This window comes from Pagrus pagrus, assembly GCF_965226575.1.
Source record: "Pagrus pagrus genome assembly, chromosome: 1".
NCBI classification, from domain to species: Eukaryota; Metazoa; Chordata; class Actinopteri; order Spariformes; family Sparidae; genus Pagrus; species Pagrus pagrus.
In genome coordinates this window covers 35,745,351-35,815,403 of record NC_140185.1, presented here as the reverse complement: position 1 = coordinate 35,815,403, position 70,053 = coordinate 35,745,351, and the positions used below count along the sequence as shown (strand labels likewise).

The following is a 70,053-nucleotide window of genomic DNA, read 5'->3' as shown; positions in this document are numbered from 1 at the left end:
GTATTTTTATGTATGTATAAAAACATTATACATAATCATATTTTTTATCTCATATTAAATTAGTGTTTTTTCTGCCCCACCTTTTCTGTATAAACCTGCAGACGTTGTGTCGCCCCCTGCTGGCGCTGACAGTAATTACACAAACACTGCTGCTGACACATGCTCATGATTTTTGCCTCCATAGTTGCAGGTTTCTGCTCCGTTGTTACAGTTTTATTTAACCTTTATGTAACCAGACGAATCATTAAGAACAAACTGTTATTAACTGAGTCCGCCTGACAAAACACAAACCCTCCTGAGGGAACGAGGGTGAGATAATAAAAACAAAAAGAAAAGTCTCTCCCCTCTAATCTTTGCTGGTTGACCTCATCACTACCTGTGTGCCGGCCCGGCTCCAGATTAAAATCTCTCACAGAGGTTGAGCTGCATTCGCTGCATCAGTAGATTTCTATAAAGGCCCGTAGCAGCCGCTGCTGCTTATATTCAATGCACCAGTTCTTCGACAGGGTTAAACATCTAAACACGAGTGAAAGAGTTCACTGAAGCATCACAAACATCCACAAAGACCACAACTGTCCTCAGTGAGGTTGTTTTCTATTGATCCACAAACACAGTCTGCAAGACTTCATGTCAAACAGGATGAAATGAGGCAGAACAGACGTCTCAGATCCTCCTCTGCTCACCACTACCTGATAAAACAATGATGAAGAGCAGATTCAAGCAGACGTGTTTCGACTCTTCATATTTAATATCTGTGTCGCTGTCTGAGGTTTTCTGAGCTTCTTTGCATTGTGTTGGGCAGCAGGAGACGTCTGCTCTGAAACATGTAATTACAGAGGCAGCTCGGTCTCAGATGGCTCTGAATGATCGTAGCAATATATATATATATATATATTATAAATATATTATATATATATTACATATATTACTCCAGCAGCAGCGTGTCTCCACGACTCTCCGGCTCCTCTGCGACCTCACGGTGCCACTTCTATGAACTGTATACAGCTAGCTTAGCATTAGCCTGCAGCTGCACTTCCAGACACTCTTCATGTGTGCAGGAAGAATCTCCAACAGCATCTCAGGTTTATTTTCTATTTCAGAGATCTTTTATTGATTGATTTGTGACAGAGGGTTCACTCTGGACAAACTTAAGAAACCAAACCTTGAATTTCTATCTTTTGTTAATCGTTGAATCACTGAAGGGGGATTTTTTGTTTTTCTCTAACCAGCAGGAAGCCACAGGAGAAAGTCAAGCTGAGGAATTTGAAAATGTAAACGACAGTTGTTAGAGCATAAAACCACTGAACTGTTGATCTTGAATCAAATCTTGACCTTAAAATCGATCCGATCATGGATTTAAAGAATCATGACACCCCTAACTTATATTACCTGTGTAGTTATAGAGAAAAGAAAAGGCCCAAGAGAAAAAGGCAAGATGACGAGACTGTCTGCGGCTTCAGCACCACGGACACATCGATACACAGAACAAGTAAAACTGCTGATATTTCACATTAATGGTCCCCCGAAAATCACCGACTGGTATTTTTCCCATTTATACTTCAATGCAGCGATAATTAGAAATATAGAAGGAACATGCTGTTCTTCTTACTCCACTACGTTTATCTGACATGTTGAGTTACTTCACAGATTCAGATTAATACTACAAAGAATAATCAACATAATAATTATGATGTATTATTAAAGAGAGAGAAACTGATAATCTACTCAGCAGATAACGTAAATAAAATAATTTAAATTAGCTCCACGTCGACCAGCGTCAACATTAAAGTGATAAACATATTGATAAGGATCCAGTCACATGTATGATTAAATAATATGCGTCTGCAAACTGAGTACTGCTAGTTTTGGTACTTTAAGTACAGTTTGATTCTAATACTTTAGTACTTAGCAAGTACTTCTGGAGTATTAGTATTTGCACTTAAGTACAGGAGTACTTCTTCCACAGTCGTGTCAGTCGGCAGCAGATCGTCACTGAATCAGAGTTTCGGTGTGTTAACAATGAAACCTGTGGAGCAGATTAACGCTCATCAGATCTGCGTTCCTGCTCGCTGGATTCACTTTGACTTGAAGGAGTCTGAAGAAACGCACACAAGCATGACTACACACAACACACACACACACACTCAGTGTGACAACACACCTGAGCTGAAACCTAAAATTAGATTTGTGCTGTAAATTACAGGCGAGGTGGATGAAATATTCAGATGTTACTTAAGTAGAAGCACAGTAATAACACACGGTAAAGATACTGTGAAGGTTTAATCAGCAAAATGTACCAAAGTATTCAAAGTAAAACAATAAAATCACGATAAAAGCAGCAAATCTTCACATGTGAAGCTAAAAACATGAAATATTTAAAAAGAAAAATGACTTAAAGATGATTAAAATAGTTGCCAGTCAGTCGATTAATTGACTAATTGCTTCAGCTGTACTTTGAAGTAGTCGAGAAGAAAGAGAGAAAAATACTCAATATTATGCACAGTACTTGAGTAAATGTACTTAGTTACACTCGATCCTGATCTTTGCCTTTCAGTGCACGCCACAGGAAAGTTAAGTTCAGCTCGTGAAGCTGTTTAAGTCGTGAGCGTGTTGCTGAACGCGTAAAGATTTAATGTGAATCTTTGTCTCGACTTCGTGTCACAAGCGGTTTAACTTCACTGAACTTTCCTCCCTGTGAGCCGATTGTTCTCATAATCTCAGAGTGCTCTTCATACATTATGGAGTAGTTTCATATTTAATAAGCTCAACAGAGGCCACACGTATGTTTCTACATCGAAAATCCTTTTATGCAAAGTAGCCACAGATGGAAGCCGCTGCATTAATGTAGACGTAGTGAACTGTAGCGTCTGATGGAGGAAAACATGGAAATATAAACTAAAAGGTCACAAAAAAACAAGATTAAGGCCTTTAAATGTTTCCTGATTGTCTTTACATCAGCAACGACCCTCAGTAGAGTGCATACCCCCTCCAAGGCCCGACAGGTCCCCTTTAATACATCAAGCCGAATACAATTTCAAACAAAACACGTTTAAATTCACTAGATCCAGATGTTTGTAGTCAAACTTATAGTAAAAGTAAAGTGTTAAAATATTTCTCTGGTAAAAGTAAAAATCACATATGAATATTAGTATTTCAGTAAAAGTCTTAAAGTATCTGATATTAAATGTACTTCAGTATCAAAAGTAATTTTCTGGCAATAAATGTAGTTACTGTCAAAATAACAAGTAAATTATACACATATTTACATGTATATATATACACTGTACATTACTGGTCAACTGATTATTGACCTGACTGATTATTGTGTCTGATCCGCAGCAGTTTTATGATTATCAGATCTGTTTTTTCATATTTTTTCTGATAAAATACATTTAAAAATGTACTTCTTTGGATCTGATTCAGCACATAATCTGACAAGTAACTTGTAACTCGTACTTTAATGTATTTAATTTAAGTTATTAAAAAAATGTAGTGGAGTAATAACTACAATATTTTAAGTGGAAATATAAAGTACGAAAACTTGTGTAAATGTACTTCCATCACTGTTTAACCCTCAACACAAAGTACTTCTACTAGCATTTAGCAGTTAGCTGATGCAGGCTTAAAGACAAACAAACAAACAAACAAACAAATAAACACATTTCAAACTGATTTTTTGGGACTAAACATCAAAGCTAGCAGCTAGCTTGCAGTAGCAGTTAGCTGAGCATCGTGGAGCCGTTAGCAGCTAGCGTTGCTGTAAAGAGGCGGTTGTTTGCTAGCTAACATCAGTTAGCGTCACAACTTCATCAGCTGTTAACATAAAATAAACACAACTCATATTTCACTTCACTGCAGAGGGCGACACACTTAAATACAATAGTTAATAATCAACTTACTGTCGTTCACATTCGACAATTTTAGGTTAAACGTGATTTTAAAAAAGCTAGCTTTGCTAACCATGCTAACATGCTAAACTAAGATGGCGAACGTACCTGCTGCGACGTCACTTCACGAGCAGACAGCAGAACACCTGTGTTCCTCAGAGCTGCTGGAGACCGTCGGTCCATTAAAAGGTTCCGATGCTTCATTTAGCAGCTGGTGGTTCTTTATAATGTATCTGTTCAGTCTGCAGCTGCTGCGTGACCACGACAGGCTGTTTACTTCATTGTTCAGGCTGGAGGAAGCGTTCATGGCAGTTACTGAAGTAAAAGTATTAATACTTCACTGTAAAAGTACTCATACCTTACTGTGCAGTACTCAGTTACAAGCTGGAGTTTGAGGTACTTACTGTACTTTTAATCCACTACATTTATTTGATGACTTTAGTTGCTATTTGTTTTCATATTATTGGCAGCTGATTAAAAAAACAAAACACTGATTTTGATCATAAAAATGCTGAATTATTAAATTAAATTACCTGATATCAAAAGTACTGATGAGCAATTTTCTGGCAAAAAAAAGTACTTAAGTTTAAAAAGTACAAGTAAAAGTAACAATATCTTTCACTCGAGTATGAAATCACTCGTGTGTTCATGTAAAAGCAGGACTTTACTGAGTTGAGGCTTATTCTTATTTTATTGTTTACTATTTATTTTCTATCAATTTGTTTGGATTGTAAACATTCTGACAAAGAAATGACTCAAAGATCAAAGTGACACTTTACAATGTTTGTTTCTAAACTTAATTCAGCCTGAAGCTGAAACACAAAGAAATAAAACACTCCTTCATATAATAACTGTCGGGGAGGAATGTGACTTTTTTCTGGACATTTTTATTCGTGTTTTTAGACAATATCTTCTGTTCGATACTTTGAGGATAAATGTTACAACCGATCGTTTATTTGTAAAAGACCACCGTGTGATTTACAGGTCGGTCATAAACAGACGGTAACAGAAGAAGAAACATCGGATAGAAAGAGAAACGATACAAAAAAACAGAGATGGTTGTGAAGCGGTGAGGTTTCCCTCTGCGGACCGAAGGCGAGCTGGTTCAGGTGAGGATGTCGTGGGCCTGCTGCTCCACCAGCATGGCCATGTTCTTCACGTCGCCGCACCAGAAGTCCAAACGCTCCTTCATACCTTTGATCTGAAGCAGAAAACAACAGGTGGGTGAAGATCAGCAGAGCCCATTTTACTTATTTCTGCAGATGTCGCCTGTTTTATTCTGCTTTGGTTTCTCACATGTCTAATTCATGTTAGTTTGTGATTTCCTACTTCCGTCACACTCTTTGACAGCCATGAGAGAAGAGAGAGTAACTTTGTTCTGATCCGATTCAGGTGTCACAACTGAGTGAAGAAAACCTGACCGTCCTGCTCCTTCAGTAATAAAATAACTTGTCTTGTAGCTGCTTTACATTCTGATCCATTCAGAAGATAAACAACAACATGCTGATAAAAATCTGTTCAAAAACAAATAAAATCTCTTGAGTTGAAAAATGTAAAATCAAGAGGAGGACTGACCTGCTGCACGTCCAGCACTCTGGGCTGCACCCAGGTCATCTGCACCTTCTGGTCCACCTCATCAATGTTACCTTTGATGAGGCCCACAGACAGAGCCTTCATCACCAGAAGCTCCACCTGCAGGAGACACCAACACACACAGAGCGTCAGAAGCTGCTGCGTCCATCAGCTCAGCTTCACATCAACAAAACCTTCCATAAATAAAGATCTGCCCTGTGCAGATGTTAAAGGTCACTCTAATCACAGTCCACAGATTTTAATGACGTTTATTGACGAGCTGATTGAATCCAACTGACCTCGTTAACAGGGATTTTGGCACTCTGAGCGATCTCAGTGAAGGTGAGCTGTCTGTGGTTTGCAGGCCGAGTGAAAGTCATCTGGAGGGAGAGGAGACGTTCGAAGTGAGTTCATGTTCTTGACATCATGAGTGTCACATACAAAGACGACAGTCAACATCAGACAGATTTGGTTTGTTGGTGTTGATTATCTGTGTTGTCTATTGACTGCAATCTGCACCTCGTGTCTAATGTGGGACAGTTTGTCAGAACCTTGTTAAATAAAACTGGATCATGAAAATATTATGTCCTCCTCCATGTGTCTGTTCTCGATGTTCACACCGTCAGGATGGTTTAAAAAATTGGTAAGAGGCAAAATCATGTGTGTAAAACGTTCATCAAAGATTAATTTTATGCAAAAACATGCATGGGTTAACTCTACCTCTAACACACGTACGTTTAAATAATAAAATTTAAAAAAATCTGTCCTCATGACTTTTGTTTTACAGAATATCTCGGTGTAAATAAAGTCTACGTCTACGATACGCCGAACACCAAAGAAGAAGAGGTGAGTTTATTCCATTTAAATAAAAATATCCAAAACTGAAAAAAACAACAAAGCACTAAGTAATGTGTAGGTTTTACACGTCATGACAGATGCACAGAAATGAGTTTTGTGAATCTGCACTCAGCGACCTGAAAGTCCATCTACGTGTGAGCGAGACGCAAAAACAGAGCAAAATGTCCTTACGTGTGTGGACGAGGCTGAAAGTGTACAGAGATATAAACTCACCTCCATCACACAGAGCAGCTGGATCTTCTGCATCAGTTTAGCTTCATGCGTTGCCAGATCAGGCTACAACCAAGAGAGAAAAACACATCAGCGAACAGATACAGGAGACGATCCTCTGACCCAGATACTTAGTTTTCAAAGCTGAAGTTAGTGACATCGCCACAGTCAAAACACTAAACCATTACATCATGAGAACACATTAAGAGAGTGAGCGTTATAGACATTTCTGTATTCATCATCTCTTTAGTCCTCACATGCTGACGACAGTCGATTTATTAACTGAACTGTTGTTAATCACCTGCTGGCCCCAGGCAGACTTGAAGCCCTGGAACTTCTCCACGTTGCCTCCATTGAAGGCGTAAAGCGTATCGATGAGCCACTGTTTGTCCGTGTTCCTCAGGGACTCCAGCACAGGATGCATCAGCTGCAGAGACACAACAGCAGACGTCGTCACTGAAAGACCGACCACGTTAAACAACACACGACGACCAAAGTGTATTTTAGTTAAAATCCCACCAGCTCTCCAAAGTTGTAAACTCCTTCTCCTAAGAGTCCAGCCAGTCCCAGTGTGAACGCCCTCTCCTGCTTCTCCGTCTCTGTGGAGGAAACAACAACGTTAAATCATTGAAACATTAATATGACGTTCTGAGCTCCTTCCGCCTGGAGTCAAAGTCCACTAGTTGTTTCGCACCGTGGCTCTGCTCACCTGGAAGATCTTTGATGTCCACACAGCCGAGGTAGCGCAGAGCGTCCTTGTAGTAGGAGGCGTGGTTCCCGATGATGCGGTAATATTTGCTAGAGAGGTCGTAAAACCGGCCGTGGACCGACGTCACGCCGGGCAAGTTATTCAGCATTTCCTCGACGTCTTCAATGATTTTCTGAAAGCGTACAGACAAAAAGAGGAAACACGTGGTTACTTATACCGTTTATAACTCATCAGGCTGCTAGTTAGACTAAACTTGTTAGTTGTTCAAAACTAAAGTATTGGCTTTTGTGTTTTATCTCACTCATTGTTCCTTTAAATGTTTGGCTGCAATCCAGTTTATGAGTTGCTTCATCAAATCAGGGAGAAATTATATACATTTGTGGAAAAGCAGCAGATCTCTCTGCTGGATGTGTTTTAATACTTGTTGTGTTTTTTTTGTCTGCAACCTTTGAGTTACTTCAGTAGGAAAAGTACTTTCACACTCGTGTGAGATGAAGTTCACCTGTTGGTGTTTGCAGCTCTGCATCACAGACACATCGAGTGTGAACATCACCAGCTGCTTGATGTTCGAAATGTGTCATAACTGGTTATATCTGAACGAGGTCTGAGGCACATTTTTTTTTTTGCCACAGCAGACTGAAGAGAGTTTAGGAGCTTTTACCTTTGTGGCAGGAAGGTCGTTGATCTCCAGCTTCAGACTGCCGATGGACGTCTTGCAGAGGATGACGGCTTCGTCACTGCTTTTCACCTGAAACCAGACAGAAACATCAAAGTTTCATTAAATACAGTTAAGAAAAGTCCATTATTTACACTCAGCTGCCAGTTTATTATGTTCACTCCTGCTTGAAGGAATAATTTATTGTGTTAGACGACAGTAACTTTGATTAGGTCTAATAAAAAGGCTACTGAGTGTATATTTCAAAGTCTGTGCTGTTGGTATCAGTCAGCGTACCTTCTCCTTGGTCTTCTCGAGGAACGTGATCGCATCTTTAGGATCTAGAAACAAAAAACTTTTTTGTAAATACTAAAACATATTTTTCTAAACTGTCTTCTGCGGAGAAACACTTCCTGCTGCTTCATGTCGTTCTTACCTGTCATCTGTCTGGCAACATACAGTATAATCTCCATGAGGGACAACGGGTTGATTCTGACAAAGAGAGCAGAAATAATGAATTAGCATCAAAACAAGCAGAAAATGCTGAGCTGGCAGGTGTTACATGTTTAGACTTTCATCTCACCTGTGTTCAAAGTCGCTGAGGAAGTTGTCATAAAGCTTTAAGAAAACAAAAAGTTACGTTAGATCACAGAAAACATCAGAATGTTAAACTTTCATCTCAATGGGAACAAATTCTTTAAAGTGGCCGCTCATGTAGTTAGTTTGCGTCCCTCATACTCTCACAAAGCTTCTTGTATCAGTACATAGTTTAGTTTTCTGAACGTGACACTGATCTTTTAACATCAGTGGATTCATGTTGCACCTTTACTGAATGTTTTTTACAGCTGCAGACAAAAACAGACAATCGCAGTGGCTAATATGCGGCTTTATGAACATAAATAATTAACAAAATACAATTATAACAGCCCGAAATAAAACAATACATTACGTTTATCTGTTTCAACAATCTTATTGTCTCAACCTGGTTTATAAGTATGTGAGAAAAGATGGAGACGATGAGACAAACATAATTTTACATTCTAGAGTTTTTAAATGATTACGGTGAGTTGTCATTGCAAAACAAACCAAATTAGGCATCAAAGTTTGTGATGACACATTTTATCCTCTCTCATCCGTTACATAAGGTGTTCCCGTCATGCAGTTACCTGTATGAGGCCATCTCCTGTTTTGAAGCAAGGATCTTTGACAAAGTCTGTCAGCTTCAGAGTCAACTGATGCCACAATCTGTCAATACAAAACAGTTTGTTATAGTCACAGCTCATCAACAACACTTTACCACTGCAGCTGTCTGCCAAAGACTACATTATGAAGATATAGTGATGGTGGCGATGGTCCGGTAATGATCTGATCAGCTGTATGTAAACAGAGATCCAAACCTTCACACCTTATTAGTGCCAGTGTTGTAAAACAAAAACAGGCAAAGGTCCAAATGGAGTAAAATATACTCATTAGGAACTGTTTATCCTAAAGGTGTTCATGTTAATGTGTCCAACCCCAGGTACACTGAATACTCTGGGTCTCTAAGCTGTTTAATAAGCCATGTAAGCACTTTCTTTTTACTTACACCCCTGCTAACTAATGACAGACAGCTGTGTTACAGAGGAAACTTTCACATATTATTCTTTAAAGCGCTTTATTTACAGTTAAACCTCGATAGTGATGTGCACTTACAAAGCAGCACTATACTAAATGTAACTGCTCTTCTTGTACACTGACTCATCCATAGCATCCAAGCTAACAGCTATGAAAACTTGTGACAGATTCATCAACTTTGTCTACCTTAAGTACATTTCTGGTGCTGGGTTCACGACATCAACCCAATTAATTAATATTCTCCTGACGTGAAGTATTTACACGTTTAAAGCTGATTTTTGAAGCCAAGTTTCCGCTCTGATCGTGAGGAAGAAACTTGCGGCTAACGTTAGCCAACCCTCAGCTAACGCTAGCTCCGGCCATGACTCAGCGTGCACTTCCAATGAATGAGCTAGCTAACGTCAGCTAGCCTAGCGTTAGCAGCGCAAGCTAGCTGACGTGCACGGCTTCTTACCTTTTGTTGTAAAACTCCTCCAACATGTGCCACTCCGCCGCCATCTCCGGCGTGGAGCTGTTGCTCTGCTGCTGTTTGAGGTACCCGGTAACATCTTTCATTGTGGCGACGAGCTGAAGTTGAGTTTTTATTCGGGACTGACGAGTGTTGTTGAATTTCTTTTAGCTAACGTCAAGTCGCCCGCAGTGTTGTGAGTCTGCTGCCTCGGCTGCTGGACGCAAAGGATGATGGGAAATAAAGGGGGCGTTTCTAAAGCTAGCTAGCTAATGTTAGCTTAGATTTTCTTTTTTCAGGAAAGTTGACTTCTTGACTGCTACACGCTTTATTTGTAAAGCGTGTTGGTTTGTTTTGTATTAATAAATGACGGGAAATTAAAGTCAACATGGAACCAGGCGTGTTAGCGAACAATAGGGCTATTTTTGTGTAGCTAAAGTCAGGCTACATCGTACATTACGGTACTCCGGTGCTCGTCATAAGGAGGTCAAAGGACGACAACAACACACTGGAGCAGGCAGCCAGGCTTCAGTCAGCTGTTTTATCTGAGTGTGTGTGGATAAAATGTGCTAACAGCTCGTGTCTGTGCTCAGGGGGTGGTTTAGTTTGAGTAATGGCTCCTTCAGTGAGCTCCTCAGTCATGTCACCTGTCAGACTGTGTTGTGTGTATCGCAGTGTGTGTTGGACAGTCAGCAGGAGGCTCTCTGCTAACGGTCAGTAAACATTAGAAGTAAAGAAGACATAGTGAGAAGAAGAAGAAGAAGAAGAAAGTAATCGTGCCTTGTGTTGTTTGTTTAAGGCTTGAGTCAGAGGAGTCCAGCAGCTCCAGGTGCAGCAGCTCTGTGCAGGTACTTCACCATCAGAGACACTTTAACAGGACAGCCAGTCCTCTCCATGTCCTCTCCATGTCCACTGTGACCTTAAAGAAGATCAGGGTTAGATCACATGCATCAGAGCCAGTGAACATTTGGGTCATATAAAAATGGCTTAAATCAGGCTGATGTTCATTGTGCATGTGAGCAGCAGTGTAGTTTACAGGCAGATTAATCAGAAATGGATTTTAAGGGCACATATCACCTACTGTGATATTTATCTGTCATGAATATCCCAGTGGAAACTTGCAATCCTCAGTTCAGCTGTGCATAGATGAATGGTGTAATCTTGTGGTCTAGAAAATGTCAAATAACGTCTTGTTTTGACTGACCAACAATCAAAACCTGAAATATATTCAGTTTAATATCATTCATGATGTGGAGAAGCATCAAATTGTCACATTTGAGGAGTTGAACCATAAAATGTTGGGCAGTTTTGCTGGAAAAAATGTACTTAAAGGATGAGTTCACCCTCAAATGAAAAGTAATACCCATGAAGATATAAAGTCAGGTTAAGTCTCAAGCTGACTTCTTCTCATTTTGTTTTTTGTGAACTGTCCAAAGATCTTCTTTTTACGACTGCAGAGGCCTCAGAAAACCACAAAACATTCACATTTGAGACGCAGGAACCAGACTTTGGGCATTTTTTCTTTAAAGAATGAATCAAATCAATTAATAAAATTGTTGCCAGTTGCTTTTCTTTGAATTGATTACTAGCTTCATGGAGTACAGAACATTTTACACCTGTAGCATCTGTAAATGATGAGTCAAGCAACAATAAGACTTGATGTGGAGTGAGCAGTGGAAATACAGGTGACTGCAGTGAGTCTGTGATACTTCACGTCTGTTTTGCTTCCTCTCAGACAAACAAACTCTCCCCGGTGGGATGGGGCTCGAGGGCTTTTCTCCCGTGGCGGTGGCGGTGCAGGCGAGGAGCAGCAGACCCTGGAGGACATCGCCAAGAGCATCAGAGAGCGGCAGTTTAAGAGGGTGGTGGTGATGGCTGGAGCCGGGATCAGCACGCCGAGTGGCATCCCAGATTTCAGGTAAAAAAGGTCAGATATGATTTTATTATGGCATGTTACTAAACATCAGGTTCATGCTGAGGATCTGCAGCACGTTGTTTCCCTCACAGGTCTCCAGGCAGCGGTCTCTATGACAACCTGCAGCAGTACGACCTGCCTTATGCCGAGGCCATATTCGAGATCGGCTTTTTCCATCACAACCCTAATCCGTTCTTCGCCCTCGCCAAAGAGCTGTACCCCGGGAACTATCAGCCCAATCTGACTCATTATTTTGTCCGGCTGCTTCACGAGAAGAAGCAGCTGCTCAGGATGTACACGCAGAACATCGACGGGCTGGAAAGATGTTTGTGTTTATATCTTTCCTTTCTAATATGATGAAGAAATGACTACACATCACGGAAAGTGTCACTGTCATCATACTTTATTATCTGTGTGTGTGTTAAGTGGCAGGAATCCCTCCTGAGATGTTGGTGGAGGCTCACGGCACATTTGCGACGGCCACCTGCACCGTCTGCCTGAGGAAGTACGAGGGAGAAGAGCTGCGAGTGAGTTTCCACCCAAACACCAAGTCCAACCCCCAGAGTGCAGAAACATCCCTCATGGTTTAACGGATACAAAAAATATGGCGCCTCTTCCTCCCCCCTTATTAAATTCATTACAGAATATATGAATGTGTGAGGGGTCGGTCTATATGATGACGTCATCATAAATCATGTGTGACATCTTCTCTGTTGATTTTAATGACAAGAATAATTTATATTAAATAGTTATTAACAACATTTTGAGAACATTTGCACTCAACAGATGGCAGACTTGAACACCAACATACTACAGCAGTGTGTTTTCCCAGACTCCATAAGAAAATCACTCAATTTTGTGAGTTGTTGCATTAGGAGAAATTTAATAAACTTCTTGAAACACTGTCTGAGACAAATTCGTAATCAGCTGAGCCTCGTTGGTAATTTGGCTGTTATACATCACTTTCTCTGCACCCCGCTTGTCATAAATCTGCCCCGCCCCAGATTTAAAGAGAAGATTGACACTTTTATCAATGAATGTGAAAAATGTGAATATTTTTAGTCATTATTCACCCACACCTGCTCCAAGTTTCCTGTTTCAGATATATAATTTGCTCACTGTCTCTTATTTTATATGGTTGTGCTGCTGAATACTGTTTGAATTTGTGATTAAAAGACAGATAAAACTTCACTTCAGCCTCTGGTAAACTGAACTGGCTTCATTTTAATTTCCACGTGTCATCAGCCGGATGTGATGAGCGGGACGGTCCCGAAGTGTCCCACCTGTAAGGGCGTCGTCAAGCCCGACATCGTGTTTTTCGGGGAGGAGCTTCCGCGTCACTTCTTCAAATACCTGACCGACTTCCCGCTGGCTGACCTGCTGATCGTCATGGGAACCTCACTGGAGGTGAGCGCTTCAAACTACATCATGACCCTGAAATATGATTTTTATTCTTTTGTTCAACATAACAAAAAGACAGTTGTTTACTTGTTTATCACCTGACAACAACAAGGACATTCAACATGTTACAAAGCAGCTGCTGTCGACTCTTTGCTCTGCAGGTGGAGCCCTTCGCCAGCCTGGCAGGAGCTGTTCGCGGCTCCGTCCCTCGCCTGCTCGTCAACAGGGACCTGGTGGGACCGTTCGCCTGGCGCCGCCGGCCTCAGGACGTGGTGCAGCTGGGTGACGTGGTCGGCGGCGTGCAGGCCCTGGTCGACGCTCTCGGCTGGACTCAGGAGCTGGACGCTCTGATGGCGGCCGGTGCTGAGAAAGTGAGTGTGTGTTGTTTATTTACTGGTTACAAGCTCACATGGACACTAAAACACTGCGGAGCTTCTTCACTTACGTTGTTGTTTGTACTTTTATCTGCAGGCTGCAGCAAAGACAGAAGAGTGATCGTGTCACTGCATCAAGCTGGAAGTTTGACTGTATTCACTGCACTCAGGAATGAAAACACCGACAATGTGAGACGTTTGTGCAGACGGTTTTACTGAGACTCACGTGCTGATATTTGGATTATTGGTCATGTCAATGGAAACTTGCACGCTGCCAAAACAGGAACTGCTCCACTGGAAATGCAGTAAAACAAATTTGTGTCAGTAAAATATCCGTAAAATAAGTTGCAGGTAAGTGACAAATCAAACACGAAGAGGTTTTAGTGGTTAAAATAGTTTTACAGTAGCTGGTCGACCATGTTGAGCCAAAAAGAAAGTATATATAATACTATATTTTATTTATGAGCCTCTAACTTAATGAAATGTGTCAAATCTGGATACAAAAATGCAACGACGACCTTCATGATGGCCTTTGTTTTTACGAAGAATCAGTTAAATTTAATCCGTCTGAAATCACTGACGAATCACTGGTTTTAGTGGAGTTAAAGGTCTTGATTATAATATGTAATACAAGCATTAGACATTAAAACTGTTGGCAAATATTGCACAAGGTGTTAATTTTTAAAATGGGTCACAAATGTCCTAAAACAGCTGCTCACTGTATTTTAAGTGAAGCAATCAGGAGTTAACAGCGTTTTTGTTGGGGACTATTTTCAGCAGCGGATTAATCAACATGTGGTGCTCTAGTGAGTATTTGTTGCAGCAGGATGGTGTGTGTGTGTACGTGTGTGTGTGTGTGTGTGTGTGTGATTGAGATAAAATAAACTAGAGGGTGTGTTCATGAAGGAACAACATGTGGCTCATTGATGTGTTTTTAACTGTTTTTGGACAAAAATCAGCTCTTTGGCTCAGAGGAAGAAGATTCACACACAACATCTGTTCGCTGTTGGTCTTAAATGGGATTTGGTGACATCAACATGACGTCTGTTTTAATCAGCAGAGGGAGCCAGAGGACAAGGTGTAGTGTGACATCCTGTTAGAGAGGTTTAGGATACTCGAGTAGGATACTTGTCCTTGTAGAGGACAAAAAATCTCAAGCGCTGGATTTAAGTATAGTTTTTTTTATTTTTTTACTTCAGTATTTCCATCTTCTGCTACTTTATTCTTCAACTCCTACATCTTGAAGGCAAATATTGTAGCTTTTACTTCACTACATGTATCAGTATCCTCCTCATAAGTTATATCAATCAGTAAAAAAAGAAAAGAAAGACGAGTCTGAGGTCGACCTTCCCAAATATATTTGAGTTACGAGTGTGTGAACTGAGTATTTCCAGCTGAGAGCGAGTGTCGTCGTCGTGCCTCGTGGTGTTCAGACTTTTGCAGCTCATTACAGATTTTTTATCATATTCAGCACCTTCTTCAGTATTTTAAACCCGGCTCTCACACTCACGCTCCAATTTTCACCTCTCCCTCCTCCTGCAAAAGAAAAAGTGTCTTTGCTTTTTGTGCTGCTGAAATGGTTTCATCACATCCTGTTAATATCATCTACAGCTTCACTCTCATGAAGGCGACACTGAGGATGGCTGCTACCTGAAACATGTTCGTTTTTTGCAGATAATAAATAAGAGAGTGTCGGTGATCTGTCTGTTTTGACCCTTTTTATGATTTGTGATTTTTAAAGGAGCAGTTCACCCAAAAATAAGGTTTGAATTAGTCATCTAATTACACCCATGCTGGTGGAAAGTCATTAGCATGGGTGAAAGACACAAAATGAAGACAAAGCGATGGTCAGCAACTACAAAGACAACAAAATTACAATAAAGGGACATAATTTACATAAAAAGAGACACAAAACATCTACAGAGACACAAAACGACTACAAAGAAACACAAAGCAACCACAAAGAGACGCACAAAACCTGCAAAGGGACACAGGTGAAGTTTCGTAGTCCACGAAACATTTCTGAAGCTTCACAGTAAAACAGTGTTGCAGTTTTCTCCTAAACAGCTGAATTCACTGGGGACTTGTTTTAAAACAACTGACTGAAGAAACATTAAATTATTTGCACTGACATCGTGTTATTTCCTGTTCAACGAGCCAGTTTTCTTGTTCTGACCAGTTGAAATTGTTCGTTCGAATGACGAAGCCAGTTTTTTGTCATCAAGAACAAAAAGCCGAACAAGAGACTCTATACAAGAGTAGAAATACAGACAGTGGACGTGAAAAGATGTTGAGAAGGCAGTAGACTGTGCTAATGTCCAATTTGCACATCTCGGTCGGGGGCCTATTCAGTATGTATTGTCTCACTCGGTGGTAGAAAGTTTTCTCAGCTTCATTAATCCCATTTTAATTCAGCAGCATTAATGTTGGTCCTTTGTACCTGACTATCTGAGGGAGACAGAAATCCTGCACTACATGGCTTCTGAAACGCATGAATGGACGACTAACACGTCTATCAGGCACACGTCCGAGGGGTCCGAGGGCCCGCGGGGTCCAGTCTGGTATTTACAATGAGGAGGAAACTTTAGACAGGAGTCAGATCTGTAGTCTGAGACAAGATGTGTAGGTCAGCAGCACCTGAGAGTCCCGCTTCACCTGCAGCACCTGAGAGTCCCGCTTCACCTGCAGCACCTGAGTCCCGCTTCACCTGCAGCACCTGAGTCCCGCTTCACCTGCAGCACCTGAGAGTCCCGCTTCACCTGCAGCACCTGAGTCCCGCTTCACCTGCAGCACCTGAGTCCTGCTTCACCTGCAGCACCTAAGAGTCCTGCTTCAAAAATGACACACTGACAACAAGAAGACACAAAAAGACTACAAAGCGACGGTCAGCGACTACAAAGAAATGCAAAACGACAAGAAAGGGACATAAAATGACTAAAAAAGAGACACAAAACAACTGTAGAATGAAGACAAAGAGACACAAAATGACTACAAAGAGACATAAATTACATAAAAAGAAACATAAAACAACTTCAGGGAGACCGCATTATTACAAAGAGACTCAAAATAAACTGCAAAGAGACACAAAAACTACAGAGGCACAAAAAACTAGAGACACAATAAAGTAGAGAGACGATACAACCACGAAGAGACACAAAACAACTACAGAGAAGAGACGGAGAGCGACCAGAGCGAGACACAAACGACCACACAGAGAAGCAGAAGTTATATAAACACACAAACAAGCAGTGCAGCCACCTCACACTTTGTGTAGTCGAGGTGTCGGCCTTTCACACGCTTGTGCTCAGGAGCTCATCGTGTCTCACAGTCTCTTCATGCAGAAATGGAGACAGAAATGTAAATCTAGACTCACACCTGGCGTCTGCTGAGGTGTTTGAAGAACATGAAGTCGTCTCTGAATAAAAACGAGACAGTTGGACCTCAAACTGAGCTGAGGAGGTTCGAGCTGAAGGCCGGCGGGAACATTTAGAGACATGAGACACTTTATTAGAAAGGTTTCCACATAAAACGTGGATATGGCGTACAGTAGGCACAGTCAGTAACCAAACATACATACTGTGGTGACAGGCAGTAAAGGCTTAAAGGACAATTTCACTCAAATTTTAAGCCATCCTGCAGTCCAGAGTACTTTCTGCTTCAAAGACACACAACAACTTTTACATAAAACTCGACAGGAGGACAATAACTAATGTTGTTAACAAGACACAATCTGGAGATGCTTCACTTCAATTCAGTTTCCTATTATTCAACATCATAAATACTTTTTTTGAAAGCAAGTTTTACAAAAATAAAATGACAAACAGGATCATAATGAGTGTTTCAAGTATAAAAAATAATAGATTTGGAAGGAAATCATAATTCACAGCTGGAAATTCTTGTAACAGGATATTTTTCATGTTATAAGGAACTTTATTTCTTGTTATTACTTAGATAACAAGTCATTCTGCTTTAATAATATCTCACTTTACTTTGTTAAATCACGCAAAATTGCTATTTTTTTTGTAAACCATGTGCGTCACACTGACTTCTTACCGAGAAACTTCAACGTTTGTAGCAAAAGTTTAGAAAGTTTCCATTTTTAACATGTTTCTTGTTTTAAAAAGAAAACACTGATTATGTGTAACAATGAGAAAAGCTCTTCATATAACAGGACAGAGTAAATAGTTTATTTTATAAAAGTAAAGAATAAACTGGTACGTGGCAGTAAAAAAAAAAAGGTTTTACTCTTAACAAGAAGCCGAGTGATTATTCATTGTCATGTCGACCCTCTGCTCCTCTCTGGCTGTGTTTATTATATTATTTATTATAACGTAGACGTGGTCGTCGTCCTCTCGGGTAAAAAGCAGAGAAAGCAACAAACTGGTCGTCAGTTGTGTAAAGTGACTGACAAACACGACAAAGCTTTTAAATATGAAATATGAAAGCAGACGTGCGCCTGACGACTGAAACACGACTCCTCTTCCACTCAGTGCTGTTAATGTTCGCCTGCTATCACGACAGACGGTACATCCTTTGAGTTTAAGGCATATTGCTGCTCGGTGTTGTTGTTTCTCATCAGTACACCTGTTAAAATGAACCCAAACAGCTTTAATGAGCTGAATCCTTTGTTCCTGTTCTGTTGAACCTCGTTACTGATTCACAGTCTGTAGGAGAAGTCAGTGACGACAGCTGCAGTTTGTCAGTTCATGTTCTGCTCTTCAAGTTGCTTTGGCAGCAAATCCTTCAGCTCCTCTGAAGAGATAAATCCAGCCGACACGCTTCTTCACATCCTGCTTCAGATTCCTGGAAGGTATTTATTCCATGAAGCCTTGATGTATTAAAGGGATAATTCAACATTTAAAGGTGCCCTGCGGTGTGTTTGGTCTCTTGTATCCTTCTTCACTGCCTTTTTGAGGGCATTGCTTGGTTTTTTAGCGTCGTACCTTCAGATCGCAAATCAAAATGTGGACCCAGTCTGATAAACATTGCTTCACAGGGCACCTTTAAGGAAATACTCTTACTCGCTTACTTGCCAAAATTTAGATGAAAAGATGGATACCACTCTCATGCAGCCAGGAGCCTTAGCTTAGCTTAGCATAAAGACTGGAAACGTATGGCAACAGCTAGCCTGCACGTGGTTGGAAACATAAACTTTTTTACATTTTAAGGTTTGCACCAGCTGAAATATGTTCCCATGTAGGCATGAGTAACACGTTTAATCTTAAACGCAGCTCCCTGTGTTTGTAAAATCCTGAACAGCAGTTAGTTTTGAAAGTCGGGATAACTTGGAGGATGCAGAAGAGACACTGAGGTCCGAGGCAGCACCAATCAAACATCCTCTGACACACTCAGATGTTTGTCTGGTGTGTCATGGCTGTCTGGAGATGTTTGGTCTGATTCAACACGTTGAGTCTCTGATGAAGTTTGATGAAGTTTGTGATGATTTCAAACAGACAGGAGGCATTTAGTACACGTATCCATAGCAACACAGCTCACACATGGATCGAATCGCCACCGTGACGCTGCGGCGACAGTTTTCTTCTGGGTAGAAAAACTGGCTGTTTGTGGAGGAATTTAAAAGCAGCACACTCGCTGTCATTTTCAGCCGTAACTGTACGTTTAAAGATTTATAGCAGGGCTGTCAAAAATGTGTCAAAATCACATCTATCTTTAATGTTGTTTACCGTCTGTTTTGTCTCAACATACAAGTGCAGGGAGGCGGAGAGAGTCTGTAAACAAAAAGACCCTCGAGGCCGAACATCTTCACTGGATTATTAACACGATATTATCAATATTCTATTTTTTTATCATGGTTATCGTGATATTTCAACAACCCTCATGTATATTAAAACACGGTGGTCCGACCTTTCTGACGTTCCTACTGTGCTTATTTTATATTTCGTGATATCTTTGATTTCTACACGACAGCTCGTCTCAGTCTAACTGCTAGTTTGAGCTCACTATGTCACTTTCTGTAGTCTGTGGCCCAACAGTGTGTGTGAGTTTTATGAAGTTAAAATAAGACACGACAGCATCAAACCTGCTTTTCAGCTGAATTATACCCTGAAGTAACATCATGAAAAAGGACAGTTGGGTTTTTTCTACCTGGAAGTTATTGTAAACATTGTGTTTCCATCTGTAACCATGTAACATACGAATTAAAGACTCAGACTGTAGCTTCATATTTAACGTACTGACAGAAGAGTGGCATCCATCTTCTCATCTGACTCTCTGCAAGAAAAGCGAATGAGTATTTCTCAAACTGTTCCTTCCAGCTGACATGAGAAGCTGAAGTACAGGATTTGTTTTAGTCGTGAAGCTGCGTTCAGCTGTTTGACGTTCTGCTCTGTTGAAGCTTATTCTCTCTTCTGCATCCTGGGACATATTTGCCCTGATTTTGATCCTTTCAGGCAGAGCAGCGAGCTCTGGACAAATCCCTCGTCGTCACTGGAGCTGGCAGACCGTAACTTGAACCGCGGCTGATATACAGTAAAATCCAGACGAGACACAATGTGCTGTACAGAAAAAACTGAAAATGGTGAAAAGCTCCTCTCGGTCTGGGGAGTTTGTGTCGGCGTTGAGCTGTTTTTTCTGCAGCTTTCCGCACAAATATCATTTTGTTTGGGTCGTAATCCCAGAGGATCGAGTCAGAACATCACCAAATGACAAAGTAAACCCAGAAATGCAACATTTATCACCAGCTTCCTTTAACAGTGTATTTCCTGTCAGACACATCCTGGATACAGCGTCTTGTGGAGGGAAACCTGGTGTCAGCAGCAGCTGCGGAAACATTTCTTGAAGAACTTCTTGAACTCCGTGTTGAAGATGGTGTAGATGATGGGGTTGAGGGCGCTGTTGACGTAGCCCAGCCAGGTGACGGTGCTCATCAGACCGGGAGGGATGTCGCACGTCAAACACACGGCTCGCGTCGTGTGGACCACGAAGAACGGAGTCCAGCAGAACAGGAAGCAGCCTGCACGAAAACATGGAGACAGAGGTTCATCTCGTTAAATCAGAACTTTAGACTCGGACCTTGTTTTTAACACCAAGCCACAGATTCTGCTTCTGGAGCCTCTTGTGACCCGCTTGTATCCATCCTGCAAGAGTCAGAGCTGGAACTAAATATTGTAATATAATAATAACATCCATCTGGAGGTCATCATCGAACCAGTTGTGCATCTTTTGTGTCAAGACGAGACGAAACAAAGACGTAAGAAGACGTGAACAGACAGAGAGGGAGGCTGGAATGGGGAGAAAAGGCGTGTTAGTGTCTCGTATCTGCAGAGAGTTTCTTATTTTCTCTCTTTGTTGCTGCTCGGGACGCTTTACCAACCCAACATGTGGCTATTTGACGTCCTGGGAATGAGACTCAACAATCAACTATCTTTGTGGTGCGTTCAGGAACAGCTGGGACAAATCCTACTGACTCTACCTTTAACTTTAATAGTCTTTGAATTATATTAATATGACGTGAGCTTCAGTTAGCTTTGACCACAGATGTCCTTCAGAGGGAGACTTTTTACTCTGATACTCTGAGTACATGTCAGAGCCTGTACTCTATTACTTTGACTGGAGTAAAGAGGTTGAATCAGTACTTCTACTTTTACCAGATTCTGTTTTTACACAAGTATCTGAACTTTATGATAATGATAGTTTGTACGTCAGGCTGTCGAGTGTTATTATTTACAAAAATGGATTTCCAAGAGCCAAAACAAACTAAATCGATTCTTTCTTTTGGTTTCTTTGTGATATTTATGAGAAAATGTTTGGTTGCAGTTGAAATCACTTCTGGCCTCCTGCTGGTGTTTTGTTTTGGATGATTTCACACTTATTAAAGTGAGAATGTTGTTTCTCTGTCAGGGGGCATCGTGTCAGCGGTGTCCTCGTCTCAGCACCTTTCATTACGGCCATTCTTGTAATTCAGTTATCTGTTGATTCACTGGAGCAGGAAATGAAAGTGAGATGACAGTAGTTGAGTTGTGTTGGAGATGTTAATTACAACCCTGTTGAGGCACAGAGGCCGTTGTAAGTAATCTGGCTGATGCTGCTCGTGTGTGTGGAGTCTATTAATCAAACGGGATCACAAGATAAAATATAAACAAACGTCCCTCACACACACAATCACAGTTACAAGCTCGGCCCCCTCGACTCCCAGAGTTTCCTCTCGAGTCGACAGATTCTCGTGTCTCGAGATAAAACTGACTTCACTTCTCAACGTCACGATGGTTCATCAGCGTTTGTCTTCACAGTGTAACGGGTGTTTGTGCTGCAGCTCAGGTAGGTGTGAGGCTGCTGACGTTCATGCAGGATAAAAGCGTCACCTCTCACTGGCTGCCTCTCAGCCATTTTAGCTTAAAGCCCTCAATCCAATTATTATGCAGCACACGGCGGTACAGTTACTGAAGCGCAGCCTCTCTTCTCATGTGTTCACTGTACATTCACAAGTGCTGACATGTTGGCTGCAAACCGCCCACACCGAATCACGGCAACACTACAGACTTTTAACACGCAGAGTACAAGTCACCATCGCCAAGAAGAAAAACAAACAGCCTGCAGGACGTAAATTAACTACCAACAATAACTTTTTAGGCATCAATAAGCCGAAAATGTGGAATGATAAGATTGTGGGATCGTTTGTTTAATATGTCAGAAAACAGGGTCAGTAAGAAGGTTTCTCCAGGAGACAACGGACGCAGGCTTTTAACATGAGTACAATTAAAGGAAAGTTACTTCTTAGATTAGAAGTAAAAACTCTGACAGCAAACTCATGAAGGAGACGAAGCTCTTTAGTTTCACAGCCGAGAATTTAAAAATATCCAGTGTGAATTAGCAGAAGTTGATTTAAATCAGATTTTTTTTTTATTCAGCTCTCTATAATAAAACACTTACAGTGAGTTTCGGCACTTCTCAGCAGCTCGTCATGTCGGACAAGAGTGAAGCTAAACTGCTTTTAATAACAAAAGTTAAAGGAACAAACTCTCCTCGACTCCGGGTGTTTATTCCTCCAGAGCTCGCCGGCTCCAGCTGCTGTCTGCTGGTGAACGCTTGTTAATCTGACACACCGGCGTCTGCACCTTCTGGCTAGCTGTCACTCAAAGCAGCCACGCCTTCAATTATGCGTAACTTTAAGTCTTAATGTAATTTAAACGAGCGAGTCATATAAAAACTCAGTCCCGTACAGTCGTCATGAAGGGAAACATTAGATATGGAGACCAAAAGTGTTTTCTGTACGAGGCTGTAAACATTTTTATTCTCACTGTAAAGCCGACTCACTTTGGGAGCCAGTCTCAAGTGGCCATTCGAGGAACTGCAGTTTGTATTTATTTATTTATCTTTTGCACCTCTGTGCCTGAAACAGAGAACCGATCACTGGCTCAGATCCCTTAATCTGACGCTGTATTGTCGGAGCTGGCCTGAATGCATCTTATGAATACAAAGCGTTCACAGACAGCAGAGCTGTGACACATTATTCAAAGCGGTCCGGTCTCCCGGACAGAAAGGAATAAATCCCATCCATCAAGCTCTCAACACAAAGCTAATAAATCACTCGGCTCCGTTTTATCAGCGACATGAGACGACACCTGAGACAAATGGCCTCCGTTTGATTCAGTTATTCACGTTCCCTCGCTGATCAAGGAAACTAAGCTTATTAAGTTGTCATCCCAGCAGCTTGAACAGAGCTCACAAGTGCTTGTTCACCCAGAGGACCACCTCTGGTTTGAGTTTACAGAGCGGCTGTTACCTTCCTGTGTCCGTCCCTGTGCGGTCAGGTTATATATGAACGTTTACAGGAGGTGTTTTATCTTTACTCTCTTATGAACTCTGGCACTGACAGCATACATTTCTAGTGAGGGAGCAGAAGAAGAAGAAAAAGAGTCAAGTAATCCCAAAATGTATCAAACAGCCGCGAGCAGTAATGTCACGAGCGAGAGTCTTGAGGCAGCGAGGTCGTGTGTTTCTACTTCATCTCTGACGAACTCGGTCTGGTCGTGAATCATTTCGAGTCACACTGTCAAGTCACAATGAAACACCTCGACTTCATGTGACACATTTCCTGTTGAAGCTGGAAGAGCAGAAATTAATGAGAGATCAGTGAGGAGGAGACGAGAGGGGTGGAGGTGTTGAAGTAAGCGATGGTTTTATGAGCTGAAGGTCTTATTTTATTATTTTTCTGCCTGCAGTTGCAGCACAAGGTCGTCCATTAAAGTTACATCTGTTTCACGTAGTGTAGAATATAAAATCAGTCGAGAAGATGAGCTCGAATCTCGGTTTCGAAAACGTGTATTGAGTTCTGAGTGATGACAGCTGGTATGTTTCTGTCTGCAGGCCGGACTTTTTAAAGTTTCAACACTTTCAGTTGCCGTCCTCGACCTTCTGCCACCCTGAGTTACATGTTGAAGACATTTTACCTCGAGTAGAAGTAGAAGTACTGATTCAACTTGTTTACTCCAGTAAAAGTAATAGAGTACAGGCTCTGACATGTACTCAGAGTATCAGAGTAAAAAGTCTCCCTCTGAAGGACATTTGTGGTCAAAGCTAACTGAAGCTCACGTCATATTAATATATGAAATTAATTAATATAAAAGTTAAAGGTAGAGTCAGTAGGATTTGTCCCAGCTGTTCCTGAACGCACCACAAAGATAGTTGATAGTTGAGTCTCATTCCCAGGACGTCAAATAGCCACATGTTGGAGATGTAGAGAGGGAAAGTATTTGTACTTCCATGATATTAGTTGTAAAATCCTGTCTCGCTGTATTTTTGACAATCCACACATTCATGCATCCATTAATCCAGCTCGACCTTGTTGAGTGTATTTCAACCCCCACACGTTTGTAGCACCGTGTTGTTTGTGGTCCTGAACGCCCACTTCATCATTAAAAAGCCAATAAACTGCTGCTTCAAACGACAGACCTGTGTGAAGGCATGGAGTCTATCATGCGTTGGTCTCAGGTGATTTTACCACCTGCAGTGATGTGACGGCTCGTTAGCTTTAAAGAAAATCTCTTTCTTCTCTTACAGAGCGCTCACACGTCTGCCAAGGCTTCACAGTCCACCTCTGTAGATGTTACGTCACAATAGAAACTGTTGTTATAAAAATGCATCGGGGTGAAGAATGAAAACACGTTCACTGCCTGCACTTGTTTTCATGAGTGAAGAAGTTTGTTAGAAAACAATGCAGACGGACAAAAAAAACCTCATCTTGCAGAAAAACATCCTCAGGACTGCGTCACGCACTAATCTCCAACAGCCCGACACATTAACTTTCCACTTTACCCCGAATTAAATGCAAATCTGAACAAATTCAGAAGATATCCGGGTAACGAACACACAGTCAGCCAGTCGCAGTGCATCAGGCTGTCTGCTGTCAAGGCGAACAAGCAGAAGGATGAAGTAAAACTAAAAGCTTTAACTTATTTCAGAGGAAACAAACTTTAAAATGTAAAATGTTTAAAATGTGTTCACGGCTTTTGATCTGGAGGGGAAAAAGTTTTGCCAGACTAACCTTCGAAGTTTTTAAAAACTTTCTTCCAGCTGTGAAAATGCGTGAAAAAAACAATTTCAGGAGAGAGAAATGTTTATTTTTTCTCCTGAAAATGTTTTTTCATGTTTTCACAGATGGAAGAAATAAGAATTAAGGAACTTGGAAACATCGTACCGGCAAAACTTTTTTCCCCACCGGGTCACACAGGAGAGAAAACAATTCACATCAAAACCACCGTAAGTTTCCCTCCCACTCGTATCCTCCCTCCCACATCTGGACGGGTCAGAACAGTACGTTCGCAGACTGGAGAATCATAATAACATATAAACGGCCCGTGTGCCGACTCTTGAACGACACCAGCCACAAGTCAACTCTGAAGTCAGTTATCTTTCCCAACACACCCTCAGCCTCTCCCACTCAGCCCGACCAGGTGTGTTCTGATTCACTTGTCGTGATAAAGGAGTTGGGTGAAGTGTTGCGGCTTCGAACCGACGACTATGAGACAACAAGCATTAAACAATTACTTCTAGTTTGCTGTCTCTCTGGCTACCAGCAGGCTGGCTAATGTTACATTATTATTTCTGATTTGTCGTCCTGCATTTTGATGTTTTTCAAAGTTGCATTCCCCCCTCTGATGACGTGATGCCTGAAATGTGTCTGAAGTCCGGCAGTGCAGTTGCTCCTCTAACATCAGAGCAGCCTGGCAGTAGGAGCACAGGTTGCTAATATTATCCTATAAAGCACCGCTCGTGTCCAGGTGATGAAGTCATGTCCTTTATATTTGATGACTTGCGAGCGCCCACGCTTTTTTCTTTCTTCATCAGATAAATGACAAATGGCATTGTGATAATACCAGGGTTGCCACGGTAACACGAGAGCAATCAGATGGTTGGAAATGTCAAGTCCGTTTACATAAACGCCACTGACGACGACTGATGACTCGTGAGTCTCCTGAAGAATTTGATAGAGAGATTTCACCCACAAACCCTTGAAGCTCTGACCTGAGGGGCGGCGGGACACTTGAAGACGAGGGGCGGAGGTAAAAACTGGAAATGAGATGGAGCCTGATCGTAAACAGCCTGTCTGTGACGTATGAATATAGTTAAACACTTTGTGCATAGTGGACAGTGTGTGTCACAGTTATGGTTATTAAGGTTGAGATGTCAAAGCTGCTGTATGAGACCCTCTGATTGGAGGAGAGGGAGCACATGACCACTCACCTACGACGACAGGCAGCACCTTCATAGCCTTCCTCTCCCTGTTGTTGATCTTGGCTCTCTTCTTCCGGTGCAGCTGGCTGAACGTGATCGTCGGCACCGAGTTCTCTCTGTACTGCCGAGGATACGGGATCTCCTGCTGCATGTAGTCGTCCGTGTCGTCCAGCCGAGACTGGGCCAAGTCCCTCTCGATGATCCTGGGCAGAGGCATGGGCAGAGGCCCGGGGATGGTGCCTGCCAGCGGGGGCAGGGCGGTGGCGACGGCGGCGTGCTGCAGCTTCCTGCAGGCCTCGATGCTGCTGCGCAGTTTGACCTTACGGGCCTCCTCCCAGCGCTGCAGCCCACGGAAAACGCCAAAGTAGAGCAGGACCATGATGGGACAGGGGATGAAGAAGGAGCAGACTGACGAATAGACCACGTAGTTGTTGTCCTCCAGTTTGCACTCGCTGGGGTCGCGGTCGGGCACGTTGTTGATGCCAAAGATGACGGGCGAGGCCACGGCCAGGGCCAGCAGCCAGGTGGCCGACAGCAGGACGAGCTGACGATGGTCCACGTGTTTCCGGTTGTAGTTTAGAGGAATGGACACGGCAATGAACCTGCAGACCAACAGACAAAGAGTTCAAACTTTAAAGAGCACCTTTAATTACTTATTGTTTATCAGACGTTAAAGGAACAGTTCACCCATAAATGTAAATCCAGACATTATCTACCCTCCCCCTGGGGAGCTGGGGACATAAAATGTCTCCATGCAGCTCGTCTGGCGTGATACAAGTCTCCAGAAGCCCTGCGATCCCAAATGGATTTGAAAAGACGTTATTTACACTCTTGACGAGCTTGTGCACCCTCTTCAGATGGGGTGCACGCTAACACTTTCATCTTAGCAGTTACAGTGTAGATTTCTGCTTTAAAAAGAGTCTAAATAACATCTTTTCAAATCAATTTCAGATCTCGGGGCTTGGATCACATCGGACGAGCTGTATGGAGCCACTTTGTTTTCTGTTCAGTTGTTTAGCAGAATGCTGCAACGCTGTTTTTCTGTGAAGCTCCAGAAATGTTTTGAGGACTCTGAAACTGACACCTGACTTTCCATCAGCGTTGGGAGGGAGGAGATAATGAGTGGATTTACATTTTAGGGTGAACTTATCCTTTAATCAGGGATTTTAAGTCATCCCAGCTATAATTTCTCTAAAAAAAGCTCCTTCTGAAGGAGGCACTGTATCTTTTTCCAGCAGAAAAATAGCAAACGTCGGGCCGTCATCCTGCAGCTGCAGACAGAAAGTCAGCAGCTGTTAATTATGACTTTTCACAGGTTTTCCATGTTTGAAATGTAAATCGTCCGTTTGTTATGCAGAGACGTTCTGCAGCTGCCGTCTGCTTTTTGTTTTTCATTAACACTTTTAATAACGGCGGCAGATTCTGAGCCGGTGTGACGAAGATGCGTCAACATTTTATAGTTTCATGTCTTTAATTATGAATCAATAACTCTAACAGTCGTCAGCTTGTTTGTGCTGTTGGCAATAATTATATCTGTCCTCACAACAAACTGACTGTTGATCTGTGATAAAGTTACTGGAGATTTTCATTGAAATAACCTGCAGCTGTTTCTAATCGTTATACTAACGAAAGACTGAATAATCCAGAGAATGCGTTTGATTTACACAGTGTGAGATCCAAATGTAGTTCAGCGTGACGTGATGAATAAACATAAGCAGCAAGCATTTAATATTCATGTCCACTGCCGGGCAAAGAGTCTTCACATCATTGATTTTCTATAGCGGATACTGATAAATGATAATTACCATAAATCGTCACCCTCCCACCGTTGATTCACCAACACAGTCAGATTCAAACTGAACGTCTCTGTTGTTGCATCTCTAAGTTCATTTAGGTTGAATTTCCTATTGCAGCGAATCATTCGCTCTGCTGAGAAGGTGATCATCCCTCCAGGACCGGCACGCCTCGAGGACCCTGAGACGTGCAGGTAAGATGGCTGCCGCCCATCCCGGACACAAACTCCTTGAGACTCACTGCTCTGGCAGGAGGCGTCGGTCCATCAGAACCAAAACCTCTCGCCATGACAACAGTTTCTTCCCATCTGCAACTTGCCTCATCAACTTTGCACAATCTAGGTCAAACTTTTTACACTACTGGACAAATCTGGACAGTCTTAACCTACTTTAAAACCGGCCACACTCTATTTATATTTATATAGTTTTATTATGTCTTTTAAGCACCTACAGACCACAGCAAATTCCTCGTATGTGTAAATAAAAGCGATTTGATTCTCTTTCTTTCAGTCACAATGCTGTGCTGATGCTCTTGTTAGGTTTAAACACAGAAACCACCTGGTTAAGGTCAGAAAAAACATCATAATTTGGCTTAAAACTTGTTTTGGTCATAGATCACGGATGGAGATTGTCTGACTTCCCCTGAAAAAAGGCTGGAAATGTCTCCAGGTGTCCTTAAAAATATCCAGTGCTGTGACTCGAACTGCAGCCGGTCGCTTGGCAGCCTGGTTAACTGTAATAACACCACCTCCATCTCCTCCACCTCCAGCCAGCTGATCAGCACACAATGTGATCGTGATAGGACACGTTTGGTACAACCTTGGATGAATCTGTGGTTTGTGGAAACGTGAACTGCTGACTTTACATCCTGGAGAGCTGGATCCTCTCGTTCCTTTCTCCCATTGGCTTACACAGTAAAACCAAACTGCCCCCCCCCCCCCTCTGTTATTAACAGCAGAGAGATTTATACCTTCATCCAAACCTTGACCGGACGAACACACATACCTGTCCACGCTGATGGCACAGAGGTTGAATATGGATGCGGTGCACAGCATCACATCCATGGTCATCAGGCCGTCACACATCAGCACGTTCAAGGACCAAACTCCACCCTGAAACTACACAAACACACACACAGAAAGACAGAAACACACAAACACTGAGTCATTAGCTGCCCCAAATCTGAGTATAAATACGTCTAATCCTCTTGTGCGTTCAGCAGCTCAGTGTTGAGACCAACATTCCTCCAGAGGAACACGACTCTGTCTGTGCGCCCTCTCCTCCGCTGACTTCTCCTCCACTGAACACGGAGAGGTTTTAACTTTCACACTGACTTTTTCTAATCCAGTAAGCGCACGCAGACAAACCAGCAGTGTGACACTCAGTAGGTTAACCGGGCTGCAGACGCTGGCTCAGGTAACGAGATCACAAATGCAGCTAATTAAGCAGGACTTAAGGGGAAGCTTCAGCAGAGCGTCTCTGAGCCACGCGGATATTTAGACAGACGGGCGAGCAGGCAGGTGGCTTTTAATACTTTAATTAGGGTGAGATGACACCATTTAAAGCTTTCTATTGCCCGGACATATTGTGATTCATGGATCATAGCTCTCCTAATAACCAGTATAAACCTCCAGTGACTCCTGTCAGGAATTAATCCTGATTAAAGAAGAGAGGGAGAGCTCGTCCTGATGAACCGCCTCTGCTGGCCTCAACGTGTCACTTTCCAGCGCTCAGATTCTTCAAGTGTTGATTCATTTTTATCGTTTTAACCTTCATGTTTGTGATAATCATCAGATGTGTGGTCTTCACGCCCCACAACTCTGCCGTCTGTGCAGCGTCACGCTTCCACCGGTGTTCGGTGTGATACAGGCTGTTATCATGGGCGGGTGATGAGACAATGGGCCCCTCAGTACAGACATGTAACGACCCCCGACCCCTCCGACACAGGACCGACCCGACTGACTGAGAGAGGCAGAGATGATTGTGCTGATGCAACAGTGTTGTGTGTCGTCATTTGTCTCTTTGTAGTCGTTTTGAGTCTTTTAAGTCATTTTGTGCATCTGTGGTCAATTTGCAGATCCCAGTATTGGTTTTTGCATGTTTCTGTGGTCATGTTGTGTCTCTCTGTAGTTGTTTCTGGACGCCTTCGTTGTTGTTTTTAGTGTCTTTGTAGTAGCTTTTGCAAGACTTTGTTGTCATTCTACATCTCTTTGTGGTTGTGTTGTTTTTTTCTGTGGTCATTTTGTCTCTTCTTGGTTGTTTTCGTGTCCCTTTGTAGTCATTTTTTGTGGTTGTTTTGTGCATCTCTGTACTAACTGTTCTGTCTCTTTGTAGTCTTTTTGTGGGTCTCTAGTTGTTTTTGCATGACTTTGTTGTCATTGTCCCTCTGTGGTTGTGTTGCATATTTCTGTAGTCATGTATGTCTCTTTGTTGTTGTTTTGTGTCTCTGTAATAATTGTATGTTTCTTTGTAGCCGCTGTGTCCGTCCTTGTCGTCTTTGTTGTCATTCTACATCTCTTTGTAGTTACGTTGCTTGTTTCTGAAATCATGTTATGTCTCTTTGTAGCCGTTGACAGAAATGCACTGGTGCTTCCTAAAGCAGATGTAATATTTGCATTGCTCAACTGACAAGGTGATGAAGTTGTGGATGTATTGCATATTGCAAATATCAATGTTTTGTGTGTCTTTGTTATTGTCTTGTGTCTCTTTGAGGTTGTTTTGCATGCGTCTGTAGTCGTATGTCTCTTGTAGTCGTCTTGTGTGTCTGTGTCTCTCAGTCTGCTCTGAACTCTCAGTTGATAAAAAGCTGCAGCTGAACTTCAGTGTTTCCCTCTGGAGGTGAAGAGGAGCTGTCTGACTCAGTGGACCGACACTGACACTCACAGTACAGATATTAAACACTACACAACATAAAACTCTGACTCTGTGAGGGTTCGTCACCCTGCAGCCTCCTCAGTAATCCCGCTCCTCCTCAGCTTACCTCTGCGTAAACGAAGAGCGGCAGCACCAGCACCGCCAGCAGCAGGTCTGCAAACGCCAAACTGACTATGAAGTAGTTTGTGGTGGTTTTTAAAGCCTTCTCCAGGTACACGCTGAGGCACACGAGCACGTTTCCACCGGTGATGGTCACAATCAGCACAATCCCGAAAATGAGCGCGGGGAAATTGTAGTCAGTGACCGCAGCCGCCGGCAGCGTGTCGTTGTTGAGGTCAGTGGAGACGTCCGACATGGTCACCGCAGACTGACGGGCTCCTTATCCGACGGAGAACGACCCTCTCCGGAGCAGTTTTCATCTATGAGCCGGTCCCAGCAGCCCCCGGGACGAGCAGGAGCGTCACAGGTGAAGTCTGCGCGAGTTTCCCCGTGAGGACGCGCATCAGAGCCGGCGGGGATCCGCGCTGAGCTCCGTGCGCTCCGCTCTCCAAACGCAGCGCAGCTCACATCCCAGATTCAGCTTCATCCGCCTGCGTCCGGCCGCTGCTGCACTTTTCTTTTACGCTCACGGGACCGACGGGACCGAACCGGTGTCGCATTACGCGGATCAGCTCCCCTGCCGGCCGCACAGTCTCGCTCCGGGAGGAATAAGTTCGCGCAGTTGACGAATCAGAAGGCGAAGGCTTAAATCCATCCGCGCAAATCTGCTTACTGGAGCCGCCGTGTGAACAGTCACAGCACGACACGGAATCAGCTGTTCGACCGGAACCAAAACAAACAGCACCGAGTCAGCCACGCGAAACAGACTCCAGATCAGCTACACACATGAACTTACATCACACCTCAGTGCAGAGCTGGAAGAAGTACTCAGATTACACTTCAGGGACAGCAGTACTTCCACAGCACAGTGTAGAAATACTCTGATTTCACTTGTAACACAGTATTTTACAAGTTAAAGTACAAAATATAACCAGAAGTAAAAGTAGCCTCCTCATGCAGACTGGCCTGTTTCATACTTAAGTACAGTACTTGAGTAAATGTACTTAGTTACATTCCATCACAGAGAACAACATATATATTAATAATGTGTTTACTCTGATTTATTATGATTTATTAGATGATTGTGTTTTAATAGCATGAATCTGTAAAGTAACTAGTAACTAAAGCTGTCAGATAAACGTACTGTAATGGAGTAAAAAGTAGAATAAACCTCAGAATAAGTACTGAACCTTTGAAATGTTCCGACCCGCTTTGGAAAAACTGCAAATCTGCACATTTAAATTCAGCGACGTAGTTTTAACACTTCAGTTGCATCTGACCTGCATCTCTGTCCTGATATTACACTTGTAGTCAGTTACATAACCCAAGTATCAACATGTTATAAAGTAATGTAACTTGATTACTTTCTGTTACATTTGGATTACCTCAATACCAAACATATGCAGATAGAGACGAGAGAAATAACAATAAGAAAGGACACGAGTACATCATTATTGTTTTTAATTTAATCCTAGTAATCCCCTTGTACTTAATGTGTCTGTAATCTGATTACATCATTTTCTTCTGTAATTTTGATGTAATTAAGTTACTTTTGTTTGTATCATAATACCGTCATCATGTTATATGTATCCTGTTACTCCTCAAAGCTGCCGAAACACCAACTACAGTCATTGTAATGGAGGAAGTATTCAGATATTTTAGTAAAGGAACTAATACTTCACTGTTAGAGTACTCACTTAAAGGAACAGTTCACCCAACTGAACCACAAAACACATCGATCACAGAGAAAACAAGTTTCAAGGATGAACCTCACTCGTGTTTTTATGAGTAAACACAGCTGTGAAATAAATGTAGTCCTAATAAAAAGCTGTAATTAAATGCAGTAACAGAGTAAATGTACTTTCTCTCCAGCAGGAGGTTTTATATTCTTACAGATCTCTGTTGTTTCCAGCAGCACACGTGATAATGATCGAAGACTTCAGGAGGAAGGTGCTGCAGCTTCACTGTGGGCGAACATGCAGAGGCACAAAGTGTTTGAGGTGACGAGCAGGATGAAAACCACTCACAAAGAAGGAAGTTCAGGTTGTTCACCTGCAGATCGTCCAGAGGCCGGCGGAGGGAGTGGAGGTGTGAGAGGCGAGTGAGAGCCGACAGAGCCGGAGGAGGATTTCAAAGATGAGCAGAGCTGAAAAATAGATTATTAGAAGAAGCTGAGGGCTGTACTGTGTGTACTGCTGCTGTTGTAACACTACTGCTACACGTTAGTCCTCCATACTGCTGTTCATTTCAACAGCTGGTTTACAGATGATGTCATCCTGTTCCTGTTCTCTGTGGTCGTTTTCTGCGTCTGCGTAGTCGTTTTGTCTCATTGTGGTTGAGTTGCATGTTTCTGTAGTCACTTTATGTCTCTTTGTAGGTGTTTTGTGTCTCGTTATCATTTTGTCTCTTTGTTGTCATGTCTTTGTAGTCGTTTTGTGGGTCTCTAGTTGTTTTTGCATGATTTTGTTGTCGGTGTCCATCTGTTTGTGCTTGTGTTACATATTTCTGTAGTCGCTTTATGTCTCTTTGTAGTCGTTTTGTGTTTCTTTGTAGCTGTTTTGTCCGTCGTCTTTGTTGTTGTTCTACATCTGTTCCGACGTCGCACTGCTCCTCCTCCTCTTGAATCTAGTTTCCTGTCGCTGACCTCACATTTTTCTCGCAGCTTCCTGAAGAGAAACAAATATAAATCCTCCACCTCTGAACAACATCTGGCTCCAGCGAGTAAACGTGTCTCTCGGTGGGAAATACGAGCCTCTTCATTCATTCTCATTCATTATAAAGCTTCACAAAAACTTCTGATCAGTTCTGAAGCTCCTGAACAAGGCCGGCGTTGCCAGCAGTGATCAATAACCAGATCTATCATGTGTCTCAGAAATGTTCCAGCTGGACTGATATTCAGACGTTATAGTGTCTTACTGTGTACTACTACAGATACTGTTACTAAAGGTACTATTACTACTACTATCAATCTACTGCTAATAATATGAAGAGAGACAGATAATGTATTGATCCTGTTTGAATTGTGTCATGAATCACACACATGATGTTTGTCACCAAACTAATGAAACATCAGACTGTGACGTCGTTATAAAGACGACACAGCCAACAGTGTCGTCTCCTGACTGAAACATCGTAGAGCTGCTCCTGTATATCAGCAGCTCACAGAACTGAACCAGAACCAGCTCTCCTTCCACAGAAAATACAACCCGATGACTTTGAGCTACGACGACCCGACACTAGCTGCACTTTTTGTTGTTTATTCTTCCTCACGAAGCCAAAACTTCAATGGTCGGATATTTTTATACTTCTGAAAAACTAATCTTAGCTCTTGAATTTGCTCTCAACTGAGGGCAGAGATGCTTTTTTTTTTTTTCACCCCACGACTTCATAATCACATGTCTGCAAACAGCTGAGGAGCTTTTTTTTAAGGAGCGTTACTTCTGATCTCAGTGTAAAGGTGTTCGTGCCGTGGCTGCTCCTGTGGCATGAATATCATTAGAATAAAAAGTCAGCAGCAATTAGCTTTTCACACATCGTCACAAAGCCTCGGGCGGGAAGAGGAGAACAGCACACGTGCCTAGAAAATCACAACGCAGATGTTTAACTCGCCCTAAATCCTTTGAGCTGAATATATATATAAAGAGAAGAAAGATCACCGTGAAATAAAGGAAACCATGAGAGATAATCGTTTCCTCCACTTGAGCTCGTTTAATAAATGAGAGCAGGATGTAAAAACGAATGGAGTCTGCTCTTTTCAATTAGCAGAAGTACTTCTGGAGCACACTTGAATCGTAATGAGGCAAAGCTACAGGCGCAATTTAAAAATCCAACGTAATATTTAAAGATCTTCTGCCAGAGATGAGCCTGTGAGAGCTGTGGTTGAGTCCGAGGCTAAAGAAAAGAGGGATTATATTATAATACGCTTGATAACATGATTGATTTAAAGACAAAATGAAGGAGATTTTGGTTTTGTACATGCACAGTGACTAAAGGCCGAGGTTAGCTTGAAGTGATCACCTTGTTACGGCTCATTTATGCTCAACGTAAGTTACAGACGAAGCCTTCTGTTTGAACTCTGCGTTCATTTAGTTTGCATTTCTGCACGTTTGCTAAAAGCTAAGGGATACAGACCAACAGAGCAGTACCTCTGGTAGTCGTAGGGGGCAGTGTCGTTCGAGTGAGACACGACCACAGGACGAGAGGAAGAATATGACTATATGAATATGAATATAAGATATGACCTTTAAGATCAGAGAAACATCGTGTTTGGATTAAAGTGGTTGGTATCATGAAGATATATGCTCTCATGGGGAGTCGGGAAGGAACGGCGTAGTTTTTGTGGAGGCGTGTTCTTAACAATATTTGAGTAAACTCGTCCTCACGTCACGCCGTGCGCAAATTTGATATTTAAAATATCAACTTCTGTTTCTGTGGGCCTCCTGCTGCTGCTATCGACAGAGGATTTCATACATTCAAAAGTTATTTATCATCCTGAGCTCCTTTCTTATGTGAGTGCTCTGGTTAATAAATTTGTTCCTTGATTTTGAGACGTAGCCTCAGGGCTCGAGTCCATGTAGCGTTTCTCTCTGTCAACACTGTGTTTTTTCTGCCAGATAGAAACACTACATGAACACACACTCTCTAATGTCGGTGTTATCGACCTGGTGTTGGGTCGAGGTGGTGAACCCTGTCGGTGCTGAACTAAACCTGCACCTTTGGGGGAGGGGTGGTGGCCTTTTCTTTATCGAGCCGCTGCCCATCAAGATGTGTGTGCACGACCCTGCGTCTTAAAGAGTCAAAACAGGATTAACCAGTAAACAAGTGCACGTCAGGGGAGAGGGATGGAAAACAGAATACCAGGCAAACCTAAATGTTAAGGATGAATCTTTATTTATCACACTTTATTTTTCTCTGTATTTAAAATTTGAAATGGAGCAGAAATGAGCCATTGTTGCTCTTTTCTGTGTTACTTGACCTGTGGACCATGTCCAGATCTTAGAGCACGGCCGGAGAATCCAGCCAAATTCGGAAACCGCTTATCCTTCACAGGATAGGATGGAGCTGATCCTAGCTGACACTGGGCGACGGCGGGGTACACACTGTATAAGTCGCCAGTTCATCATATAGGGACAAACAACCATTCACGCTAGAGTAACTGATTAACCTAACTTTTTCCATGTCTTTGGATTGTGGGAGGAAACCGGAGCAACACGGGGAGAACATGCAAACTCTGCATTTTAAGGATAATTTCTGCTCCCTTTATGATTGAAAATATTTACGTACGTTTCAAATGACATATCCGTCACTGCCCACACACTTCCATGTCCTTCACATTGGCATGAATGTTAAGCAGTACCACCACTAGAGGGCACCGCTCAGAGTCAAATCGTTCTCACACGGACCTCCACTTCCTCTTCACCACCGTCTGGTCTCCTCCCAGCTGTTCTGAAGCAAATGTTTGTCTACAAACTTCTCATAACCTCTCCTCAAAAAGTTCCACCATTTTTAACCTTCTTCCTCCTTCTTCCTCGTGTCTCGCTTCAACTACTGGCTGCACCTCTACACTGCCTCCCCACGACAACAGGAGGTACTGCTGCTTTCGTCTGTATCCGTAAGCTTTTAGAAAATGTGCAGAAATACAGATGAAATGAACGCAGAGTACAGATGTAAAGGAGCCTTTAGGAACGACCTCCAGTGGCCGTAGTAGTTATTACGCCAGCAAAGGAGGAAGTCAGCAGGAGTTGTATAAAGAGCAACAGTCTGTGTACGGACAGCTTTTTGCCTGAGACACAGGCGACGTGAGGCGATGAAGAACAAAGACCTCCTGTACTTAGTTTCATGCAACAGCACTGACTTCTGAAATACAGCATGAGTCATGAAGCAGAAGACATTAATAAGTGATGGTTTCTTTTTTAAAAACGCATTAATAAAACCATATCGGAGCGGATCTCGTCAGCTGTGAGCTCCCGGTCGGCGCTGCTGAATATCCTTGTGTGTCACAGTGTTAAAAAGAGGCTCAAAAGCTAGAAATGTAAAATGTCAGAAGGGTTTAGAGGCGAGTGTTTTCTCTTTAATGTCTCCGTTCACCTGACTGTTTGTCTTCCTCTCCTTCACTCTGCTGCCGGCTGTCTGACTTCTTCTATCCGTCAGACTTTAAGTGTTTTTATCTGTCTCTTTTGTCTTTATTTATCTCCACCTCTTGTGTCTTTGCGACCGCTGCAGGTCATTAATCTTAATCAGGTGGTCAGGTTTCATCACTCACACACACACACACTCATACTGTACACTGTCCTTCAGTAATTAGCCTTATCCCATCAGTCAGCTGTATCTCACAGCGCTCCTGGCTTCTTATGAATTTTTCAAAACCAACTCATAAATGTCTCCTTTTCAGACGAAACAAGAAGCTCCCACCTTTTTTTTTTCTTTCTTAAATATCTTGGTGAAATCCAAAAGGGGAACTCATTCACTTCAATAGCAGCTCTGCAGGAGGTCTGATTTTACTTTTACCTGCAGCGTCACAAAACCATCGCAGGCTCATTCAGGGGCAGGCCGACCTGTGAAAACCTCGGTCAAGTGGCAGGAGTGCACTCGACCGACAGAAACCCCACATCATAACACGTGGACATTAAGTGATTATAAAATGTTACATCGAAAATTATCCCAAACTATCGCCAAGACTCGGTAATCCATTCTCACATGGCAAAGAATAGATCTTGCTGACATCTTGGTGAACAAATACTTTTTGTTTTTTAGGACGGTGGATCAGCGGGTAGCACCGTCGCTTCACAGCAAGAAATACCGGGTTGATTTAGGGAACTTGTGTGAAGTTTGCTTCTTCTCTCTCCCAATTACCTAAACAACTGAATCGATGGTCAGTGACTAATAATACACAGCAGTCGCACACAACCAAAAACCGTTTAAGGCCGGTGCTGGTTGCATTTACATGCAGTTTATTGATGAGCAAATTTTTGTCTGGACAGCCGCACGATGAGCTGAAACGTGTTATAATCCTCCTCTCATGAAGCAGAACAGAGCTGCAGATTCAGGAGATAATTCTCTGCTCGTCATCACAACTAAAGAAACCTTCATTTTCACTGGATATGATGTAAAAATATTGATTACAGCCACTTTAAAGAAACCTTTTAAATCTCAGGGAGACGCGATATGAAGAGCACTGATTCACAAACTGGTACGTATGAATGGGAAGTAACAAGAGGTTTGTCCAGTTCAAGTCTGTCCGCTGCTCTGAGGGTCAAAGGTCAACAGCCACCGGTCAGACCAGGTGACGACCCGGCAGGAACATCGTCTGTCGGTGTTTCATCAGAACCGGACAGATTTCACAGCTGGGGAGTTTAATCACTGCAGTCGGTGTCGTTCACCAAACCGCACTAACAAAACGCATCGTTCTTCCAGGTAGGATCGGAGCAGGAGAGGTGGTCCGGAGATGAAATATGCCTGTTTTTGTAGCAGAACATATTTCCCGAATTATTTTAAAGAGATATGAGTCCGTGTTTCAGGATTTAAATGTGAACTCAGGCTTGTCGACAGGCAGAAACACTTTCCAACAAAAACACTGAAAATGTAAAAGGAGTTCTGAGAGTTCAGACTTCAGACTTGAACAAACAAAGAAATATCAGACACGTACTGTTTTCATGTTCACGTCCTTCATCTTTTCATCACTTTTATTACTTGTGACTTTCTACTTTAAGGTTTCACATACATGAACTCAATATCAACGAAAACATGTATGAAGTGAGACATTGTTCGGTGCTCTGCGCACTGCACCTTGAGGAAACGCATTCAATAAATAGAAAAGCAAATTAAACTAAAAGGAGTTTTTATCACTTTTAGTGGAAACAGTTTCAATTCTCATCATGTTTCTGTATTTGGTTGTTTTTCACGTCTGTTTGCGTGGATTGTCTCACAGTATGATGTGGTCTGTTGAGCTCTCAGGGCCACCGTACTATAAAGTTTATCAAATCAGCTCCAACACAACGATCGACAACCTAAAAGTTAAGTAGAAACTTACACAGTGAAGCGACGCAACTATGATCCAGTAAACATAAAAGTGGGTGTTTTATAACGACTTTTACTTTTGATTAACTGATAAAACATTTGTACTTTTACTTGTAATAGACTACTTGTATTTAAAGATACTGTTACCTTTATCTAAAGGACCTGATTACTTGATTTTCACTATAAATAACTCTTCTCCTGGGTGAAGGTTTGTCGCCTTCTTAACAACCTCTGAACTAAAAACTTAAGTCTAGAGTTTTTTCTTTCTTTCATATTAAAATTAAATTTCCACCTCGACTCAGAAAAGCAGCACTTACACCAGTAATACCGATAAAAATAGTGTAAACGCCTTCGTCTCTCTCGCTGCTTCAGGCGGAACAAGAACTCTATTAAGTAGGTCTGTAATGAGATTATCTTCTCTGCTAAACCCCACCACCTCTGAGTTACAGCATTCAACAACACTGCTCAAATTATTAGATAAAAATAGGTCAGTTTACAGTCCAAAGGTTTGTGTTACAAACACACCGAACACAAACAGGATCAAGTTTCCACACTCGCAGCGACGTGAGGCTGAAATACTTCTCATCAACTCTGTTATGGACGGAAAATAGAGACGACTTTGCTTTTTTTTGTCCATCATGTAAAATATGACTTAAATACTTGTGAATGTGAAGCTAAGATTAATATCTTTAATGTAACATGCTAAAGTTAGCTTCCACGAGGAAAACACAGTCACACGCTGTTTATTTTCCTCGTGTCACAGTAAACAGACGTAAACAGACTGTGAGGCAACAGGAAACACGTCCAGCCTGATGGAGACACAACACTTTGACACGTATTCAGGTTTTTATCGCTGAGATTTAGATCAAAAGATCAGAACCATGAGGGTCATTTCATGCCAGCTCACTCAGAAGCCAGAGTTTGTGTTATATTAAATTCATGGGACCTTGAAAAACCCCGTGGCTGCGCTCCAAATACTTTTTACACTCATCATTTTTTAAATTCAGCCCTCTGAGCTAAGTTTCATCACTTGAGTGATTCTCAGCCTCGCTGAGCGCTCATTTTTCACTGCACTTGGCTGAAACTTGTCCTGAACATCCAACAAGGAAACAGTAAATGCTTTTTATACCTGAATAAATAACCTCTCTTTTCTCCCCTACTGTTTCACTTTTTAAATTATGTGTAGTATTAATGCAGGTCTGTCACATCGAAAGTGATCTGTTTTTTATATAAACACTGAACACCACAGATCTCTCTATGCTGAGCTTTGTAGCTAAACAAAACACTTTTTAAGATATTTTGACTGTAGATTTTCTCATGAATGTTTTAATTTCTTGAGAGTGTTGATATTCATTAGATATTTAATGTATACGATGAATTGAGGAGTCTGCTCTGTCGTCTTTGTGTCACCATTTTTTCATCTTTTGTCCTCAGGAGGCGCCAGAATCAACAGAAATGTAAAGTTCCTTGTGGCAGCTTTAATTTTTGATCTTTAGAGGTGCTGGTTGATTTTGAGGCTCGCTGCTTCGATCCTCTTGCCAAAACTTTGAAATATTCCTTTAGTGCGGGATCAACAATCACATATAGTTTTTAAAAATAGGACTTAAAATAGATGAAAAACAAAACTTTCCTGTTTCAAACTTTCCTCTTGTTGTATTAATGTTTCAGCTCAAAACACTTCGGAGATTAAAACTCGACTGATGTCACATCTCCTCATTTAACTCTCGGCGACAAAGCAAATAAACATTTTCCAAAATGTCAGACTGATCGTTGTCAGTCCAGGTGGAGCGCCGGCGTCTCGCTCACTCTTAAAGAGAAGTTTGCACACAAACAACCCGACTGTCAGTCATCGTATCAAAAGGTTCTGGTTCTGAGAAACAACATGAAGGAATGTCCTCAGTGTCTTGGGTTTGTTTGTTTGTTTGTTTGTTTGTTTGTTTGTTTGTTTGTTTGTTTGTCTCCACTGAAAGAAGTCACTTTAAATAAAGCTGCGTGTTGAAGAAGTTCTGGTTCTCCTGCAAAAGAAGATGTGAAAAACATCCGGATCTAAAGTTTATCACTTTGTGTGTTTTGTTTTGGATTGAGAGATTTCAGATTAAGATTATTAAAACTATTAAAATTATAAGGATTATTATCTTATAAAGATTATTTAGATTCTCTCCTTCCTTCTCCTGTTGGCTGTGTTTTCGTTAATCGACCCTGCAGGAATGAATAAAGTTGTATTGATGATCGAGGAGCTGACAGCTGCTGATGTGAAGGCTCCTCCTGCTGGTCACATGGGAACATAACAAACAATAATAATAATGTGTGTGTGTGTGTGTGTGTGTGTGTGTGTGTGTGTGTGTGTGTGTGTGTGTGTGTGTTCAGTGTAAGTGAGGAGCATCTCTGCATGCAAACATAATGTATGAGCTTTACCATGACACTGTGAGCTTGTTGTTCCCACACAGAGGAGGTGGGGGGGGGGAGGCAGGACGGTGTGTGTGTGTGTGTGTGTGTGCGTGTGTGTGTGTGTGTGTGTGTGTGTGTGTGTGTGTGTGTGTGTGTGTGTATGTGTGTGTGTGTGTGTGTGTCAGTACTTGGTGTGATGTATGACAGCCTGGTGTGTGCACAGCGGTGCCTTGTCCACATGTGAAGCTGTCATGTGTCCCAGTTTGTGCCAGTGTGACTTTCTGTCACCGTCAGTGTGTGAGGGATCAGACAGTGTGTCACAGCAGAGTGCTAAAGGATGAGACGGACGCCGTGTTATATGATGCTGTCCCATGAAAAGACTAAATCCAATATGGCAGCTGTCTCTCTGTACTGTCTGACTTCCTGTGTGACGCTCACTGATGTAAATCTGTAAATCACAAATATGTTGAATTATTGTTTGATAGAAGCTGCTCGCTGTGGTTTCTAGCAAACATTTCTCAAACCTTCCACTGTGACACCATGTGAACAGGTCTTGTCCAGTTCACCCAAAAATGAAAGTAGTCCACAAAACATTTCTGAAGCTTCACAGCAAAACAGAGTTGCAGCTTTCTCCTAAACACCTGAAGGAGCTGGAGAAGTGATCCAAGTCTCCAAACTGAACCGTAAAGACGTTATTCACACCCTCAACATGCGGTCAAGCTCGTGCACCCACTTCAGACGTGCCTTTGAGCAGCTACAGTGAAGACTTCAGGTTACAAAAATACATTTTTATTTCTATTACACCCCACACAGGCTACACCAGATCATCTGACGCGTCTTCTAAATGTCCAGGAAGTAACTCGGACCTCGAGGATCTCATACAAAATGTTCTGGAGGTGCACGAACTTCAGTTACTTCTGCATCAATATTCATAAACATGTCAGAAATACTACAGAAGGTTATTAAAGCAGACGCAAGAACGAGTGAGGTGAGAAACAGATCAGTGAAGATGAAAAGAAACTAATATTACTAATAATGACGGCTGCAAAAAAGATTTTTTAAAAATAACATAATGCTGCGACAGTTAACTCTATAGACGAACACACGGTGAAGGGACGGAGCTGTGAAGAGTCGAGCTGTATTTTTTTAATAACTTATAACAAATCAACTTGGGATCTCATAGAGTTATCGTCATCCAAGTCTCCAGACGAGCTGGATGGAGTCCGTCATGTTCAGTCTCCAGCTGCTTCAGGTGTTTATGACTGTGAAGCTCCAGAAATGTTTTGTGGACTACAAGACTTCACCTGACTTTCATCAGCATGGAGGGAGGAGATGATGACTGGATTTACATTTTTAGGTGAACTGTCCCTTTAAAGTTGTTAAAGAAACAACTGACTCTCAGCTTCACTCACTTCTTGTTCCAGCTCTTCTTTTAAGCCCTTTAAAGTTCACACTGAGTGAAATATCAGCCTCAGCACTCGGTGACATCATTCATAAGTTTCACGTGAACAACTTTTATCAGGTCTCGGGGTCAAAGTTTCCAACATTCCTCTGCTGGATTCCTCCCAGGATGCATCAGGGCCACAGAGTGACCCGTCCAGCTCAAACAGATGCAAGTATTTTAGTAGGAGGGCAGCGAGTCCTCTGCTGGCAGGCGCTTCATGCAATATGTGCCCGTAAGATGAAGTCACAAACATTGCAACTGTAGTCGACTCCCACTCGCCGGGCAGCACAGACGGGGCATTATGTGGCCGAGTACCAGCTGGTACCACGGGCTCCTCATCCTCCTCCGGGGACTTCATTTGTTGGTGCGTCTGAAATCAGGACATGGAACTGAAATCGAAGAGTAAACCTGGGAACGTTCTCCTCGGATGCATCGTCGTCGCCGCTTGCTTTTGTGCAGTTTGTCGGGCTGAAAGACGTGAGTAGAGCTCTGATCACTTTGGAGGGGCGTCATCGGTCGCTGGAGGCAGGAGGGGAGGTGATGTGGACGAGGCAGCAGGGTGACGGACAGCTGGTGTCTGCTGTTATTCCTTTACAGCACTGGTTCAAGACTTCATGGCTCGTAGACCCTAAAAATGACAATACTTGTTTTCTGATTTCTTATTTTAAGGATTTGAGAGGCCTGAAGAGGTCAAAGACTCCAGTATTTACAAAGAAAAAAGCAGAAATTAGACAAAAGTCAGGAAAATGTACAAAACTTTGTAAAATTTTTGGGGGCCCGTTGGGTTCCTGAACCTCAGGATGGCACCGCTGCTCTAAAGGATTGAATTAAAAAGATTCAAACTCATAATTTTAATATTTACAATATTAATGAGGTAATAATACAAACACAGAAATATTTATTTGTTCCAGAAGTGAATAAACAAACTTTTCTCAGGGGAAAATAAGGTCCCAGAACACTGTTTGAAGCTAGAAAGGTGGCAGGGTCCGCCACATATAAACAAAGTAAAACAGTATAAATCGTGTTGTCCTTTAAGGTCAGTTTGTTTATTCAGTTTATTCAGTCGTGAAAACAAAGAGAGCTTTTTCATTTAGTTTGTTTGTCAGTGAAGATTTTTCTCTCATTAAAATGTCTTCCCTAAAACTACGGAGTGCACCTTTAAAGAAACATCCTCACTGTTGCTCTCCACACAAACAGACTCGGGGTGCTGACGAGGCTGCAGCATGAGGCCTCATAAAAACATTGCTGATTTAAAAAAATGATGCAGACTCACAGCAGAGAGAGAGAGAGAGTCCAGTCTTTATGCTAAGCTAAGCTAAGCTAAGCTAAGATAACAGGATACTTGAGTTAGCATTCAGAGATGACAGGCTTCTCTTAAACCTCTTCAACAGTGAATGTGTCTCAAAAATGTTGAACTATTCCTTTAAACAGGAGTCAGGATGTTGTAAATCTTCCTCTCTTCAGTTCTGAACATCCGACTGGTTCAAACCTGACGCTGGTCGTCTCTCTGACCTTCTGACTGACTGACCCGCTGCCTCTCTCCTCTCAGTGTGCACGGTTCCTCCGGGTCCGGTGACGGTCCCTGAAAACAACACGGCGGACGTCCAGCTGGTGAAGGTCAGCTCGGTGGATGATGTAACTCTGACGGTCACAGTGAACCCTGAAGATCTGTTCTACCTGAGAGGAAACGCGCTGATGGTGAAGAAAGGACTCGACTATGAGGCGAGTACTGATTGAAACAGAGTTTATACATGTTGAACTAACCTTTGTGATGAGGATCAATCACCTCAATTGGTTTTATTTTAAGGAACTGCGACAAGATGTTTGTTCCTCCAGCAGATCTTTCTTTACGGCATTATGTGCTGTGATCTCTTTTTGCTTATCAGTCAAAAAAACACCAAAATACTCAAAATATCAACAATAAACTCATATCTGTGTTTAGGAAACTGTGGCTCAGGATGAGGAAAGTGTATGTAATTTCAAAATAACTTTAAATGACCTGATTGGACAGAGGAGAGCCAATCAGGGCTGAGTCCAGCTGTGATTCACTTCCTGATGACAGTTCAGGAACCTGAAAAAGAAGAAACATCGACAGGCTTTAAAGGTGTAATGTGCAACATTGCTGCATTAAAATGTCCAAAAACAACGAGACTTATTACATATTTTCACGAGTCGTGTTCGTACGTTATCCTAAATGTTTCCAGAAACGTTCAAACCAGAGAAAACGTCATTTTATTCCAGGTAACGATGCGTTTAAACTCATGTCGCTGTAACTTCCAAGAAAACATCCAAGAAGGACGTCGGTGAATTTGACTCAATATAACAAGAATAAAACTTTAAAACTTTAACTCGTCCGTGAACATTTGAGCCAGATCGATTTTCATCTGCGGCCGTTTATCAGTGATGACAACAACTCCCATGATCCCACGCTGCTTCATGACATCATCGAACTACATCTTCTGTTATTGTTTTCAGTGACGCTTGCATCATTATAAACAGAAGAAAACCTTTAAAACAGCTGATTTTAGCAATTAATTAATTTGATTATTTATAAATCAAGACGTTAGTTTACAGAATCATGGTGACTGGACTTTCATCAGTTCTGGTGTTTAAATGATGTTTGTGTATCTTAACTGCTGTGTGTGTCTGTCAGTCTCTGTCCAGTGCAGCTCTGGTGGTTTGGGTCCAGTGCAGCAGAGTCGGGTCCAGATCTGTGAGTATAAAACAAACTCAACAAAGACGCTGACATCAGTTAAAACACACTGTGTCTTTCCTCTGACATCATGATGTAACACTTCACGCCTCCCTCCTTCAGGTGAACGAGTCCGTCGAAGTTCTGGTAGAAAATGTGAACGATAACCCGCCAAACTTCGCTCAGAACCACTTTGTGCTGGAAGTGAACGAGGTGAGAGGTGTTTCACAGCTGCAGCAGTGGAAAAGTAACTAAGTATATAAACTGAAGTACTTGTGATTTACTTGAGTAATTTATTACATTTTATGTTTTTTTATGTTATTTGACATTTACTTTAATTACAAGTTTCTGCTAATACTGAATTATTTTTACTTATGTGAGAATTATAATACATTTAATAAATGTATTCACCTCACATGTTCAGATAAATATTACAAGATGTACTCAACAAACAAAATGTGTTATTATAGAAGTAAATAAATAAAAATTAGCTCCAGCATCGAGGGATTGTAAAATAATACTTTAACGCTGAGGCACTGATACATTTACTCGAGTACAGGTGTGTGTTCCAGGTGTGATGTTGACTGAGTTTTGTCTCCTGCAGCTCACGCCGGTCAACTCCACTGTCGGACTGATCGAAGCCACAGACGTCGACTCAGAGCCGCTGTACTATCGCTTAGAGTCCGCAACAGTAAGAACAAATATGACGTGATGAAGGTGTGATGATGGACTGGACTCAGTGGTTCGGTTCTTAAAGAAAGATCCACGATGCTGAGATTTAAAACATCACAATAAGTCTTTTCTTTTCTGTGTCCGTCTGTTAAACCAGGATAAATATTTCCGTCTTGAAAACATCAACAGTCCAAAAATAATCGTGAAAAGCATCCTGGACTACGATGTGGTGCAGAAGATCTCTCTGGTTCTTCACGTGCAGGTACAGATATCAGTCGTTATCAGGAGCTCCAGGCAGCTGTTTCTCTTTGACTTTTGACCTGTGAAACATCTCGCATGTTACAGGACACGTTCAACGGTTCGGCCTCGGACGAGCCCTTCTTCACGTCCGTGGCCTCCATCACGGTGCACGTGAAGGACGTCGATAACCGGCCTCCCTGGTTTCAGCCGTGTTTGAGGACCAACTTGGGAATCGCCAAACTGTGTGTGAGCGGCGGCTACAGAGGACGAGTCAACCTCACGGAGAAGGAGGTCAGTTTATCATCCATCGCCTCACAGCACCTGTCTAAAGTCTCGAACCTGACAACAGCTGAGCGTCCAGTTATTCTACTTCTTACTTCAGACTATCAGTAGAGTACAAATAACGAAGTACTGACACTTAAATGTGCTTTCGTCTGTCATCGCGGTGTCATTCTGTGGGTGTTTGTGCTCTCCCGTCTTTGTTTATGACACACCCTGACGTATCTGACGCAGAGGATTGTGGGTCAGAATAGCCAGATAAGCCGATGGCTTACATACTGCAAAATGTGACCGGATGTTGTGGGACATCCTGGTATTTTTGGTGTACTGCATTTCACACACTTTGCATTGGGACGGACTAAATCTCTCTCTGGCTGACGAAACAGTGAGGTATTATGGGTGTTGGATGGCAGGGTCAGTATTTTGCCTGGATGTTTGTTGTTTTGCAGGACGTCGTAGTGAACGCTTCAGTGAGCTCTGTGACGTCTCAGACGAACTCTGCGTTCACGTTATTCTGTCAGTAATTTGTGAATTTGACCTCATCTTTGTGCATGAGAGGAGATGTTCTGCCTCGTACCACCGTGTCCTGCTGGAGTGGCAGATCTTTAGGTGACACAGTATCAGTGTGATGAGTCAGCTGAGTGGATTAACCTTCTGGGGTGGAAGAAGCTGCAGAAACCGGGGATGAAGGCGGGAGTGAGAGGGCGTGTATCCACAGGATACTGCGGCTCTAGTGGCGCATCCACCCGTCCCTCTTCATCATCCTCCTCTTCCCCAGTCAGGACATGCACCTCCTGCACAACTACAGGCACATCTGAGCTGAACAGGTGCTGGAAGTTCGGACTCCAGCTCAGTGAGTGTTTTGTCCGGGTCTCCCAAAGACATGATGATAGAGGGGACGCCCAATGCCATTAACAAAAGCCTCTTCAGGGGATAATCACACTGAAATGTGCTCCATCCTAATGTGAAATAAAATGAGCAGACAGGAGCTTCTGGCTGCAAGCTAATGGGCCGAGGGTCTCAGTGAGTCAGGGACAGACTGTGAGAGTCACCTGGTGTCATGCACCGCCTCTTTTAAGCCTTCACAAAAAGGGCCTCGTCACACCCTGATTGGCTGAGAGGGGAACGCCCCAGCTGCTCCCACTCCTCAATCAGGAGTCAGTCACTCCACCTGCACACAGGTGACTTGAATCACCTGCAGTCAGTCCAGATTTCTGAAAATCAGCCCAAAACAAAGAAAGATAACACGTCTCAAACAATGGGACGTGTTGATGACAAGAGTTTGAGTTTTGTTTTATGGCTTTTTTACAATTAGACTTAGAGAATTTATTGTTTTCAGGTATTTAAAATATTATTTCCACTCCTCAGTCACGGTTTAGTTTGGTTGAGGCGTGACATGAGTGGCATTTATTAACATGAATTTTCTGGTTTAATTTCCAACAATTTTATCCTGGTTTTCTTACCGACCTTGTCCTGTGGGAGTCCTGCTTCCACTGTCCATCCTGCACATAATCTCAGTATCGGTGTTTATTAAAAATAAAACATTATTCAGTCAGTTGACAGATGGAAGTTATTCTTACTGCTCACAGATGAGTGCAGAGAGAGGTGCTAATGAAACAGATAACTGTCACTTCGTCTTTAACGACAGCAGCCTCGGGATGAAACATGTTGAGACATGTTCACTTTTACAGAGTGAGAAATGTCTGGGAATAAATGAATAAAGTGGAGAAATGTAATCCATTACAGTTCAGAGGGAGATATGTAGTTTTTACTTCACTGCAGTTCATTTATCTTTAGTTATTTTACACATTAAGGTTTTTGCAGACAAAACATTTGACAAACTTTAAAAATGTGATGTTTCTTACGGCTCAAACACTCACAGAAGATTAAATAATATTTTTGTACTCATATTTTCGGTCACTTTTCATTCAAATCATTTTAATAACTGGTCAAATAAGTTTTTTATTCAAACAAAACAGTCATTGTGAAGGTGTTACTGTGGGCTCTGACTCATTGTTATGACATTTCTCACTATTATAAGAATTTTTAATTACCAAACAATCTGAATATAATCAGATTAGTCACAGTCCAGTACATTTTCCTCATTAAACTTAAGTTTTCCATGCAGACTTTTACTGGAGTATTTTCACAGTACTTTTACTTAAGTGAAGGATCTGAGTATTTCTTCAACCACTGATGATTTTACTCCACAGGAGGGTCCGTTGGTGCTGGAACCTGGTCCGGTGTTCGCCAAGGACGGAGACAAGAACCGGAGCGAGCTGATCAGCTACAGAATCCTGAGAGGTTTGAACCGAACCATAAAAAAACAGACAAACTAAAAGTCGACATAAAAACAGAACAAAATCTTTGCAGAGCTTCATTTTTATGGGTTCATCTTCCTTCAGACTTTTAATATTCTGGAAATGTTTTGGACATTTTGAATCTTAACGGCAGCTCCACCGGCTTATTGTGCTGATGATGGTGTTTTCTTTCATCGTCAGGAAATGAGGGAAACATTTTCCAGATCGACGAGGAAACAGGAAACATCACCATGACGAAAGCTGCTGACATCGTCGGCCCGATAACTCTCACGGTTCTGGTAAACAATCTCTTCTTCCTGGTTGTTTCTGTGGGAGGTTTTGGACGGGAAGAAAGAGATTAAGATGATATAAGTCTGGTCTAACTCACTTCTCATCCTCACCTGGCCATCAGGCGTCACAGGTGACCAACAGGGATCAGTTCGCAGTGACTCAGGTGACCATCGAGGTGATGAAGAAGAGCAGGAACCCTCCTCGCTTTGAGAGGGAGCGATACGAAGGTTTCATCTACAGCAACTCGGTCCCTGAGAGCATGATCCTCCGAGACCGGAGCACCAACCGGCCCTTCAGAGTCCGAGCCCGAGACGAGGACTTCGCCGCCGTGAGTCGTCTTCATGTCACTAATATTCAGTCCAACAGTTTCATATTCAAAACTACTCAAATGCTGTGCAGATAAATCTGAGCTTAAAGATCTAAAAATGTGTTTCAAGGTGAGTTTATGTTGTTTTCGAACCCATCAGTCATAAAAAAACTGATAATCTGATCTTAAATCAGGGAGAGATCAGGGGAGGTGTGTCTCTGTCTGCCCCCTAGTGGTTAAAAATGATTACAAGCAGCTTTAAATGCCGCCTAAAATCCTGTGTGTGTGTGTGTGTGTTTGTGTGTGTGTGTGTGTGTGTGTGTGTGTGTGTGTGTGTGTCAGGGCGTGAATCCAGATGTGAAGTACGAGGTTCAGTACAGCAGCTACGTCAACGTGACCTCAGACGGTTTTGTGATCCTGAAGAGAGTCGTGAAGACGGAGTCCTTCGCGCTTCAGGTGACTTTTTATTCATCAAGCACAAAAAAAAAAAAAAAGATTTCTCACATTTACTTGTTTATTTTTTTCGTGCTGTAAATGTTTGTGTTTGTTGTGAATGTAGCTGCGAGCGGTCGACATAACGACGGGAGAGTTTGGAACAGCTGCCCTCTCCGTTCAGGTCATACCTGGTGAGACGATCACAGTTATCATCTCTCGTACTGACCGACTGCTTATAGTTAAATAACAGTAATAGTCGCAGTAAATACCCACTGAGAAGCTGTGGACTGAGTCGTGGTATCATGCAGGTGTAATCTTGTAATCTCCACCTGCAGCCGTGGCCATCCCGTCTCCCTCCAACGTCGGCTACCGTCCGGGCGACATGGCGCTCCTGGGCCTGGTGATGGCCGCTCTGCTGGTCCTCTGCCTCATCGTGATTGGCTTCCTGATTTCCCGCTTGTATAAAGGAAACGGCAGCATGGACAAAATATGTGAGGTCAGTCAGAAGTTCGTCTTGAGCTTTCATCTCTGAGCCGATTAACTTTGTTTTCAAACGTTGCAACCATGTCAGGCATGCAAACTCCACAAAGCTTCTCGTTTTAGCTCCTGTTTTTACATCTATATGTGATTATTGTGTTCCTATATTAAAGGAATACTTTGATATTATGGCTTTCTTGCAGAGAGTTGGCTGAGAAGATCAATACTACTCTCACATGTACGGGAAGTATGGAGCTCGAGGTGGGAGGCGATTAGCGTAGCTTAGCATAAAGACTGGAAACACAGGGAAACAGCGAGTCTGACTGTCTAAAGTGAAAACAATCCATAATGAACACGACAATTTATAATACTTTTATTTTAATTGAATAAAAAATATAATCTAATAATTATCTAACATGTTCATTATCAAGTTTTAAAGGTGTTGGTAGACATATTTTTAACAGACTAGCTGTTCCCCCTGCTTCCAGTATTTATACTAAGCTAAGCTAATAGCCAGCACCAGCTCCACACTGCACAGACGTAAGAGTGGTCTCCATCGTCTCATTCAACTCTCAGAAAAAAAGAAATAAAAGTGGATAGCCCAGTTTTTTGTAAATTTTTGGCGTCTCATCTCTCTCAAACCTCCGACTTTGACAGGAACACAGCGTCATTTCTGTGTCGCTCTAGTGTTACTAAAATTACTGAAAGCAAAAAGTAAAGTCATTTTACTGAGCCTGAAAAGAAACATTGACAGTCGCCTGTAAAACAAAGATAACGTGCTCCATTTAAGCTGTGAATGTGTCCCTCAGTCCTGAGTCGTTCGGTCTCACTGTGTCGCTGAGGCGTCTCCGTACAGTAACAGTTACATCAGAGACGGACTCAGCTGTTTGACGCTGCGTGTGCGGGGCTCCTCCTGTGTGGCGCTGATGAATATTTATCAGCTGAAACCCACAGAAGGGCTCTGTGTTAAAGCAGAACAAATGGACCTAGCTCACTGGCATCTGTAACCTTGAACAATGCCTTCATATCCTCCATGCTTCATTAAGTGCTGTATTAATGAGGGGCCTCTCTCCTGCTGTAGTGCCTGGGCCCCTGCCTGAAGTCCGACCAGCCGCGCTCCGGCCACAGGGACTCCCTGCAGTACACCAACGACGGCTTCCAGAACGAGGGCGACCAGGGCCGCGGGGGCGCCAGGCGCTGGAACAACGCCGTCCCCAGACGGAGCACCTTCCCCCAGCCGCGAGGCCGGGTCATCCCCCTGGAGAGACGGAACCGCCACTGCTCCTCCTGTGGCGTCTACACCAACCACGTCCCCAAGGGGAGCCCCTCGGTGAGACAGTCCAGGAGAGGACGGGGGGACGGGGACGAGTACAGCGCGAGATCCATCCTGACCAGGCAGAGGAGGAAGGAGGGCCAGAAGACGGTGTGGTTCAAGGAGAGCGAGGACTCCTCTGACATCGAGGTGGAGATTATCCCAGACACTGTAGGCCGGGTGGAGGAGGAGACTGAGGAGGAGCTGGAGGGAGAGGTGGAGATGGAGGGGGTTGTCAGAGACCCGGCAGCCCCGCTGAGAGAGTCTGACGGCGGGCAGGAGAGCCAGAGCACAGAGCCCGGTGAGGAGCAGGACGATGGAAACAGCTCAGAACAAAAGAAGGGAAGCAAGGAGCAGGAGGGCTGACAGAGGTCAGAGGTCAAACTTGAGTCGGAGGAAACATTCACGAAACTGAGCTGTTTGTTTTCATGTCACTTTTTGGAGTCGACGGCCTGAAGCAGAGGTGTCAGCAGTCCAACACCTCCAGACACCTGCCACACCTCAAGACAAGATTCACCGACCCAAAAAGTTTGTTTTCTACTGTGAGTATCTGAGAATACAGTGATAACTTCATAAAAACAACCTCTGGACCCAAAGTGTTGGCCAACATTTATCTGTTGTTTTTTAAACAAGGTGACTTTGGTCTTATTTTGGTGGTTTTGGTCGTCATTTTCTTTGGCAATACACTGATTACCTCACAAACAGACGACCTGCTGTAGTTGAAAATCAGTATATTGTTGTCTCAAGGTCAAGAATTTACTGCAAAAATATCCCATTTCTGTGCGTTTTGTGGCCTGGTACCGACCCACGGACCAGATGTTGGGAACCTTGGAGTAACTGGACTGAAACCAAAACTACCAAAATAAGATCCAGGTCACGATTCAGCATCTGGTTCCACTTTCTACAAAGGCATCATTTATAAAAGGAGTTAATTAGTTGTAACGAGGGCTGCGACTAACATTTCATTATCGATCGTCATCAATCTGCAGATTCTTCTCTCAGTTAATCGAACAATTTTCACCTATAAAATACAAGAAAACATGAAAAAGCGCCCGTCACAATCTTCTAAAGCCGAATGTGACGTCTTCAAATGTCTCGCCAACAGTTCACAACCCAAAGAAATGACATTTATTAAAACGTCAAGTGAAGAAAAGCAGCTTATTCTCACATTTGAGAAGCTGAACCATCAAAAGTTTGCAGCTTTTGCTAAATCTCTTAATTCTATTAACTCTAGTCTAACAGCTCTAGTTGTAACTAGCATCTCTAAGAGTTGTGAGAGGAACAGTTTATCCAAATCATCTCCTCCCTCCATGCTGATGAAAGTCAGGTGAAGTCTCGTAGTCCACAAAACAATTCTGGAGCTTCACGGTAAAACAGCGCTGCAGCAACTGAAGAAGCTGGAGACTTGATTTAAAATGTTAAGAAGACACCAAGATCCTAAACTGATTTGGAAAAATATTTATTTACGCCCTCATGTTTCCGTCAGGTGCATGCTTACGCTTCGAGCTCAGCAGCTACATCAGGTGTTTGGTCCAGGTGAGCTGCTCTATGAAGCTTTAGTGAGTCATTTAATAACCATTAATAAACCTGTTATAGAAGCTGCCTTATAGAAAGTGGTAACTGTTGATTTGTCACATTCCCTTTGTTTATTTTATCAGTTTGTTTACCAATAACTTCTTCACTGAATTTTCAGAAAATGTACTTTAGTTTACGGGATATATATTTGACGATACAGAAGATTTTATTCACTTCACCTCCAGTCGGGTCAGGAAGCCGAGCGGACCAGCAAACGGACCACGAACGGGCCACAAACTGATGATACATGTGTGTGTGTGTGTGCAGTGAAAGTGGTCACTGCAGTGCTGTGATTATTTCAGTCTCATCCCACTCTGCACACTTTCTGTACGAGCTTTACTAAACTGAACCAGAAGTTTTCTGGATTTTATAGTGAAACATATGTGAAGACAAACTTTATCTACTGAATACTAAACAGCTGAGAGGACGGTTTTATTGTGGACTGTATTTTATTTTAAGTAAAATAACTACTTTTATGGATAAATATACTGTGGTTAATGTAGAGTTGACTTTTTGTACATTAAAGCGATCGAGGGAATAATAAAGTTTGAAGGGTTTGTTGAGTAATTGGGATCGCCTCGCTGGTTAATCAAGTTTTTCCTCAACAAAGTCGCCTGAAGGACGTTACGATATATAAAAAGGGACAGTTCTACCTTTAGGGAAATATATTTATGTGCTTCTTTTCACACTCACAAAAAGGATACGTGGGACTAATCCTCCATTTTGTTGGAAGGAGGTCATGGACATTAAGATATCATGACACAAATATCAACTCCATATCTTCTTCGCACACTAAAAAAGGCACCTACTGTTGTGTTTGATGGCCTCTAACACCTAGTGGATATCAGGCAAAAGTGTGGTAAAAGCAATACATCACGGTAGGTATGGGCAGGTGAAAGACTAATGAACTATTGGCGACAAAAAAGGCAAAAAAGCTGCACTTGAACACACCGCAAAGACTACAGCTGATGGCCAACTACAGGAAATACCTCTGCGTACCACCAGGTTGTCGTTCATAAAGGGAAACCGGAAGACTGGATAAAAGAAAAAGAAGCGACAGCATGCAGCCAGTTAGCTTAGCTTAGCATCTGGATTGGAAATGGCTACAAACGGTACAAAAGATGCAAAAATAACAGGTTGTGATTTTGTGTTGGACTATTTGTTGCCCAAGAGCAGAAACTTCCTGCAGTCCTGTCGTCACTTATGAGGTTGTAAAAAACCAACTGAGGCTCCAGAAAGTCTTTGGTCTAATCTGAAAATCAAACAAATCTGTTGGAGTTAGAAAGAAGTGAACGTGCCAGACCCGTCACTGCTCCTCATCTCTGCTGCTACGAGCATCGCACACCTGTATCTCTGACGGGACAGTTGCATTGTGGGTAATGCAATAGCAAGATTTTCATGAGAAGAAGAAAGTTTGGAATACAGAAGATAATGTTTTTGGTTCTGTTGCCTCGTTTTTGATTCATTTAGTTTAAAAAAGTCCCATCGTGAGTTTGAAAATTTGTTTCCGAGTGCAAAGTTAAATCAGGGAAGGCCCCAGACGACGATCTAACGGTGAGGTAACGGTACCTTTTAGCTGTGCTAAACAAGTTTTTACCCACATATTAAAACTAGATGACACAGTAAACAAAGATTTGTTTTAAAAATTGTTTATTTCAGGCCAATCACATGAAGATACATCTCAAAGTCAGTAGTAGAGGAACAACTTCCTCCTAAAACGCAAATTAAAATTGTTCTGTTTAAAACGACTCCCTGATTTACAAAAAAAAAAAAAAAAAAAGAGAGACACTTAGATGTTTTAAAAGAAGCAGGACCAACACAATCAACTGATCATGCTCACTCCTCACACATCCTATCAAATCTGTTTCACACACGGTAAATCGTACAAATTGTTCAGCTCAGTGCATTCAGGCTCTACACAGACTCTATTGCTAAATACGTTTGATTGCAAAGCAACAGAAAACATGTGCAGCACAAATTGACTTGGATTTTAAGCTTTGCACTCGGACATGTTGCTCCAGTGCAGGATGTGTTTATTTAGCCTTGGCGAAGCCCACCCTGTTGTTGTCCCGATCGAAGACGGTGTAGTACTGGCCGATGAATACGTCTCCCAGAATCCACAGGGGCCCGGCGGGGGCGGGGATGTCCAGACCCATGAAGCCGCTCAGGCACATGGTCTTTCCAGCCTGACTCACCTGGATGACATGAAGGAGAACGACACACAGTCAGAAAGAGAAACTAAATGCAAGAACACAAACAGCTGGATGGATCTGTGTGTGATCACTGCTCAGACAACAAACAGCCTCCTGCCTCTGCCAAGTGACACAGAGCTGCACTTGTTTAGTGTTTAATGACGCAACGCTCCGTGACAGAGTTGTATTGTTGGTGCGGGAGCTGCCTCTCTGTCGCCTCCTGCTGGAGGGTAAACAACACGTCCTGCACTCAGTCTCACCTTGAGGATGTACTGCTCTCCGGTCAGAGAGTAGGACTGTCCGCCAACTTTGAAGGTGATGACCGGCAGCGACGGGACCTTGTCACAGCTCACCATGTACTGAAACACAACCACAACACAACTCTTAATGCACACAGTTCATTTGTTTAACTGCAAGTCAACATGTAAATAAAAGCATTTTTTTTACGTGATGACACCTGAACAACAAATAAGATAATTTATGTGAAGCTTGTTGCCAGTTAGTTGAAATTAAACAATGGAAAAACAAGAAAGAAAATCAGGAAATCCTTCAGTTTAAAAGGTGAAACCAGAGAATCGAAAAAGAAAAAAATAAATAAAATAAAACACTCAGTAGTTTCCTTAACAGCTGCTTACTGTAGTTTCAAGCAAACATTACTCAAATATTGATGTTTTCTTTATCTTTTCATGGACTTTAGTGACATAAAAGGAAAATACTGATATCACCAAACTTATTCTTAAAAAAGGCAACAGGACTGGTGTGAGTATATCTCCTCTTCAATAGTCAGAGCGGTCAGGTGATCAGCTCACCTCTCCCTGGATGAGCGGAGTGGCTCCGATGGCTTTCTGCAGGGACCTGACCTCCGCCGAGGGGCCGGTGATCAGAGACGTCCCGGAGTCCACGATGGCCTCACAGCCGCTCGTACACAGACTCAGCTGGGTTCCCACTGCCATCCTGACACACACATAATGAAGCAACTACAATTTAGTTTTCAATCAACCAATGATTTAAAAATGCCCATCACAGTTTCCCAGAGCTGAAGATGATGTCTCCAGTTTGTTTTGTCCACCTGACCGTCACAAATCACAATATATTCAATCTGTGATTACATAGTATGGAGTGTAATGATGCTCACCCGTCCATGTGGATCTGCCAGTAGGCCTGGCGGGTGATGTTGACGTAGTTGAAGTCTCCAGTGTAGTATTTGGGGTCGGTTCCTCCGAGGAGCAGCTCACCGCCGGGCTCGGTGTCGGGGTTCCTGACATGTTGAAACATTTCTGGAGTTAAAGCACGACTGAAGCAGAAAGCAGTTTCCCGTTTAAACATTAAGTAGTATCATCATTTCTTGGAGACGTGTTTGTGTCCACCTGATGGGCGTTTAGTTACCCACTGTTAGTATAAAATATGAGTGCAGCTTTAAATCTAATCTACTACATTTATGACGGTTCTCCAAATAAACAGCGGTGTTCAAATTTGTTCGGTCAATAATTAATTAAATCAGAAACTCCCTCATACAGTAAAACAAGAATATTCAAACACTAAATTCAGACACGGACAAGAAACGTTTTTATTTGTTCTCAGCTTGTGAGAATAATCCACTTGCACCTGACCTGTATGTGCTGCTGTTATCAGGGGCCCTGCACACACTCTCACTATTAACCAATGACACCTGCTGGTGTTCGCAGGTGATGGTTTTGGTGTTCTGGATTGTAAAGCAGCTTTCAAACTGAATATTTGTCCTTTTCCACAACTCATCAAAATGTTCAGACAATTTATAGACGCAGTCACAGGTTTTGCAACAAAAGACTGACAGTTCAGGTCACAGGTGATTGGATCATGTTGGGTTTGAAAGGACTATCCTCGAAAGACTCAGTCGTTCACAAGCAAGGCTGGTGGGAGGTCCACCACTTTGTGAAACACATGGTTGTAATAAAAGGATATTACTACACAGGCTCAGTAAAACTGTAAGAACAGTTTGTAAATGACTGCATTCGGTTTGATAAACAGTGTCCCAACATTTTGGGGAAACTGGGTTGCAGCAGTTTGGCTGTGAAGTCGAATAGCTTCCTCTTCCAAACAGTTTTAGCAGGTTTAGGTTAAACTACATTACAGAAAAACAAAAAAGGAACACAACGCATCCAGAGCAAGCAAATAGAAAAAATATGAAGTGGTTTTTATTTGCCGTTTTCGACCAAACCGTGGCCCAGCAGGGACCTGAAACCAGCAAACACCACAGAAAACAAAGGAAGGGGAGGCGTTGTTGGCGGCTCGGTTCCCTTCACTCGTACCAAAGAGCAGCTGAGAACAACTGGATCGTAACATCACTAATCTGAGAGGTCACAATTTGTAACAAATGGCAGAAACAAGTAGAAAACAGCTGACAAAACCTCAAAAGGTTCAGTTTGAGTTAAGGGAAGTCCCAGAAGACATCTCACTGAGCTCCTGCAGTGAAAAATGGCTCTACGTGAACATCTACACTGTTACTACTTGCTTTAACTCATCATACGAAGATCTGTTAATTTAGACATCCAGCAGACATGAAGCAACATTAGCGTTCATTGGGAGTTGTGTTTCTGTCCAACGGATGAATCCAAGTCTAATATTGATCCGATTAACAGATACCCCTGCCTCTTTAGCTGCTAAAAGCTCCCCTTTCTTCACCAGGTAGTCCCTCTAACTTTGCCCGTCTGTGGTTTGGTGCTGATTAAGTAGTGTACAGAGGCTGGCTGCCTCTCTGTCGCCCCACCTGTTCAGGTAGAAGGAGAAGACGTTCTGCTCCACCTTCTTCTGGCTCATGATGTTGTCAAAGACCGGCGCCACACCGTCCACAGAGATGCGTGGGTAGGCCATGCCGAGGATCCCGTCAAACTTGGCAGCGATGAAGGTCACACCGGGCTGCTTGATGGCTTCTCCGAAAAGCTGTTTCTCCACCGAAATGTCTCCGATCTGGGAAAGATTCAAAAACACCCACAAGTTGCAGGACTCTACTGAAACACAAACCGTTTATCGTGATGCCAACATGTGAGATGAGCTTACTGTGCACGTGTCCTGACTGAGGTAGCCTGACAAACTGCCAGATCCATACTGGATTGCGAAGGCGGTGCCGTTCTTCACGTATGTGCTGGACTTGGCAGAATTATATTTGTGGTGCAGCACTGACAACGGGACAAAAAGATAGACGAGACGTTACATTCAAGGCTGGAGCAGAGATGTTATTTTACAGTCTCTGTGAAGACTACAGTCAGACTTACAGCACGCGATGTCTAAGATGGAGCAGTGAACGGAGGGCACCCACAGGTTGGAGGAGCCGGTATCAAACACCACAGTGAAGGGCTGAGGAGGGGTCCCCAGGCCGATCTCACCGTAATACTGGGCCTGGTCGACAACAGACAGGAACATGATTATCAGTAACAACAACTATCGGTGTCTTGAAAAACTTGAGATTTCCTGGTCGTTCCAGGACTCTGATCTTTAAAAACCCACCAGTAAATAATCCTGGAGCTGATCTCATGTTTTCAGGAGAAGAGATTACAATAATCCTTCAAGGTAGAGAAACTGAGCAGGTCTGATGATTAAAACAACAACGTTCTGCTCTCAGTGCCGAGGAAGCCCTACAGCTGTCGGCATCTGCGACTCAGTTATTAGGACGCAGGTCAAATAGTTAGCGAGTCACGTCAATAAATCACTCGTTAAAGTTTCAAAAGGACAGCGTGACACAATACGTGATTTCTCCACAGAGAGCTGAAGCCAACTTCTCCTTCACGTGACTGAAAACCACTCGGGTGAAAACCTTCATGGTGTAAGAGTTTTGTCAAGTCATCCAGACCTCAGAGCACTTCCCTTTTCTCAGCCAGATTAGAAAGCTGCTTTTCCTTTTTGATTGAATCTGTGATTGGTTGTTGCTTTGAGTTACTTCTGCTGGTGTTCATCTGTTCAGACAGCTCTGGTTTTATCTGTGCAGACTTTGAGGCTTCTGTCTTTAGTATTTCTGCAACATTTCTTGTTTCAGTGCCTCCGACTCTCTGGATGATGAGCTTTACCATGTAATACATTTGCAGCATTATGTTTTCAGTCAGAGTGACGGACAGTGTTTCTGAGGAAACAGCAGTTTTTTTGTTGCTTTTTAAAATATTTTTGATAAGAATTCTTTTAATTTGTATTAAATAACATAATCGTGTCCTCTGCTCTCCTGATGCTGCGCTCACTTTGGCTCCGCTGGATCGTTCTTTGGATACTTGACTTCATTCAGCAGCAGGATAATGAGTCCAAACACACACGAGTTCTGACTGTCACGGACTGTTCACCTGTTCTGTCACCGGACCTCAACCCCATTCAACATTTATGAGGGCACTCGAAAACTGAGAAAGCCCGAGAACATACTGTGACGTCACAAGAAGCTTTGTGGAACCGGGTCAGAACATGCTGGGATAACAGCAGGGGTTACACTAACTTGTGGAGTCCATGTAGCTCGAGGGCATTCTGTCATTAAGAGTGACAAACTAAATATTAATGAACTTTGAACTCAGATTGTTGGGCTAATATCACTTACAATGTCATAACAACTGAGAAATAGAAGTACTTTGACTTGTGGACTTTTCGGACCCGACTGTAAGAGGTACATTTTACAGTGTCTGTATTCTCTGATGTACAAACTCTGTTTCTAAATAACCTCAAACATCTTTGGCATTTCTGTCCTGCAGACTTGTTACTTATTGGCCAACAGATGTTCTGATACTGATGCGTGATGAGCTGATACGTCACTCTGCATCTATTCACTAGGGTCATTTTATGTTACTTATTTATTTATTTCTGTGAACCATTAACATGTTTTTGCACTCTCTTCCTTCCTTACAATCCAGGGAGGCTGACTGATGTCATCATTAAAAGATAAGGTGATTGGCTAATAGGTCCAGTAAAATCGAGAGCAAACAAACAAACTTTGTGTCAGCTGACGAGGCTCAAGAGGCTTAAAGATCAGGTGCCGACACTGACTCAGCAGTCATGTGGTGAATGTTCCTCTCCGGTCACTCTCACAGGTTACAGCTGATATTAGTCAACACCAGAATGAATCAGCTGTTTTAAAAAGATTTACTGGACCCGACAGGCGAGTCTGATTTTCCCTTCAGCTGGGAGGATTTACAAGAAAAAGGCAGAGGCGGCCACAACACAACAGGACCTTTGTTGTGGCTCTGCCTCGGCCCGGCTTCTGAAGGGTGCATTAGAGCGAGCGAGGAGCCCACAGGTCGGAGGCTCGGAGAGTGATGCTTACGTCAAGGTAGTTCTTCAGGGTTTCTGGAGTGGGCGCATTGCTGGAGGGGAAGCCAAAGTTGTACTTGGTGGAGTGTTTGTCAGCCAGGAGCTCCTCTGCGGTCCTTCCCGAGTCCGTCAGCTCACGTCTGATGGAACGGAACTTCTTTAACGGAATTCTGAACGGGAAGAGACCAGAAGAGATTCAGGGTCCTGGTTCGACCCACATCCGAGTCCTCTTTTCAAGGACCGAGTCAAATCATAAAGTACAAGTGCAAAGGAGATGAAGTTAAAACACAAACACAACTGGTGGCCTAGCAGATAAGATCTGACCCACATATTTTATCTTTATCTGCACGGCGTTATCCTACAGAGTGTTGCAAAATATTGTTCTGCATAATGCAGCAAGGCCCGTGAGCAGAGCACACCCGATTATATAAGTTTCAACACAAACACAACATTATTACCTGCATAAAGGAAGGATTATTTACAGGATTGTTGTATTAGACTGCATTAGTTTTAGCCAGTTCCACCTGTTGTCTGTCTAACATGCACAGCTGTAAGTTCATGCAGAGGAGTCATATATTTAACGTCAGTGCCTGTGAACAGACACCAAAAGGCTTTTACAGAAATCAAAACATGTGACCGGCACGACTCTCTAAGTACTAGACGGCCCTCCCGCTGCACCCAGCAGCTTGTAGAAAGCAGGATGTAGAAGACAGTCATGCGGGTTACAACTGACTCAGTGGAGGGTCTTTTCTTCACACATGAATATTCACTACAGAGGGCTGAAATTCACAATCCTTTAAATATTAAATAATCATACCTACAACCGGAATACATCAGTAAAGCTTAAAAGCATTTAGCAAACAAAATATCAGACAGGAAGGAAACTAGCAACAAAATAAGATCAATACAGATATAAGGCGATTACACAAATGTATTTTAAAATGTTGTCTGTAGTTTGTACAGAGCTGCAACTTCTGTGTGACATCTTACTGAAAAACACTAGAGAAGGAAACAAGTCACGTTTTAAGTGTGAGCATTTAAAGTGCAGCGTGCATCTTCTCTAGAGTTTTACTAACAGCGTTCGCTGCTTTCAACAGGTTTTCACAAATGTGCTCGTCTTGCCTGGTCATATTTTTCTTGTCTTGTTTTGCAGTAGTTGTCACGTTCAGTGTTGATTTGTCTGCTTGACGTTGACCTGGAATCATGTCATAATTGTGTCCATGTTTTGGAAGCAGTGCAGAACCAGATCACTCAGCCTCAGCGTTACCCCTCGAGGGGCCCATCCCCCACTTCAGGAACCACTAGAGGCATCTATACTGCGTGACTGTGGCACTGATGTCAGATGGCCAAGAACATTTTGTCTTCTGATTGACTGACTGAGCTACTGAAACGAGTGCAACGCAGTTTAAAGATTTACAGTAGTTTGCTGTAAGTGCAAAAACACAAAAGCTTTCTGTCTACATGTCAAACACTTTCAGATGATACAGGATTAGTTTCTCACCTGACATTTTACCAGAGGAACAGCCTCAGTTAGTACATGCTGTACCAACACTTTTTTCTTTTTTTCACCAAGGTACAGTTAAAGGTGTGAACGAGCCTCGCCCTTTATTTTCCTTCACTTTAACACATTAATGTTTGGATGCTGTGAGTCACACTGACTGAAGATCCATGAGAAACCAAAAGGCTTTACATCAGACAAATTGGCTATTTTATGGAAACCAGTGCTGGAAACTAACAACAACAACAACAACAACAACAACAACAGCACTTTGTAGTTTTGAGGAAGAGATTTTAAATCAGAAGAGAATTTTTTTTTCATAACTGAATAAACAAACTGACAACACAATTTCATACTGTTTTACTCTGTTTACATGTGGCGGACCCTGCCACCTTTCTAGCTTCAAACAGTGTTCAGTGTCATTTCCCTCTGAGAACAGCTTGTTTATTCACTTATGGAAAAAATAATATTCCTGAGTTTGTATTATTACCTCATTAATATTGTAAATATATAAATTCTGAGATTGAATTTATTCTCCAACACTATACAGTGCCCCTTTAGATAATTTTACATTCATAATGATCCAATAAAACACAACACTGACAGGGGGCCTACTTTTAACTTTAATAATTACACACATTTTGTTGCAAATACTTCCACTTTAATTAAATTTATAATAAATTAAATAATTTAGAAGCAGTACAGACTTCAGATATTACAATACTTCCTCCCCAAGGAGATCAATACATCTCCTTCTTCTATGACTCAATTCTTTGCAGTTTGATTGACCCATTTCAAAACTTTTAATTCAAACTAAACCACATTTTGTGATGGAAACCCCTCTGCTGTCAGTGCAGAAGTGTTTGGACCACAGTGGCCATGAATATAAATGACACTGAAGGTCACAAGATGAACTGCTCGCTGGTACAAACTGACAAAGAAGCAGAGCAGCTGTGGAGAGGTAAACTAGCTAGCGTTAGCGTTAGCTCTGTGTACATGTAGCTAACGCAGCTGTTAGCTAGCAGCCTCCACCTCAACACAGCAGATGTTCAGGTTTTAAACGAGCAGTCGGACCGTTTGTGTCGTAACGCGTCGGGTAACCGAGTGAACGCTGTGTAAGCTGCGTGTTAGCTAGCAGTACTTCACATCAGCGGCGTCGGTGTCGCTTGTAAACAATAAACTCCGGCCGGTTAAAATGTTCGCTTCTTACCGAACAAGCGCGTCGTTGGTCAGAACCAGAGCCGCGAACACGAACAGGACCAAGCTCCTCATCGTACCAGACGGAGAGTCACACAATCATGGAGACAAAGATGACCGAGCACTTCGACTTGTTGTCGTTAAAGCGCCGACTTTTATCAGCTGACTGGAGGAGTGGACTCACCGTCACGTGAGGCTGAGCCGTTGGGGACTGACGTCACTTCCGGCTGTCAGTGACCGGCTCTTTGTTTTCACCCCCGTTGACCCCCGTCGGCCACCGTAGTGATCCCTGCATTCAAAAACATCCATTAAATAAAGGTATAATCAGCAGAGAGTATCAGTCAACCTGCAGGAAAATGTCCTCAGTTATTGATTATGCATTAATATTAAAGGCAAGGCAAGTTTATTTGCAGAGCACAGTTCAGACACAGCTCAAAGTGCTTTACAGGGGCATCAAATTACATTAAAAAACAATAGAAATTGTATTTAAAATACATTAAAAACAAGTAGGAATACATCAAGGAACAAAACATTAAAACAAGTTTAAAAATAGGAAAATAAGCTACAGTAGAATAGATTTAAAAGAGACAAGACACAGTGCAAAGCCTTAAAATCGCTCCAATGAAACAGCAAACCCTCACATGTGGGAACAATAAAATGTTTTTTCATATTAAATGACTTTCACCCAATCACCCAAATGTTGCCGATTAAATGTTGGGTAGTTTAATTAATGACAAAGCCTATTTTATTATCTCTTCATGTGTTCTGTTAATTTCTTTTAATTTGTTTTTGTTTTACTAATCCAGTTTTTAGTGTCGGTGAGGCAGGAAGAAAGAAGATGTAGAGAAACAAGGTTATTGTGCACATGTGGTGAAGAAGAGGTGGAAAAGTGGGATAAGAAGGAAAAACCTCAAATTCTTACTCAAGTACAGAAGTTGAGTAAATGTACTTAGTTACATTCCACCACTCATGAAATGTTCACTTGACTTCAAGGCTGCTGGTGTGTTAGTGGGCACGTTGTCGTCTCAACAGGTAAATAAAATCCTCGTTGGTGTTTGTGCTGTAATGACGAGGACTGAACAGCGAGTGGCTGCCTCATCCCACAAATCAGAGGCCGACATCCAGGAGTGTTGACCAAACCTCTCAAATCTCATGGGGAAACTCTGAGCTGTTAAAAGATAATTACAGAAAGGCTCCTTCTTCATTTCCAACATATTTACATACTGACAGTGAAATATACAGATAATTGGACATTTAACAGCATGATTAAATGCGGAGAGCACGGCTGATTAAAGAAATAACAAAATAAATCCGAAATATGATGCAAAATGCAAGAAGAATGAACAATTATCCTTCAGTTTAATGTGTCATTTGCATTATAAACTGACTTGCTTCATGCTGGAGCAGCTGCAGCACAACTGAGCTGAAGGCTGTGAACTCTGTTATGTTTGCGTTTCAGCTTTAACACAAAAAACATTTAAACATGTAGGAACTGAACATGCACAGAGGTGTATCCCTGCTGTTACCACGAAGGCTACTTTCACTACTTCAGTATGACTAAAGCATTTTAAAAATACGAAGTGTCACCGATGACTCTGCCAGGATTTACAGTACGTATCACACGGTGGTTCAGCAGCGCCGCATGTTTCATCCGCCTGCTGTTGCAGAAATGAACACGGAGCTCAGAAATGAACTGAGTCATGTTGAGGAGCACGAGATGAAACTAAACACAGCTGGATTACAGCCACAGTCACATGTGATGTGGCTGATTCTGCAACATAAACCAAAACGCCTCAAAACTGAATCCAGTAATGCTTTTTATAGTTGAGCTGCATCAGTCAGAGATGATCACAGACATTTTAGAGGATCGATACCAGCTGTGAGTGTAGAAATGAATATTTATTTGTTCTCTGATGCTTAATTTTCAGTCATGCTGGTGGTCGATCAGTCTGCCGCTGAGGTTCAGACTCATCTCAACAACAATCTGATGGATTATCATGACATTCATGGTCCCCAGAGGATGAAGTCAGACGGGGGATCCTCATGGTTTTGAGCAGTGGTGTACAAAGTATTCAGATTCTTTACTTCAGTTAAAGTACTAATACTGCACTGTGTAAACACTCCACCATGAGATGAAGTCCTGCACTGAAAACCTCACTTTAGTATAAATATATAAGTGTTATTAGCAGGATTGTTTATTATATAACAACATACTTATCACTGTTTACGAGAAAATTATATTCTATTAACTTTATGGGAGAGAAAGAAATCAAAACTGCCAGAAAAGTAAAGTTGGTTTAAAGATGCTGTCGATTATTGTCTACAAGAGGCCGACAAAGTCATATAGACACAAAGAGAGAGGATAAAATGAACTAATCATCATTACAAAGCTGTAAAAAAAAGCTGTGTCATACAATTTAAGGCTGACTGGCGTTCGTCAGCAACAAAACAACTCGGACGATCAGCATTTTAATGTGAATATTTAACGCAGCATGAGACGACAGAGCTGGAAAAAAAAAATCACGTGCAAGAGCAGTAGCCATGAAAAAACTGCAGAGTGCCTCGTGTGCTGATGGGAAAGTTCATTAAAACCATGAGAACGTTTGTCAAACAAAGACAAACTGCAACACCAAAGAGGAACACGGGTCACAAGCTGGAAGTCACCGAGAGAGAAGTGACTCATGCTGACAGAAAAAGGAGGTTAACAAATATGATTACAGCGACTCATCTTTGTCTCATGATGATTCCTGCTGATCTGATACAACAAAAGCAGTTAGACTTTACAACTTCAAGGACAAAATGTCCAAAAAAAGGACATCTTACACGAGACAAAGTGAGTTTATTCCTTCATTTAGTCGTGACGGCAGATGGGAATGATGTCAGACCGACTGGATCAACAGTCAGCCTTCATTTTCCTGCCCGGTGGCAGAAAAAATAGAGAAAGTCAGAGGGAAACAATCTAACTGTTGATGGTGTCATTACATCGTGCAAACAGCATTTACTTTATAATGTTAACTAAAGCAAAAACAAAACGTTCACCTCACAGCCGGATCAGTTGTTTAGTTTTGTAACGTTGAAGCAGAGAGCGGAAAATAAAATATATAATTATGACACGTTATGAACATCGTCATCGATGTTGTCAACCAGTGCAGGCCGACACCGGTCTGTTACAGCTCGTCACTCGTCACCTTTGGTCTTAATCCCACAGATTATATGTATGTTTAAGGCAACAGTGTGCTTCCTGCTGTGTGACAGCAGTCTGTGCTCGTCTCTCTCCTGTTTCAACATGACAAAGCCTCCTTTCAAACAACCCGTTCAGTCTCAGGTTGTCAGATACAGACTCTTTAGTTCAGACTGCAGGCAAACAGGATTTGACAGACTGTCTGCTATTGTTTGGCATTTCTGTGACTCTGGATTTGACTTCACTGTTGTGAGTGAAACATCATGAAAAAACTACATTTCATGTGGTTTGCTGCTGTCCAGACTTCCTAAAATCAACGTGGAAACAACCTGGATATGCCAAAAAAACAGATTTGTGCTGGCAGTGTGAACGAGGCCGGCAGACACACGAGGTGGTCTTTATTATCTGTGTGTGACCCGCTCTGTCAGAAAGCCTTCCTGCCAGAGAGACTTTCCAAAACGTGGTTAACATTGTGAAAAGGTCGCAGCTTGGTTTGCTTCAGGAAAATGTCGATGGCTTCTGGTTTCACTTGGGACACAAACTGCAGTTTCGTGGGCGAGAGTCCTGTGTTCGACCCGTCCGTCCGTCCACCTCCTCCCTACGCGGACTTTGTCGCTTCTTATACAACGCGAGGTTGACTGGACGGTGTGAACAGCCACCTGAGCCTCTAATATTACCAACATGGGTTTACAGTGGAGTAAGTTGAAGCCTGGTTTGTCTCGTACAGATATTAAAGGGTACCTTCTGCAGTGTATGAGACACCAAGGATGTGACAAAACATCAGTGTTTGATAACCTTGCAATGAGAACAGACTGTGCTGCTGTGGAAGAACTCACCTGCAAAAAGGTTCAGTACGATTCAAACGAGCCACTTTGTACGAACTTTAAAGTCATCCTGTCATTTCTCACCATAACTGTTGGAGAAGGAAACACTTTTGGACGGTTTCTCCTCAAACGCATTCATGGTGTTACACTCGCTCGTACACACACAGTCACGTGAGCTGTGTGTGGAATAAAACAAGAGACCTTGAGAGAGAATTTCAAATCCTGTTTGCAGCGCAGCAGATCAGGGATTAAGACAACCATGAAAACCAAAACACCTCCGCTCCGGCATTTCCTGTCACCTCTCTGCTGTCAGCTCAGTCGCCAGAATGAAATATTGGCAGTTAACGTTTCTGCAAACCACAGACACGTTCACATCAGTACGTGTCATACTGTATGTTATACCAGGTTCACAATACATGTGCATGAGCTGACTTTCACCTGGTGAAGTGGCGGGGATGCTGATGGAGACACCGGGACATTTTCCAGCCATTTGTGTGGCGACAAGTCCACGTCTTTAAAGCCACAACACGATCATTTCTCAGCCTAACCAAGTTCAGGGGGTTTTGTGCCTAAACTTAACCAGCTAACCTGATCAACATATCTGTGGTTTTGCAGAAACGTACATTGCCAAAATGTATTTTGCTGTCTGTAATCACAAGAGTAAAGAGTTTTTTTCTCTTGCACATCACTGTGAGTACGCTCTGTTTAGGTCTAGGCACAAAAAACACTTGATTACGGTTTGGAAAACATCATGTCTTGGCTTAAAACTAAAAACTGCAAATTGTCCTGATGTCTCCCTAAAAATATCCAGTGGTTTCAGTCTCCACTCCACCACCATGACCTCCTTCTCTGGATAGGAAAGCCAGGTAATAAACATGTGCTGTGAACGTGGTATGACATGTTTTGTACAGATGTCAATATGTCACGTACAAAGTTGGACTCGTGTGTTTTGCAGACGCGTTAACTGCCAACATTTTATACTTGCCGTTGTACCGGTCAAAAAAGTACTTTGTCTCCATTGCACACCTGGATAGTCGCTGTGAGGAACTGAGGTGTGAATATCAAATTGTCAGTTACAAAAGTTGTTAGACACAGGCCCCTAATGGGCCAGAGGGAGGAGATTCAGACACTGTTCGATGATCCAGCAGGCACGTTGTTTGGAGCACTGGTTCATTAATGCTCTCGTGGCTGAACGGGACAAAGTCCCTGCAGCCAGTTTCCAAAATATGTTGGAGAGCCTGAAGAGTGGAGGCTGTGACAGCTGTGTTGCACTGTCCGCTTCAGTGAAGATATTTGGGAAAATATTTTATTTTATTATTTTTCTTGTGTTGCTGGGCTCCTCTTTCTTTTCTCTTCTGAAATAATTGCATCAATCTGCGTGAGTGCTGTGAAACCTACTCTTTAGATAAATGATGAGCAGCAACACTGGAAGCTATACTTAAAACACTCCTTTGTGGCTCGACTGCTGAATGCTCAGTCAGCTTTACAGCAACCCCTCCTGGTGATCTGCCTGGCAGCAGGTGCTGAAGCATCTCGTGTGAAATGAACTGAAACGATAACAGATGATCCGACGCGTGGAGCCACTGATCGGGCTTCATGCACAAACATGAGAGCGGAAAACATCATTCATGTCCTGAAATTGGATGGTAGCCTCTCCTGGTATTGATCTTTTTATAGACAACGCAACAAAGCGCAGACTTTGTGTGACTTCTGCCTGTTTAGACGGCTATAAAAAGACCACCTGCACCAGATATAGTTCAGAGAAAGATGCTGTCACTCGAGCATTCAGGCTTCAAATGACCAAAAAGCTTTGTAGTTTAAATCTGTTAACTTGTCAAATGTGATGAATCATTGATCGAGCGCTCATAACTTCCTCTTTGATGCACTGAGTCTCACCACAACACATGACAGACACTCTCCTTTGTCTCATATAGTTCCTATTTTAAGAAGTTCTCTTTGGGCTGTCTAACACCTCATCGATCAATCAATCAATCAATCAATCAATCAATCAATCAATCAATCAATCAAACTTTATTACTACTCATGAGATCATTGAGGGGTGACCCTTATTTACAACGACAAAACAATAACAAGGTGAAAAAGTGACAATGTTTTGGATAATTTGATAAAAATGTAAATAATGTAAAATAACATTCAGTTAAATTAAGTCCTATAACTTTGCAGACATGACAGATAATCTAACAGATAAAATAAAATGAGTAATTACAGTTACTGATGTGGAAAATCTGTCGGTCTTCACTTTGATGAATGGAAGAAGAAAGCTTAAAGAGCAAGTGAAGTTTCGGAGAAGAAATTCAAACTCTCAAAGTATTAATGAGGTAATAATGCAAAATCAGAAGCTCAGAGGAAAATAA

At 42.4% G+C, this 70,053-nt stretch overlaps 6 protein-coding genes across 8 annotated transcripts in view; 2 read left to right on the top strand and 4 right to left on the bottom strand.

Annotated features, from left to right (window-relative positions):
* Positions 1–4,155, bottom strand: part of jph3a (junctophilin 3a) — a 23,193-nt gene extending 19,038 nt beyond the window's left edge. The window contains exon 1 of one of the 2 annotated variants that reach the window (XM_084358753.1): positions 3,996–4,155. The gene's annotated coding sequence lies outside the window, so the exon portion shown is untranslated. The remainder of the gene's footprint in view (positions 1–3,995) is intronic. The other variant, XM_084358755.1, reaches the window with a different exon arrangement.
* A 599-nt stretch (positions 4,156–4,754) lies between these two features.
* psmd13 (proteasome 26S subunit, non-ATPase 13) lies at positions 4,755–10,167 on the bottom strand. Its single transcript, XM_084355148.1, has 13 exons — positions 9,960–10,167; positions 9,058–9,136; positions 8,475–8,509; positions 8,328–8,383; positions 8,189–8,232; positions 7,898–7,984; positions 7,237–7,408; positions 7,047–7,126; positions 6,829–6,954; positions 6,531–6,593; positions 5,759–5,839; positions 5,463–5,579; positions 4,755–5,088 (listed from the first exon to the last, which is right to left on the bottom strand). Exons 1-13 carry the CDS (start codon positions 10,058–10,060, stop codon positions 4,993–4,995), a joined length of 1,137 nt encoding a protein of 378 aa, XP_084211274.1. The 5' UTR covers positions 10,061–10,167; the 3' UTR covers positions 4,755–4,992.
* Positions 10,168–10,285: 118 nt separating this feature from the next.
* sirt3 (sirtuin 3) lies at positions 10,286–13,906 on the top strand. Of its 2 annotated transcripts, XM_084355282.1 has the most exons (8): positions 10,286–10,666; positions 10,753–10,801; positions 11,689–11,871; positions 11,961–12,193; positions 12,295–12,395; positions 13,114–13,275; positions 13,431–13,640; positions 13,741–13,906. In XM_084355282.1, exons 1-8 carry the CDS (start codon positions 10,567–10,569, stop codon positions 13,762–13,764), a joined length of 1,062 nt encoding a protein of 353 aa, XP_084211408.1. In that variant the 5' UTR covers positions 10,286–10,566; the 3' UTR covers positions 13,765–13,906. The 2 variants fall into 2 exon arrangements, with proteins under 2 accessions (XP_084211408.1, XP_084211409.1); XM_084355283.1 differs by lacking the exons at positions 10,286–10,666; positions 10,753–10,801; positions 11,961–12,193 and having other exon boundaries at positions 11,801–11,871.
* A 3,245-nt stretch (positions 13,907–17,151) lies between these two features.
* Positions 17,152–31,806, bottom strand: drd4b (dopamine receptor D4b). Its single transcript, XM_084368630.1, has 4 exons — positions 31,110–31,806; positions 29,135–29,247; positions 26,346–26,938; positions 17,152–20,616 (listed from the first exon to the last, which is right to left on the bottom strand). Exons 1-4 carry the CDS (start codon positions 31,356–31,358, stop codon positions 20,414–20,416), a joined length of 1,158 nt encoding a protein of 385 aa, XP_084224756.1. The 5' UTR covers positions 31,359–31,806; the 3' UTR covers positions 17,152–20,413.
* Positions 31,807–43,223: 11,417 nt separating this feature from the next.
* On the top strand, positions 43,224–54,101 carry cdhr5a (cadherin-related family member 5a). Its single transcript, XM_084349626.1, has 14 exons — positions 43,224–43,427; positions 44,500–44,672; positions 45,604–45,663; positions 45,766–45,855; positions 46,247–46,333; positions 46,472–46,576; positions 46,660–46,845; positions 49,047–49,137; positions 49,335–49,432; positions 49,546–49,752; positions 50,074–50,187; positions 50,291–50,357; positions 50,502–50,662; positions 51,725–54,101. Exons 1-14 carry the CDS (start codon positions 43,334–43,336, stop codon positions 52,319–52,321), a joined length of 2,130 nt encoding a protein of 709 aa, XP_084205752.1. The 5' UTR covers positions 43,224–43,333; the 3' UTR covers positions 52,322–54,101.
* Positions 54,102–55,165: 1,064 nt separating this feature from the next.
* ctsd (cathepsin D) lies at positions 55,166–63,849 on the bottom strand. The gene is made up of 9 exons (XM_084362409.1): positions 63,687–63,849; positions 60,992–61,148; positions 58,974–59,097; positions 58,759–58,877; positions 58,469–58,668; positions 56,858–56,980; positions 56,532–56,676; positions 55,983–56,081; positions 55,166–55,725 (listed from the first exon to the last, which is right to left on the bottom strand). The coding sequence occupies exons 1-9, from the start codon at positions 63,746–63,748 to the stop codon at positions 55,564–55,566; spliced, it is 1,191 nt and encodes a 396-aa protein (XP_084218535.1). The 5' UTR covers positions 63,749–63,849; the 3' UTR covers positions 55,166–55,563.
* Positions 63,850–70,053: the final 6,204 nt, after the last annotated feature.

Excerpts from the sequence above, each read along its gene's own strand:
- psmd13 (XM_084355148.1), bottom strand. The coding sequence starts at position 10,060 with ATGAAAGATGTTACCGGGTACCTCAAACAGCAGCAGAGCAACAGCTCC. Across the intron at positions 7,409-7,897 it reads ACGACCTTCCTGCCACAAAG|AAAATCATTGAAGACGTCGA; the intron begins GTAAAAGCTCCT and ends GTACGCTTTCAG. Across the intron at positions 7,127-7,236 it reads GGACATCAAAGATCTTCCAG|AGACGGAGAAGCAGGAGAGG; the intron begins GTGAGCAGAGCC and ends TTTCCTCCACAG.
- sirt3 (XM_084355282.1), top strand. The coding sequence starts at position 10,567 with ATGGCTCCTTCAGTGAGCTCCTCAGTCATGTCACCTGTCAGACTGTGT. Across the intron at positions 10,667-10,752 it reads CAGGAGGCTCTCTGCTAACG|GCTTGAGTCAGAGGAGTCCA; the intron begins GTCAGTAAACAT and ends TGTTTGTTTAAG. Across the intron at positions 10,802-11,688 it reads GGTGCAGCAGCTCTGTGCAG|ACAAACAAACTCTCCCCGGT; the intron begins GTACTTCACCAT and ends GCTTCCTCTCAG.
- cdhr5a (XM_084349626.1), top strand. The coding sequence starts at position 43,334 with ATGGAACTGAAATCGAAGAGTAAACCTGGGAACGTTCTCCTCGGATGC. Across the intron at positions 50,358-50,501 it reads CTCCGTTCAGGTCATACCTG|CCGTGGCCATCCCGTCTCCC; the intron begins GTGAGACGATCA and ends CTCCACCTGCAG. Across the intron at positions 50,663-51,724 it reads GCATGGACAAAATATGTGAG|TGCCTGGGCCCCTGCCTGAA; the intron begins GTCAGTCAGAAG and ends CTCCTGCTGTAG.
- ctsd (XM_084362409.1), bottom strand. The coding sequence starts at position 63,748 with ATGAGGAGCTTGGTCCTGTTCGTGTTCGCGGCTCTGGTTCTGACCAAC. Across the intron at positions 58,878-58,973 it reads CATCTTAGACATCGCGTGCT|TGCTGCACCACAAATATAAT; the intron begins GTAAGTCTGACT and ends TCCCGTTGTCAG. Across the intron at positions 56,082-56,531 it reads CTCCGCTCATCCAGGGAGAG|TACATGGTGAGCTGTGACAA; the intron begins GTGAGCTGATCA and ends GTTGTGTTTCAG.
- drd4b (XM_084368630.1), bottom strand. The coding sequence starts at position 31,358 with ATGTCGGACGTCTCCACTGACCTCAACAACGACACGCTGCCGGCGGCT. Across the intron at positions 26,939-29,134 it reads TGTGCCATCAGCGTGGACAG|GTTCATTGCCGTGTCCATTC; the intron begins GTATGTGTGTTC and ends GTTGGTCTGCAG. Across the intron at positions 20,617-26,345 it reads GGTGCTGCCTGTCGTCGTAG|GCTGCTTCCTGTTCTGCTGG; the intron begins GTGAGTGGTCAT and ends GTTTTCGTGCAG.